This window comes from Lolium perenne, chromosome 2 (genome assembly GCF_019359855.2).
Source record: "Lolium perenne isolate Kyuss_39 chromosome 2, Kyuss_2.0, whole genome shotgun sequence".
Taxonomy (NCBI): domain Eukaryota; kingdom Viridiplantae; phylum Streptophyta; class Magnoliopsida; order Poales; family Poaceae; genus Lolium; species Lolium perenne.
The window spans coordinates 94,330,206-94,402,294 of record NC_067245.2 but is presented as its reverse complement, the minus strand read 5'-3'; the positions used below and the strand labels follow the sequence as shown (position 1 = coordinate 94,402,294).

Sequence of the window (72,089 nt, the reverse complement as noted above, 5' to 3'; positions counted from 1 at the left end):
ACACTCTCAACATTGATCACATAACTGAATAAATAAATGCTACTTTATCTACACTCTCTTGTTGGATAACAAACACCATTCATTGTGTAGGGCTACAAGAGCTCCCTCAAGCTGGAGTTAACAAGCTCCACAACATTCGGAGTTCATATTAAGTAACCTATAGAGTGCATAATAGACCATTGCAATTTAGACCGAGTACTAACATAGCATGCACACTGTCACCATCAGATATGAAAGGGGAATAGATCGCATCAATACTATCATAGTAATAGTTAACTCCATAATCTACAAGAGATTACAATCATAACCTATGCCAAGTACTACATGATGCACACAGTGTCAACATTACATCATGGAGGAGGAATAGAGTACTTTAATAACATCACTAGAGTAGCACATAGATTAATAGTGATACAAAGCTCATCATATGAATCTCAATCATGTAAGGCAGCTCATGAGATCATTGTATTGAAGTACATGGGAGAGAGATGAACCACATAGCTACCGGTACAGCCCTTAGCCTCGAGGGGGAACTACTCCCTCCTCATCATGGGAGATAGCAGCGGCGATGAAGATGGCGGTGGTGTCGATGGAGATGCCTTCCGGGCAATTCCCCGTCCCGGCGGCATGCCGGAACAGAGACTTCTGTCCCCCGAATCTTGGCTTCGCGATGGCGGCGGCTCTGGAACTTTTCTCGTATCGTGGCTTATGGCTTTAGGGTTTTCGTGACGGAGAGACTTTATAGGCGGAAGGGCAGCCTCGGAGGGGTCCTGGGGGACCCACACAATAGGGGGCGCGCCCCCCTGATAACCCACAAGTATAGGGGATCGCAGCAGTCTTCGAGGGAAGTAAAACCCAAATTATTGACTCGACACAAGGGGAGGTAAAGAATACTTATAAGCCTTAACAACTGAGTTGTCAATTCAGCTGCACCTGGAAAAGCACTAGTAACAGGGGTGATGTGAAAGCAGCAGTAATATGAGAGCAATAGTAATAGTAACACAGCAGCGGTAATAGTAACACAGAGGCAATGGCACCAGAAAATAGTTGATACTACTTCCAATGACATATAGAACGAGTATATGATGATAAGAGATGGACCGGGGTTCCCAGCGATCTACACTAGTGGTAACTCTCCAATAACAAGTGACAAGTGTTGGGTGAACAAATTACAGTTGGGCAATTGATAGGATTGATAAAGCATTAAGATAGAACATCAATTCATTAATCATGTAGGCATGTTTTCCATATATAGTCGTACGTGCTCGCAATGAGAAACTTGCACAACATCTTTTGTCCTACCAGCCGGTGGCAGCCGGGCCTCAAGGGAATCTACTGGATATTAAGGTACTCCTTTTAATAGAGCACCGGAGCAAAACATTAACACTTGGTGAAAACATGTGATCCTCACATCACCGCCATCCCCTCCGGTTGTCCCGATTTCTGTCACTTTGGGGCCTTTGGTTCCGGACAGTGACATGTGCATACAACTTGTAGATACAATCTAAGCAATAAGTATAGAGCTTAAATCTAAGATCATGCCACTCGGGCCCTAGTGACAAGCATTAAGCATAACAAGATTGCAGCAACAATAACTTCACAAACTTTATAGATAGACTAATCATAATGTATCATCCATCGGATCCCAACAAACACAACACCGATTACATCAGATGGATCTCAATCATGTAAGGCAGCTCATGCGATCATTGTATTGAAGTACATGGGATAGAGAGTACCAACTAGCTACTGCTAGAACCCGTAGTCCATGGGGGAACTACTCACGGAGCATGATGGAGGCGGTGGCGTCGATGGAGATGGCTTCCGGGGGCACTTCCCCGTCCCTACAGGTGCCGAACAGAGACTTCTGTCCCCGAATTGGAGTTTCGCGATGGCGGCGGCGCCCCTGGAGTCTTTCTGGAGTTTCGTCAATTGGTATCGAGTTTTTAGGTCGAAAGGGCTTATATAGGCGAAGAGGCGGCGCAGGAGGGGCAACAGGGTGCCCTCCCCATAGGCCGGCGCGGCCAGGGGCTGGCCCGCGCGGCCCTATGGTGTGGGGGCCCCAGGCCTCCCCTCTGACTCCCCTTCGGTGTCCTGGTCCATCTCGGTGAATTATGATGTTTGGTCTTCATTTCGTCGAATTCCGAGAATATTGCCCGAACTGCCTTTCTGGAACCAAAAACAGCAGAAAACAGGAACTGGCACTGTGGCATCTTGTTAGGTTAGTTCCGGCAAAACATGTAAGTATTGTCATAAAACATTATAAAGTGCAAGCAAAACATGTAAGTATTGTCATAAAACATTATAAAGTGCGAGCAAAACATGTAAGTATTGTCATAAAACAAGCATGGAACATCAGAAATTATGGATACGTTGGAGACGTATCAGCATCCCCAAGCTTAGTTCCTACTCGTCCTCGAGTAGGTAAACGATAAAAAGAATAATTTCTGTAGTGACATGCTACTTACATAACCTTGATCATACTATTACAAAGCATATGAAATGAATGAAGTGACTCAAGGCAATGATCTATAGTTGCTAACAAATAGATAACATATAGCAAAACTTTTCATGAAGAGTACTTTCAAGACAAGTATCAAAAGTCTTGCACAAGAGTTAACTCATAAAGCAATAGATTCAAAGTAAAGGCATCGAAGCAACACAAAGGAAGATATAAGTTTCAGCAGTTGCTTTCAACTTTCAACATACATATCTCATGGATAATTGTCAACATAAAGTAATATGATGAATGCAAATAAGCAAGTATGTAAGAATCAATGCACAGTTGACACAAGTGTTTGCTTCTAAGATTGAAGGAAGTAGGTAAACTGACTCAACATAAAAGTAAAAGAAAGGCCCTTCGCAGAGGGAAGCATCGATTGCTATATTTGTGCTAGAGCTTTGGTTTTGAAAACATAAAGATAGCATAAAAGTAAAGTTTTGAGAGGTGTTTGTTGTTGTCAACGAATGGTAGTGGGCACTCTAACCCCCTTGCCAGACAAACCTTCAAAGAGCGGCTCCCATTTTATTTTATTTTTGGGTGGCACTCCTTCCAACCTTTATTTCACAAACCATGGCTAACCGAATCCTCGGGTGCCTGCCAACAATCTCATACCATGAAGGAGTGCCCTTTTATTTTAGTTTTATTATGATGACACTCCTCCCCACCTTTGCTTCCTCAAGCCATGGCTAACCGAATCCTTCGGGTGCCGTCCAACAATCACATACCATGGAGAAGTGTCTATTTTTGTTAATTAATTTGGGACTGGGAATCCCATTGCCAGCTCTTTTTGCAAAATTATTGGATAAGCGGATGAAGCCACTAGTCCATTGGTGAAAGTTGCCCAACAAGATTGAAAGATAAACACCACATACTTCCTCATGAGCTATAAAACATTGACACAAATTGAGAAGCATTTTGAATTGTTTAAAGGTAGCACTCAAGCAATTTACTTTGGAATGGCAGGAAATACCACATAGTAGGTAGGTATGGTGGACACAAATGGCATAGTGGTTGGCTCAAGGATTTTGGATGCATGAGAAATATTCCCTCTCGATACAAGGCTTAGGCTAGCAAGGATATTTGAAGCAAACACAAGTATGAACCGGTACAGAAAAACTTACATAAGAACATATTGCAAGCATTATAATACTCTACACCGTCTTCCTTGTTGTTCAAACTCAATACTAGAAATTATCTAGACCTTAGAGAGACCAATTATGCAAACCAAATTTTAGCATGCTCTATGTATTTCTTCATTAATAGGTGCAAAGTATATGATGCAAGAGCTTAAACATGAGCACAACAATTATAGCAATTACTACATGTATCATTTTCCAATTCCAACCATATAACAATTTAACGAAGAAGAAACTTCGCCATGAATACTATGAGTAAAGCCTAAGGACATATTTGTCCATATGCAACAGCGGAGCGTGTCTCTTTCCCGCACAATGAATGCTAGGATCCATTTTATTCAAACAAAACAAAAACAGAAAACAAACCGACGCTCCAAGCAAAGCACATAAGATGTGACGGAATAAAAATATAGTTTCAGTAGAAGAAACCTGATTAGTTGATGAAGAAGGGGATGCCTTGGGCATCCCCAAGCTTAGACGCTTGAGTCTTCTTGAAATATGCAGGGATGAACCACGGGGGCATCCCCAAGCTTAGACTTTTCACTCTTCTTGATCATATATCATCCTCCTCTCTTGACCCTTGAAAACTTCCTTCACACCAAACTTCTCATAAACTTCATTAGAGGGGTTAGTACTAAAAAAAATTGAATCCACCTTGGTCCTGTAGTGACACATTGCAAGAACTCAATAAAACATTAGCTACAGCTCTCCACATCTAGAAAGCCTCGCTTAAAGTCCACAAGAGACAATGCAAAAAACAGAGACAGAATCTGTCAAAACAGAACAGCCAGTAAAAACGAATTTTAAAGAGGTACTTACGTTGCTCAAATCAGAAAACTCAAAACTAATGAAAGTTGCGTACATATCTGAGGATCACGTACATAAATTGGCATATTTTTCTGAGTTACCTACAGAGAACACAGCCCAGATTCGTGACAGATAGGAATCTGTTTCTGCGCAGAAATCCAAATCTAGTATCAACCTTCTATTAGAGACTTCACTTGGCACAACAATGCAATAAAATAAAGATAATGAGAGGTTGTTACAGTAGTAACAACTTCCAAAACACAACAAAACAGTAGCAAAATAAGGGCACCGCTAGGCATCGGATGCCGATTTAGGCTTCCCATCGGACCACTGTTCACCCGTACGATCGGAAGCTGCCGCACCGTACGATCGAGTCAAACAGAGGCGCATCTAGTTCCTATAATTTGTGGACGATTGAATGCTTCCATATTAAATTTCTATTGCATGCTTCCGTAGTTGCAATTTCCGTAATGCACGCTGATGTGGCTATCCTTTTATTCTTATTTTTGTCTGCTTAATTGACTGTTTTTAGGAAACAACTTCCCAATATTAATTGATGATTTTTAGGAAACAAATTCCGAATATAAAGGAAGCAGTTTTTTAGAAACTTATTTTTTTCCTATTCTTTCTTCCTCTATTAACATTTTCTTCCAAATATCTTTTAATGTTTGAAAAAATAGTTCCGGAGTACTGGTTTATTGAAACACAGCAAAAAGTTATGTTCCCATCTCGTGGATAATTCATTTCCATGCTGTACAATTTTTTTTATTTAATAAAAATATTTTTCCAATGAAACTATTTCCAGAATTGCTTCCATGGAATAGAGATTTATTTTGCGAGTGAGCAACTGCGGATCTTTTGCAAATGCTTCAAGGTTCAAGCGAATACGAGACTGTTTCTACACAAATTGAATCTGCTCCTATCTAATCTACAGATTACTTCCATGAACCCAATGTTCAACTCATAACCACATGTGTTCGCATTGTTTCGGCTAGTTGCTTCATACACTAGAAATTAGAGCTTTAAATCCATTTTATATATACAAACACCAATCAACTATGCTCCCAAAAAGATTAATACAGGCTTTTCGGCAATTAGAACAATGCTTCGTATTAACATTATGTAAATTTCAATTCATAATTTTCTATGTTTCCTTTACTTCATCTATTTGCTTCATATACATCTGATCAGTGCCATGTTAGATTCACGAATAAAAAGATGCTCCGAACGAACGCATTACATGGTTTCTGCAAGGATTGTTGATGCAGGAGAACATGGGAGCATCCGCCGTTGCTGGCTGGGGAAAATTTTGCTTGGTCGCCAACGCACCGCTTCACCATGCGTCGACTGTTCTCATGTGGTTGCGCTACTTTATGACTGTGAGCGTTGCGTTGATGATGCAATGCATTGACTACTCGTACCATACATCATTCAACTGTCCTGCTAGACTCTTCAAAAGACGCTTAGAATCAACCTCCTTCATGATGCCTAGAAATTATAAAAAGCATATCATGGAAAGTAAAAAAATGAACATGATTTGGAAGCAAAAGGAATAAGAATATGGAGCAATATGTATGTACTGAAGAAATAGTACTACCTCTATAACAAAGCAAATTGAAACCTTGACGAAGCCCAATTATGGACATAAGAAGCATAGTAAGTTCTTGACTATGTACTGAGAAGCGTATGTAAGAGATATAAGAAGCATGGATACAAACTTATGAAGCCCGGCCATAGTGCCATCTAGACATGAGAATCACATATGGCATATATATGAAGCATTGGATCTCTGTAGAAGTTAAATAGCTGGGTGGCTGGCTGCATTGCATCTTACCTGGGAAGCGTATGTAAGAGATATAAGAAGCATGGATACAAACTTATGAAACCGGGTCATAGTGCCATCTAGACGTGAGAAACACATATTGCATATATATATGAAGCACCGGATCTCTGTAGCAGTTAAATAGCTATCACATCGCTTGAGAAACCTAGTGGAAGCATACAAATTTAGAAACGAAAAATACCATGCCGCTGCAAAGATTTAGGTGATCAAATTTGTGATGAACAAGTGGATATTTGAGAGCCTAAGTCATACGAACGAAAACCAGTAGATCAAGTCCTGTGTTTGTAGGATTGTACATCAAATCATAGATACATAGCAACTGTGGAACTTGATCCTAGTTGGTGGAGCTTGCGGCTGCCGGTGCTCAGATGTACTCACGCACCAGCAAGCTTCGTTATCTGGTATATGAATCGGCTATTAAATCTGATTTCACAAATTCAAAATAGCGGAGGACTACAAGGATTTAGTGCTCGGTAAATTCAGAAATAGGCACACATGGTGACCTAGTTCAGTTGCGATTACTATCTTCTCAGATCTTGTAGTCGCTGAACTGAGCAATGAAGCAACGTATGACAGTCCAGCAAACTGAAGCGGCATGGACTGACCGATGTTGTAGCATGGATATACCGTTAGCTGAAGGCGTAGTGAAGTAGTCAGCTCAGGAGATGCCATACATCATTATAACGATTTAAATTTCGATCGAAAGTGGAGAAGATATGAACAGATTGGGACCGGGTCACTTGCAATTACCTTCTCTGATTCGTGTTGTCGGTGAAGGGATTGAGACGACGCCAAGCACAAGAGGAAGCATCTCTGGCCCTCCGCCGATCCCTCAAGTACCAAGTGTTTCCTCGTCGGACGCAGGCTAGGCCGCCTCCGGACCTAATGCTACGATCATTATTTACCGCGGCGGAGCGGCATGTGTTCAAGCGCAGGATTCGTTCTTCTTGGACGTGCAGGCCTCAGCTCGGATGGGAGGGTGCGGCGTCATGGCGGAGTGTGGCGCGGTGGTGACAGCAGGGCCAACTCGTTGGGTGAGAAAATGATGTGGGGCGAGCTGTGTGATCCATAATCGTGAGCTTGATTTCCGGGTGCATTAAGGAAGCATGCGGAGAGAAGGGGCCAGTTTTTCTTCTTCTATGCGAGAACTCTGTATGTGAGCCATGCGATGGAATATACATCAACGGCAGCGAATCAGTCCGATGGTTGGTTTCATATCGGACGACGATATAGAGTGTTTACCTATAAACACATGGGTTATCTCCCAAGAAGTTCTTTCTTTATAGCCATTAAGATGGGCTCAGCAGTTTCAATGATGCACTCGCAAGAAATAAGAGTCGAAGCAAAAGAGAGCATCAAAAAGCAAATTCAAAACACATTTAAGCCTAACATGCTTCCTATGCAAAGGAATCTTGTAAATAAACAAATTCAAGAAGCATAATGCAACAAGCATAGAAAGATAAAACAAGTGCAGCTTCAAGATTTTAAGCATATAGAGAGGTGTTTTAGTACCATGTAAATTTCTACAACCATATTTTCCTCTCTCATAATAATTTTCAGTAGCTTCATGAATAAACTCAACAATATAACTATCACATAAAGCATGTTTCTCATGATCCATAAACATATAATTTTTATCAAGTTCAAAAATAGTGGGATTAAAACTCTCAAACACACTTTTATCAATAATATAACATGATGATTGATCAATCTCAAGAGATATGGGACTCATAGATAAAGTCAAGAACTCTCCAATCCCATTTTCATTAGTAGTACAATTAATATTATCAAGTAACATAGGACCATCATCAAGAGATTTATCATAAACATTTGCTACGCAAAACTCTTTAGTACCATGCATTTCGACATCAGGCACAAACAAAGCATTATCATAAGATTTATCAAAGTAGCATGGATTATCATAGATAACAGTAGCATAATTATTCTCACAAGTTTTACTCATAGGTACTATTTCAAGAGAATCCACAGGAACATAACATTCAACCTCCTTTGGTAAGCATGGAGGACAATCAAATAGTGTAAGAGATAAAGAGTTACTCTCATTAGAAGGTTGGCATGGGTAGCTAATCCATTCTTCCTCCTTTTGTTCATCACTCTCCTCTTCTTTTTCATCCAATGAGCTTTCAGGTTCATCAATTTCCTCCTCTTTTTCATCCAATGAGCTTTCAGGTTCATCAACTTCTTCTTCCACAGGTTCCTGCAAATTGTGAGTGCATTCTTGTGCATTAATGAGTCTCTCTTTATAATCAATGATATAAGGATTATCACTGTAGCATTCATTGCAAATATTAAGGATAGAAGAGACATAATCTTTAAGGTCCTTACAAACAACACAAGTTTCATAATTTTTAGCCATGAAGGATTCTATCTCAGAGGCTCCCATAAATAAGACAAATTGTTCTACCTCTTCGAACCCAAGATGAATATAGTTATTCCAATTATAGTTCTTAATTAAAACTTCTTCACTAAAGCCACATTGAAATTTCAGATGTTTAGTATCATCTTTAGAGCAACAATTTATATCATGGCGTTTAAGCAAAATTTTAGCAATTGTATTTAATTTTTCTATCATAGCACTCATTACTTTACTAGTTCTTGATTCTCTATGATTATTATAATATTCTATGAGCTCCAAGTAGGTTGTGGGTTCTCCCATAACAACAGTTTTTAATTTTTAGGTTTTTCAAATTTTTATGGATTTTTGGGTATAAAATAAAACAAGACAAAAAGAAACTAAGCAAAAGTAAACTAAGCAAAATAATACTAGACATAAATAAACTAAGCACAAATAAACTAGACAAAAGTAAACTAAGCAAAACAAAATAAAATAAAACAAAAACAGAGAGAGAGGTAGAGTGTACTCCCCAGGTGAACTTATGAGTAGAGCTATGCCTCCACGGCAACGGCGCCAGAAAACAGTCTTGATAACCCACAAGTATAAGGGATCGCAACAGTCTTCGAGGGAAGTAAAACCCAAATTTATTGATTCGACACAAGGGGAGGTAAAGAATACTTATAAGCCTTAACAACCGAGTTGTCAATTCAGCTGCACCTGGAAAAGCACTAGTAACAGGGTTGATGTGAAAGCAGCAGTAATATGAGAGCAATAGTAATAGTAACACAACAGCGGTAATAGTAACACAGAGGCAATGGCACCAGAAAATAGTTGATACTACTTCCAATGACATATAGAACGAGTATATGATGATAAGAGATGGACCGGGGTTCCCAGCGATCTACACTAGTGGTAACTCTCCAATAACAAGTGACAAGTGTTGGGTGAACAAATTACAGTTGTGCAATTGATAGGATTGATAAAGCATTAAGATAGAACATCAATTCATTAATCATGTAGGCATGTTTTCCATATATAGTCGTACGTGCTCGCAATGAGAAACTTGCACAACATCTTTTGTCCTACCAGCCGGTGGCAGCCGGGCCTCAAGGGAATCTACTGGATATTAAGGTACTCCTTTTAATAGAGCACCGGAGCAAAGCATTAACACTTGGTGAAAACATGTGATCCTCACATCACTGCCATCCCCTCCGGTTGTCCCGATTTCTGTCACTTCGGGGCCTTTGGTTCCGGACAGTGACATGTGCATACAACTTGTATATACAATCTAAGCAATAAGTATAGAGCTTAAATCTAAGATCATGCCACTCGGGCCCTAGTGACAAGCATTAAGCATAACAAGATTGCAGCAACAATAACTTCACAAACTTTATAGATAGACTAATCATAATGTATCATTCATCGGATCCCAACAAACACAACACCGATTACATCAGATGGATCTCAATCATGTAAGGCAGCTCATGAGATCATTGTATTGAAGTACATGGGATAGAGAGTACCAACTAGCTACTGCTAGAACCCGTAGTCCATGGGGGAACTACTCACGGAGCATGATGGAGGCGGTGGCGTCGATGGAGATGGCTTCCGGGGGCACTTCCCCGTCCCTGCAGGTGCCGAACAGACTTGTCCCCGAATTGGAGTTTCGCGATGGCGGCGGCGCCCCTGGAGTCTTTCTGGAGTTTCGTCAATTATCGAGTTTTTAGGTCGAAAGGGCTTATATAGGCGAAGAGGCGGCGCAGGAGGGGCAACAGGGTGCCCTCCCCATAGGCCGGCGCGGCCAGGGGCTGGCCCGCGCGGCCCTATGGTGTGGGGGCCCCAGGCCTCCCCTCTGACTCCCCTTCGGTGTCCTGGTCCGTCTCGGTGAATTATGATGTTTGGTCTTCATTTCGTCGAATTCCGAGAATATTGCCCGAACAGCCTTTCTGGAACCAAAAACAGCAGAAAACAGGAACTGGCACTGTGGCATCTTGTTAATAAGTTAGTTCCGGAAAACGCATAAAAACATTATAAAGTGCGAGCAAAACATGTAAGTATTGTCATAAAACAAGCATGGAACATCAGAAATTATGGATATGTTGGAGACGTATCACCCCCTTGGCCGCGCCGCCTTGTGGGGTGGGGCCCCCTTGGCTCCCCTCTGGCCCCTCTTCGGTGCTCTGGAACCTTCCGGGAAAAATAAGATACTGGGCATTGATTTCGTCCAATTCCGAGAATATTTCCTTTGTAGGATTTCTGAAACCAAAAACAACACAAAACAGGAACTGGCACTTCAGCATCTCGTTAATAGGTTAGTTCCGGAAAATGCATCAAAACGATATAAAGTGTGAACAAAACATGTAGGTATTGTCATAAAACTAGCATGGAACATCAGAAATTATAGATACGTCGGAGACGTATCAAGGGACTTCTTCACAAATATCACATCCCTCAGAGTGGTACAGCAGAAACATTGCAGGTCATAACACTCTAGATTATATTACAAACATGGTCTTAACAAGTTGGTATTCTCACAGGTCCGATGAGAACACCCTAAGATACTACTGAAGTACTATTACAACTCAACATAAAGATCAAAATGAGCTCAGCAACTTATAGGTAAGCTACTACGATGCTCGACTTTAAGATATCTAGGGTAAGACACTATTCTTCCGCCTCATTGTTGTTAGCTCCGTAGACTATTCCGTAGTCCACACCTTCCACTCCTCCGGATAGATCAGGTTCCTCGTAGACCAGCTCGTAGTCTCCTTCTGGTGCTCCGCCGTTGGCCTCCACTTCATTTTCACAGTCTAGCAAGGGTGTCGAAAGAAAGTGAGTACAGAAGTACTCAGCAAGTTCAAAAGAAAAAAGGTGTATGATGCATTAACTACGACCATTGATCAGAAAATCTCAGGTCAATGCATGTTTCGAAAACATTTCTTCAAACGGTTATTTTGAAAACTATGCCCGCCAGTCTTCACAGGTTGACCAGAACTTCACCGAGTTCCTTTCCTTCCGCATTCGTAGTTCCCTTCCCGGAACAGGGAGTGATAGCCACAATTTAATACACTCTGCAGAGGTGCGTTACTTTTCCCATAAGAGAACTTATCTTTGATACCAACTGAGACGCGTTTCTCGTCCACACTTCCTTGGTGTGGGGCTAGGTGTAAGATCCAAGCCAATCACTGCCTTCTCCGCGACCCTGCATACCCACTCTTTTGTCCACTCGATGTGCTACGGACAATCAATCATAGACGGTAGAGCGCTCTCATCCACTTGGATGGGGATTTGAAAGGATTTCCCAACCTACTGCGGTGTTATCACAACACCCAGCCAGACCCTATCAAGTCCGTTGATATGCAGAAGGGAAAAGATGCAGCGGACTTCCCCAGAGCCATTATAGACCTCATGGTTAACGCGAAATGTACTGCGCTAGAATCACTAGACGACATTGGTGATTAGTCATATATGAGTAGAACCCATGTGATGGAACCTCCACCATATCAACACATACCATGGTTCCATTGGCCACCACATAGTCATATTCATAATTGGAAAAGTAACATTTTGTTTTCAATGCAGGAATGGTAAGTATGGTACTTTTGCGAGTAAATTGATAGTAAATAATCAAGATGACATGAGCAAGGGTGAACTTGCCTGGTGACTACGAGATAATGTAGTTCGATGTGTTGGATGGAACCTGGGCCTCAGGTTCTGTAAAGAAGCATCATTGTCTGTAAGGGCAATGTTGTAAAATCCAAATAATGCATGCATGGGTGTATTATTTCATGTTGAATCCCTTACCCCGGAATATTTATTAAGATTTGGATGATTTAAATATTGATGCCTTTGGCGGTAATTTATAAGTCCTTTAAATCATTTAAAATTGTTTTCTTTTGAAAAGAAAAGTATTTAAGAGTAATAAAATTTTCCTTTAGAAAATATTTATTTCAAATAAAGAATTTGAAATAATAGAGCTTTCCTCTTTTTGGGAATAAAAGAATTTTGGAATATTAGAATATTTCCTTTTCGAAAAATTATTAATCCTTCAAAAGAAATGACTTGGAATAATAGAATTTTATTTTGAAAATATTTGATAAACAAATATTTGACTTCATTTGGAATTTTCCTTGATTTTTATATCAAAGGAAAATTGCAAATTTAAAATTCTAAGTTCAAAATTAGAGAGTGGATTTGGTGATTGAGGGGATACGTGAGCACCTGGTAATCACCGTTGGATTTGGTCCACCATCGTTGGATTCTGCTACTCACTAACGGCCACTAACGACCATTCACTAACGGCCACTACCTCGCCGGCCTCCACCTCGCGCATATGAGGTCGCGTTAGTGTCTCCTCGGCCAAGCGCGTCGCCGTGCACCCTCCCCACGTGTCTCCGCCCTTCCACTCGACGCGCTGGACCGCATCGATGCATGTACAGTGCTAACATCATTAGACACGTGTCGAGCAGAGAAGGGGTGCTCACGTATCCCCCTGATCAGCAGGCTTCATCCGTAAATTAAATTCAAAAATTCTAAAATTTGAACTTGTGTTATTCATTTAATTTCTTATTTTATTCTGGTTAAGAATTATTTTTAGTACACTAGTCCAATTTTTCTTGAATTTTTAGAGGTATTTATTATTGTTTAGAATTGTTTAAAGTCCAAGGGTTATTTGATAATGTGAAAAGACCAAAATGCCCCTGGGCCCACTAGTCAGGTCAACCCAATGGGTTGAACCAGACCGGCACAGGTGGTCTGTCGGCCCACCGGCCACTCTCTCTTCTCTCTCTCTCACTCACACGCGAACCCTAACCCTAATCGCCTGGCGATCCCGTGGCGATGGCGTCGCCGCCACGGTCGCCGCCACTCTCCGGCCGTCTTCGGCGGTTCTAGGGCTCGCCACTGGGCGTGTTCGATGCAGCGCGCGATGGCGCTCACTTCCATCCGCGTCGATCTGGTCTTCCTCTCCTCTGATGAACGTGTGCATGCTCGCCCGTGCCATACGCCGACGAGTTCATCGACGAACTCCGTCGATCTGCACCTCCTGGACACGCCCGCGTGTTCGCCGCCTCCTACGCTGGTGGTGCGTGGCTTGGCACCGGCCTAGCCGCGGTTTGACACCGCCGTGGCTGGCCTGTGCCACCGCGCCTCCATGGACGCCGCCATGGACTCGCCAAGTACTATGCATCCTTCTGCTACTCCTCTCTACTCCATCCTCTCCATTTGCTCGAGCTCTGCCTACTGAATCCTCCTATGCGTATGTTGTTGCTGCTGTTGTTCTTTCTGTGCTTGCTTGATGCCCTGCCTATGCCTACTGCAGCCATGCTCTTGCCTATCTATGCCTACTGATGCTATGATGATGCCTATTTAATTCCTACTGGTCAATTGTGCTAGGCCTATCCTATCTGTTCATGCCCTTCTGTTGCTCATATGATTACTGATGCTTGTGTTCATTCTATCCTATCTATTTATGCTTTTGTGCCACTCCAAATGCTTGCTAGTGGCCTTGCTATTGACAGAGGCTAGCATCGCTGACACTTGTGGTGCCACTGATGCTCTCATGTGCCCTGTATATAATCCATCCGGTCCATTTGGATCAATGCATGCTTGTGGTGCTTTTCTGTGCCTTGTACATGATGTAATTGATCCATTTGATCAACAGATTCTAGTGGCTAGGTTACAGGGTTAACTCTTGGCCAATTGGTGTACTTTCCCTAGCTACTGCTATGGTTTATACTTGCTCTAGCTGCTGCTCATGTGTGTGTGTGTTGTTGTTGTTGTCCATAGCACATTGGACAAGATCCGATGGCTAGGATGCAATTGGTCATGCTACTGGTTGCCTCTCAGTGATGCTACTGCTTGTCCATGGATGGATTGCTTTGTATTCATGTCTTGATGGATTATTTATATGTGGACTGCTTATGCAGTGTTGATTATATGCATGGATTTGTATGAAATAATATCTCAAATGCCAATTAGAAGATAAATAAAGTCTAAATCCATTTCTGGATAATGGTGACTTATGAATTTGGCTTATTGGATGGATTGTGGTTGATGTGACCACATTAGCCTTGCTACTGCTTGGGTTGCTCTCACTGTTGGATTAATTCTTGTTGGCTACTCATACTTTCTTGCACAATAGGGAATCATAATTCATATGAATGCCACTGTGCTTGCGTGTGAAGAAATATATGCAAAAACTAATGGTTTCCTGGCTAGGAATTTGCTAGGTTGTCTTTGTAGCTTCTAGTACCTATGTATCACTTTACTAGTTGCTATATGTGCATATATACTTGTCTATTTGCACAAGAATAGTATCTGGATGATATTTGGATCTAGTTGCTCTATTTCTGCCAGTAATCCTTGGTCAAAACCAAGTGATGATAACCCACATGAGCATCTGCTCATGCTTATGCCTTCTGTCATGCTATGAAATGGATTGGATCCATTGGATCCACTCCAGGTACAAGTTATACCTTGTTCCAGCTCCTAGATGGCTATGCTTAGTTGTTGTTGAGCTTCTTCTTGATGCTTTTGATCACTTTCCCTTCTCCTCCTAGCTCCTGGATGATCTTTCTTAAGTTCCCATGTCTCTGTCTGGTTTTGGTTGGTTAGTTTGGATGAATGGATGGTTTCTATGGTTGATCTTGGTGTTCTTGAGCAAGAACAAAGATGAACTAGCCAATGTTCATTGCTGGTTGTTGCTGGTGGATGTTTATCTGGTCGACTAGGTGAATTATTTCAGCTGGTTCTACCCTTTTATACTATCTGATGATTCTCCCTTGCAATGACACACATACATGTGCCCTTTTGGTGACTATGCAATGGTTGGTTTGCTGTTGAGCATGCACCGCAGCTTGTGAGCTGTGTGTGTGCTTGTGGTGGAACTTGAGCTCATGATTGCTCAAATTCTGGTCTTCTGGTGTCTATCTTGCTTCTGGCAAGGATTTGGACAATGATAAGTGTCATTGACACTTGTATTAACCCCCTGGCTAGTTTTTCTTTCATTTGCAAGTTTCAAGCTTCATTTCATCTAGAGACAAACATTCTAAGACTAATAGTTTAGGATTTTTGCATATGATCCAATTCTTGTAATTCTTATTTTGTTTTATTTATTATTCTATCCATTCTTGTATAATGAATATTGTAAAGACAATGTAACTTGTGTGTATGATCAATAAAGCTCAAGGTTTTACTTATGAGCTTTTGTGTAAATTTAATATTCACTTTTGAATTATTTGTGTATGTGTGATGTGATTTGCATTATGAATTCGTAATTCATTTATATATTGCTTACTTATTATTTCTTTTGTTTGAAATCAAATATTAAATGCCAAATAAAATAATCTCCCAAAATCTCTAAGTTCAAAAGAGATCATGTCGTAAATTCATAACACTCACATTGCTCTAACCCTAATAGCAACGAGAGATAAACATCGATCCCTCTTATGTTTCTTTGCAATAAGGCACGAAAATTTCCCCCGTTTTGCGATGAAATGCACATCCCATTTCTAAATCTACCCTTCGTTGTTCCTATGTTCTCGGATATTACAACCTCTCGCCCTTAACAAAAACTTCGTCCCGAAGTTGTGGTTGACGTACCTGAATAGCTCGGGGTAGGATTTTCTGAGATCGACTTCCTTTTCCCAAGTTGCTTCTCGCTCGAGGTGATGTTTCCATTGTATCTTACAGTACTCGATTGCCCTATTCCTTAGCTTCTTCCAATGTACTTCCAATATCTTCTCGGGTCTTTCGACATAAGTTATGTCTGATTGCAGTTCTAACTCTTCATGTGAAACTGGGTCGTCTGGTGCCTTCAAACACTTCTTGAGCTGAGATACATGAAATACATTGTGAATCAAACTCAACTTCTTGGGTAATTCTAGCTCAAAAGTTGTCTCTCTGTTTTGACTGAGTATCTTGAATGGTCCTATATATCGAGGACTTAACTTTCCTTTCACACCGAACCTTTTTAGTCCTTTCATTGGGCTAACCTTCAAATACACCATGTCTCGTACTTTGGGTTCCCACAACCTTCTTTTCTGGTCGGCATAACTCTTCTATCGACTCTGAGCTATCTTTAGTCTATCTCTGATAATCTCGATGACTCCTTGTCTCTCCTTGAGGTAATCTGGTGCAAACTCTTTATTTTCTCCCGTCTCAAACCAATAGATTGGAGATCTGCACTTTCTTCCATACAATGCTTCATACGGTGCCATCTGAATACTACTTTCATAACTGTTATTGTATGAAAACTCTGCTAGTGGCAGATGGTCCTCCCATGAGCCTCCAAAATCTAGAGCACAAGCTCTAAGCATGTCTTCAGGTATTTGATTGGTTCTTTCTGTTTGTCCTCTGGTTTGTGGATGATATACCGTGCTGAAGTCCAACTTGGATCCTAGAGCTTCTTGGAGTTGTTTCCAAAATGCTGACATGGAGATCGAACCTCTATCTGAGACTATCTTCTTCGGTATTCCATGTTTTCTAACTATTTCCTTGACATAGATATCCACAAGCTTCTCAGAAGTATCTTTCTGATTTACTGCTATAAAATGGGCACTCTTGGTAAGTCTATCAACAATTACCCATAGCATATCCTTTATTTTACTGATCATTGGTAGACCGGTAACAAAATCCATTCCAATTTCATCTCATTTCCATTCCGGTATATCCAAGAGTATAAGTAATCCAGCAGGACTCTAATGTTCTGCCTTTACTCATTGACATGTATGACATTCCGAGACATACTTAGCTATTTCCCTTTTCATGTTGTTCCACCAGAACATTTCTTTCAAATCCATATACATCTTGGTACTTCCCGGATGTATTGAGTAAGGTGTTTCATGAGCTTCCTTCAGTATGATTGCCTTAACTTCTGGATCATCTAGTACACATATCCTTTTCTGAAAGTATAATGAATCAAACTCTCCTACATTAAATTCAGATGGTTTTCCTTCCTCAATTCTCTTGATTTCTTCTTGGATGAATGGATCATCAACTTGTTTTCGGATGATCTCATACTTCAAATCAGAATACATCTCATCCATGATCCTCATAGTTGCTATACTACCCACTATATCACCTTGAATGAGTAAAATTTAAGCTTCTTCTAGTTCTTTTCAAAGTTCCTTTGGAATTTATCATTCCGTAGGTTGATTCTCAGTACTTTTTCTACTCAAAGCATCTGCTACAACATTAGCTTTGTCTGGTGTATAGTCGATCGTCAATTCATAATCCTTGATCAACTCTAACCATCTCTTCTGTCTCATGTTCAATTCCTTTTGAGTAAAGAAATACTTCAAACTCTTATGATCCGTATATAGCCCACACTTGGATCCATAAAGAAATTGGCTCCAACTCTTCAAAGCATACAAGTTTGCCGCCAACTCTAAGTCATGTACTGGGTAGTTATGTTCATGTGGCTTCAGTTGTCTTGATCCATAAGCTATTACTTTACGGTCTTGCATCAGAACACGTCCAAGTCCATTCTTGGAAGCGTCACAATATACCGTATAATCCTTTCCTGGTTCTAGAACTGCTAACACACTGGTGTTGCAGTTAACTTCTCCTTGAGTTTCTGAAAACTTGCTTCACACTCATCAGTTCACAAAATGGGGTGTTTTTCTTGAGTAACTTGGTCATTGGTCCTACAATCTTCGAAAATCCCTCAATGAATCTTCATAGTAACCTTCCGTTCAAAGAAATCCTCTTATTTCCTTAGCATTCTTGGGTGAATTCCACTCCAATACAGACTAAACCTTGCTTGGATTCACAGCTATCCCTTCTTTGGTTATGACATGCCCAAGAAATTCTACACTATCCAACCAAAATTTGCACTTGCTAAACTTAGCATACAGTTGATGTTCCCTTAGGATCTGCAAAACTATCTTCAAATACTTTGCATGTTCCTCTTTATATTTGGAATATATCAAAATGTCATCGATAAACACTATCACAAACTTGTCCAAGTACTTCATGAATATCTTGTTCATCGAATTCATGAAAATAGCTGGTGCATTTGTTAGTCCAAATGGTACAACCAAGTATTCATGGTGTCCATACCTTGATACAAAAGCTGTTTTTGGAACATCCTCCTTCTTAATCTTGATTTGATGATATGCTGACCTCAAATCTATCTTCGAGAAGACTCCAGCTCCTTGAACTTGATCAAGAAGATCTTGTATTCTGGGCAAAGGATACTTGTTCTTTATTGTTACATTGTTGAGATTCCTATAATCTCCACACATCCTCTTACCTCCATCTCTCTTATCCACAAAGATAACTGGAGTTCCCCATGGTGACACACTTTCTTGGATAAATCCTTTCTGTTCCAGTTCATCAATCCGGGCTTTCAATTCCACTAACTCCTTCGGTCCCATCTTATATGGTGGTTGAGCTATTGGTGATGTGCCTAGAATCAGGTCTATCGTGAATTCTATCTTCCTATCGGGTGTCATACCCGGTAATTCCTTGGGAAACACATCTTGAAACTCATTTACCATAGGGATTTATTCAATATTTACCTCCTTCAAACTATTTAGCTCCAATCCTATCTCCAACTGAGTGTATTTGTCTCATTGAAATACTATCTGAACTCCAATGGAATTGCGGAGTGATACTGTGTTGTCTCCACAGTTTATCACTGCTCCATTCTCCGTCAACTAGTCCATCCCTAGGATGACTGATATATCCTTCATGGGAATGATGAAAAGGTCCGCGAAATAAAGACAATCACATATGGTTATGACCTGTGCCTCTTTCACGTGGATTACTAAGATCGTTCCCCCTGCGGATAAGACAGTTATGGGATATTCTAACTTGGAACATCTAATCCCGTATTTTTCCACAAACTCCCGTTCAAGGAATGAAGTAGTTGCTCCAGTGTCAAATAGTAATTTGCCAGGATGAGTAAGAATGTTGAGCGTACCTAAGACTGCTTGATCCGACTCTCCAGCTTGCTTGTTGTTGTTGCTGCTGAGCTGTTGCTGCTACTGTTGTTGCTGTTGTTGTTGTTGCTGCTGCTGCTGTTGTTGTTGTTGTTGTTGTTGTTGTTGTTGTTGTTGTTGTTGTTGTTGTTGTTGTTGTTGTTTCCATCTTGCCCACAACCATAACATATGATCCTGGGTTTCTGATAGTCCTTCTGCACATGTCCCTTCTGTCCACAGTTGTGACAGACGATCTGATTGTATACATGAGTAAAATATTAGTAGTGATGATGCATCATAATAGTTATAATAAAGAATTATCGCACTAAAAGATATGGTTTTTCTATTCTCAAGTGAATAAACACCATACTTCTAGAGAATTCTTTACTATTTCTACTTGACCCCTATAGGTTTTTCCCTTTACTAGGTTTTTCCAACCTAAGGTCGTAACATTTGCTCTGATACCAGCTGCGGTGACCAAGCATACCACTGCATGTTGTAGTATACAAGTCGTTGATATGATCTTTATGAAGGGACTTATTCACAAATATCACATCCCTCAGAGTGGTACAATAAAAACATTGCAGGTCATAACACTCTAGATTATATTACAAACATGGTCTTAACAAGTTGGTATTCTCACAGGTCCGATGAGAACACCCTAAGATACTACTGAAGTACTATTACAACTCAACATAAAGTTCAAACTGAGCTCAGCAACTTATAGGTAAGCTACTATGCTGCTCGACTCTAAGATATCTAGGGTAAGACACTATTCCTCTGCCTCATTGTTGTTAGCTCCGTAGCTATTCCGTAGTCCACGCCTTCCACTCCTCTGGACAGATCAGGTTCCTCGTAGACCAGCTCGTAGTCTCCTTCTGGTGCTCCGTCGTTGGCCTCCACTTCATTTTCACAGTCTAGCAAGGGTGTCGAAAGAAAGTGAGTACAGAGGTACTCAGCAAGTTCAAAAGAGAAAAGGTGTATGATGCACTAACTACGACCATTGATCAGTAAATCTCAGGTCAATGCATGTTTCGAAAACATTTATTCAAATGGTTCATTTTATTTTGAAAATTATGTCCGCCAGTCTTCACAGGTTGACCAGAACTTCACGGAGTTCCTTTCCTTCCGCATTCGTAGTTCCCTTTCCGGAACAGGGAGTGACAGCCACAATTTAATACACTCTCCAGAGGTGCGTTACTTTTCCCATAAGAGAACTTATCCTTGATACCAACTGAGACGCGTTTCTCGTCCACACTTCCTTGGTGTGGGGCCAGGTGTAAGATCCAAGCCAATCACTCCCTTCTCCGCGACCCTGCATACCCACCCATTTGTCCATCCGCACATCACTGGTAGACTCTCCCGTTCATACGGCTTTACACTCGATGTGCTACGGACAATCCATCATAGACGGTAGAGCGCTCTCATCCACTTGGATGGGGATTTGAAAGGATTTCCCAAACTACTGCGGTGTTATCACAACACCCAACCAGGCTCTATCAAGTCCGTTCATATGCAGAAGGGAAAAGATACAGCTGACTTCCCCAGAGCCATTATTGATCTCATGGTTAACGTGAAATGTACGAAATCACTAGACGGCATTGGTGATTAGTCCTATATGAGTAGAACCCTTGCAGTGGAACCTCCACCATATCAACACATACCATGGTTCCATTGCCCACCACATAGTCATATTCATAATTGGAAAAGTAACATTTTATTTTGAATGCAGGAATGGTAAGTATAGTACTTTTGTGAGTAAATTGATAGTAAATAATCAACATGACATGAGCAAGGGTGAACTTGCCTGGTGACTACGAGATAATGTAGTTCGATGTGTTGGATGGAACCTGGACCTCAGGTTCTGTAAAGAAGCATCATTGTCCGGTAAGGACAATGTTATAAAATCCATATAATGCATGCATTAGTGTATTATTTCATGTTGAATCCCTTACCCCGGAATATTTATTAAGATTTGGAAGATTTAAATATTGATGCCTTTGGCAGTAATTTATAAGTCCTTTAAATCCTTTAAAATGGTTTTCTTTTGAAAAGAAAATGATTTAAGAGTAATAGAATTTTCTTTGGAAAATATTTATTTCAAATAAAGAATTTGAAATAATAGAGCTTTCCTCTTTTTGGGAATAAAAGAATTTTGGAATATTAGAATATGTCCTTTTTGGAAAATTATTAATCCTTTAAAACAAATGACTTGGAATAATATAATTTTCTTTTGAAAATATTTGATAAACAAATATTTGAGTTTATTTGGAATTTTCCTTGATTTTTATATCAAAGGAAAATTTAAAATTTAAAATTTAAAATTCTAAGTTCAAAATTAAATTCAAAAACTCCAAAATTTGAACTTGTGTTATTCATTTCATTTCTTATTTTATTTTGGTTAAGAATTATTTTTAATACACTAATACAATTTTTCTTGAATTTTTAGAGGTATTTATTATTATTTAGAATTTTGTAAAGTCCAAGGGTTATTTGATAATGTGAAAAGACCAAAATGCCCCTGGCCCACCAGTCAGGTCAACCAAATGGGTTGAACCAGACCGGACCAGGCGGTCGGTCGGCCCACTCACACGCGAACCCTAACCCTAATCGCCTGGCGATCCCGTGGTGATGGCGTCGCCGCCACGGTCGCCACCACTCTCCGGCCGTCTCCGACGGTTCTAGGGCTCGCCAGTGGTCGCGTTCGAAGCAGCCCGCGACGGCGCTCACTTCCATCTGCGTCGATATGGTCTTCCCCTCCTCTACTGAACGTGCGCATGCTCGCCCGTGCCAGACGCCGACGAGTTCATCGACGAACTCCGTCGATCTGCACCTCTTGGACACGCCCATGTGTTCACCGCCTCCTACGCTGGTGGTGCATGGCTTGGCACCATACTGGCCGCGGTTTGGCACCGCCGTGGCTAGCATGTGCCACGGTGCCTCCATGGACGCCACCGTGGACACGCCAGGTACTCTGCATCCTTATGCTACTCCTCTCTACTCCATCCTCTCCATCTGCTCGAGTTCTACCGACTGAATCCTCCTATGCGTATGCTGCTGCTGCTGTTGTTCTTGCTGTGCTTGCTTGATGCCCTGCCTATGCCTACTACAGCCATGCTCTTGCCTATCTATGCCTACTGATGCTATGATGATGCCTATTTAATTCCTACTGGTCAATTGTGCTAGGCCTACCCTATCTGTTCATGCCCTTGTGTTGCTCATATGCTTACTGATGCTTGTGTTCATTCTATCCTATCTATTTATGCTTCTCTGCCACTCGAAATGCTTTCTACTGGCCTTGTTATTGACAGAGGCTAGCATTGCTGACACTTGTGGTGCCAGTGATGCTCTCATGTGCCCTCTATATGATCCATATGGTCCATTTGGATCAATGCATGCTTGTGGTGCTTTTATGTGCCTTGTACATGATCTAATTGATCCATTTGATCAACATATGCTAGTGGCTAGGTTACAGGGTTAACTCTTGGCTAATTGGTGTACTTGCCCTAGCTACTGCTATGGTTTATACTTGCTCTAGCTGCTGCTCATGTGTGTGTGTGTGTGTGTGCTGTTGTTGTTGTTGTCCATAGCACATTGGAAAAGATCCAATGGCTAGGATGCAATTGGTCATGCTACTGGTTGCCTCTCAGTGATGTTACTACTTGTCCATGGATGGATTACTTTGTATTCATGTTTTGATGGATTTTTTGTATATGAACTGCTTATGCAGTGTTGATTATATGCATGTATTTGTATGAAATAATATCTCCAATGCCAATTGGAAGATAAATAAAGTCTGAATCCATTTCTGGATAATGATGACTTATGAATTTGGCTTATTGGATGGATTGTGGTTGATGTGACCACAGTAGCCTTGCTACTGCTTGGGTTGCTCTCACTGTTGGATTAATTCTTGTTGGCTACTCATATTTGCTTCCACAATAAGGAATCATAATTCATAGGAATGCCACTGTGCTTGCTTGTGAAGAAATATATGCATAAACTGATGGTTTCTTGGCTAGGAATTTGCTAGGTGGTCTTTGTAGCTTCTAGTACCTATGTATCACTCTAATGGTTGCTATATGTGCATATATACGTGTCTATTTGCACAAGAATAGTAGCTGGATGATATTTGAATCTAGTTGCTCTATTTCTGCCAGTAATCCTTGGTCAAAACCAAGTGATGATAACCCCGATGAGCATCTGCTCATGCTTATGCCTTGTGTCATGATATGAAATGGATTGGATCCATTAGATCCACTCCATGTACAAGTTATACCTTGTTCCAGCTCCTAGATGGCTATGCTTAGTTGCTGTTGAGCTTCTGCTTGATGGTTTTGATCACTTGCCCTTCTCCTCCTAGCTCCTGGATGATCTTGCTTAAGTTTCCATGTCTCTGTCTGGTTTTGGTTGGTTGGTTTGGATGAATGGATAGTTTCTATGGTTGATCTTGCTGTTCTTGAGCAAGAACAGAGATGAACAAACTATTGTTCATTACTGGTTGCTGGTGGATGTTTATCTGGTCGACTAGGTGAATTATTTCAGCTAGTTCTACCCTTTTATACTATCTGATGGTTCTCCCTTGCAATGACACACATACATGTGACCTTTTGGTGATTATGCAATGGTTGGCTTGCTGTTGAGCATGCACCATAGCTTGTGAGCTGTGTGTGTGCTTGTGGTGGAACTTGAGCTCATGATTGCTCAAATTCTGGTATGCTGGTGTCTATCTTGCTTCTGGCAAGGATTTGGACAGTGACAAGTGTCATTGACACTTATATTAACCCCCTGGCTAGGTTCTCTTTCATTTGCAAGTTTCAAGCTTCATTTCATCCAGAGACAAAGATTCCAAGACTAATAGTTTAGGATTTTTGTATATGATCCAATTCTTGTAATTCTTATATTGTTTTATTTATTATTCTGTCCATTCTTGTATAATGAATATTGTATAGACAATGTAATTTGTGTGTATGATCAATAAAGCTCAAGGTTTTACTTATGAGCTTTTTGTGTAAATTTAATATTCACTTTTGAATTATTTGTGTATGTGTGATGTGATTTGAATTATGAATTCATAATTCATTTATATATTGTTTACTTATTATTTCTTTTGTTTGAAATCAAATATGAAATGCCAACTCAAATAATCTCCCAAAATCTCTAAGCTTCAAAAGAGATCATGTCGAAATTCATAACACTCACATTGCTCTAACCCTAATAGCAACGAGAGAGAAACATCGACCCCTCTTAGGTTTTTATGCAATAAGGTGCAAAAATTTCCCCCGTTTTGCGATGAAATGCACATCCCATTTCTAAATCTACCCTTCGTTGTTCCTATGTTCTGGGATATTACAACTATGACCACTAATATGATTACTCAAGATAGTACACAAATCTTACCAAGGAGTAAGATTTTCTCATATGCTAGGCTATAAAATATTTTTTCCCATATTCTCACTTAATAAGATCCGAAGAATTCTTAATACATTAAGATGATTGAAGATCACCTTGATCAATGCCTAATCCCACTGGTTGGTTGTCGGATCAATTAGCTCATCCACCTTTGTTAGGAGAACTTGGCCTCTTGATGTTTGAAAGGGCTGATTGGGATACGTAGATCCACCCATACGATTAATTTTGTGGCGTGAACCCACTCTCCAAATGCATTCCCTTATAAAGGTATTTAAACATAGGCAGATACTCTACCATGTAAAGAAGACCCAGACTTTAGTCCAACAAGAAAAATATTTCCATCTGGCTAGTATTTGACTCTCAAAACCTCTAAACACAAGATACCAATATCTAGCTCTACTTGGCCAACATAGCAAGGTCCATAAAGACATGGAGGTCACGGAACACCCATCCTTTTCGGAACAAAATGCTACCAACAAGTCATCCAGTGCATACACTGTTGAACATCCGAATCACCCCCCACCGAAAAGTTGCCATTGCATCGATAATCTCCTTACATAATTTTTTTGGAAAGTTGAAAAGTAACATGGCAATGACAAGTACAAGTATGGACTGAATAGCTGACTCTTGGGCCAAAAAGTGTTTAAGGCCGACTCTTACTCCCAACGCAGCCAAAATATTTATCTATTCCAATAATTAAGAAAAAGATTTTTTGTTTAATTATCATGAAACGGGGCGAAAATCAATATACAACATGGACAAGCCCACACCCGTCAGTGACACGTGGAACACAAAAAATCCAGAATTGATATAGTGCAATCCACTAAGTTTTACTAGAGAACAATCATTATCTTTGAATAATATTTTATTTTTAAAAATCGGGATTGGTTGAATGTTTTTCACGTTAACTGAAATATTTTTATGTGCACCCCACGGTGTTTTTAGGAACCAAACGCATTTTACAATTTTCTTAACAAATAGTAGAAAATATACAGCCCATGATGAAATGGACGATCGACTATTCATAAAGGCCTCCAGGCCCATGAAGGAACTGACGGGACAAGCGACTAGAAAACCCTAGGCCTCAACTCATCCATCAGAAAGGGAAGCACGCCAGAGCCCCCTGCCGCCAAAATGGTACGCTCTTCCTCCCTCTCCATCGCTCGAAATTCTTGTCCTAATCTTGCCTATCCAATATCCATGTTATTTTCCCTCCTTTGCTTGAAACAGTGCGTTTCCCGTGGTGATCTGTTCGTAGATTTGTAGCTGCTAGATTTCGGGCCGTATGAATAGTTCATGTCGAGTACTTGCTCATGGTTGATTCTAGGTCTGCACTACTAGTTCGTCGTCAACTTTAGGGTTTGCTCTGTTCCTAGTTCCAGATCTGTGAACTATGTACTACTAGTTCTTGGCCACAGTATGTTGGTATTTGATTTGTCCCGCTTTAGGATACTATATGTATGAGATGTGCCTTAGATTTGTGAACTGTTGCGGTTTATACTAGTCTGGTAGAGAATGGCACGGATAGCACCACGTGGCCATCTAATGTGATTTTTTATTCTATTTTTAGATTGACAATAGTTTGTATTCATGCAACTTTAAATGTATCATCTTGTGGCAGCAAAATTCTCCAGATTACATGATACATCTAGAACCCAGTGTGGCCGACCATATTGTGCAGTCTTCATTGATTTTGCTTTGCCATTTGGCATTCGAACTATGTTATGTTTTATGTACAATCCTTTCTGGTGGTACTTAGCTGTTCTTAAATAGACTTTTTACTATTTTCCTGAATCATTAGGCAATCTTCTCTCTTGCAGAGTTACATCTCTTTGTTATGTATCGTATGTTGCAATAGTTTGATATTTAGAGATTTTAGTTATAGGGTCCTGTGATGGCATGAAATCTTTGAGACCTTATTATCCTTATGATACCAATTATAAGCATGTTTCAGAAGACTCAACTGGAGTTTGCGCCAATGATTTTTGTCTACGTTTTTGGGAACATTTGTTGAATTTGTTCATAGACATCGTTATCTGAACCTGCTATCCAGTTCACTGCAAACCATATAGCATGAGTCTAATGTGTCAAATGTTGTATAGGTGAACGTTCCGAAGACAAGGAAGACGTACTGCAAGAACAAGGAGTGCAAGAAGCACACCCTTCACAAAGTCACTCAATACAAGAAGGGAAAAGACAGCCTCTCTGCCCAGGGAAAGCGTCGTTATGACAGGAAGCAGTCAGGATATGGTGGTCAGACCAAGCCTGTTTTCCACAAGAAGGTACTGCAACATAATCGTTGTGATTCTCTATTGATCTGCCAACACAACATATAGTGTAGGATTTCTCTGAGTGGCTTATCATCTCAGTGCCATCTCCTTATGATGTGCCTTTCCAATGTAAACATCTTATGAAGATAAGAGGCAGCTGTATGGTGTGCTAATTTGGTGACCTTCTTCAGGCAAAAACCACTAAGAAGATTGTGCTGAAGCTGCAGTGCCAGAGCTGCAAGCACTACTCCCAGCGCGCCATCAAGGTTAGTTCCTTTTCTCTTAAGCTGAACATGTCTTCGTTGTGTCTGTTGTGCTTGCTCAGTCTTTCTTTTTCATCTTTGCAGAGGTGCAAGCACTTTGAGATCGGTGGAGATAAGAAGGGCAAGGGGACATCTCTCTTCTAAATAGCTTTCACCTATCTGTTGTGGTGGTCAACAACATGTCTTAAGATTTTGATGTTAGAAGTTAAATTATAAGAGACCTTGTCACTTAATCGAAACTTGTGTGTCTTGTATTCGATTACTTTTGGCTGAATGAAGTTTTGTAGCTTGAATCCTCTTTGAATGTGCATAATGACTTGTTCTAATCTCAGGCTTGTTCATTAGATCTGATGTCCCGTGGCTCCTCATTAGTGGTAGTTTGCCTGCATGATCGCTTGCACTGTATGTTTGAGTTACATGGTAACCTGAGCTTTATTACTGTTCGGATTTCTTGGACATGCAAGATAGCTGTTAGGATTGCTAGAACATTCACATATTGTTGGCAGTTAAGGTCTGAAACGATCTCTACTCAAGCCACAAGAGAATCAAGATAAGGTCTGTGCTGAAATTCTTGTAGGCCAGGTAGAGAAGTTTGTTTCTATGGTCGATCACTAGACCCTATTTTGCCAACATTCTGTTGATTACTTTTTTAAACCCACTGTGTGAACTCGATTGCCTAATGCATCACTGCAATGTAGAATCCATTGCCAACGTTACAAACAATCTGCTCTTAAGCTCGTACTGCTCTGTCAGAAAGAACAAGAAAAACCAGTACTGATGTGCCTGTATAAGCTTAGCACTACTACAACGAGAAACAGAAGTATATATTGCTAACGGTGGTGGTGTGTACATCACCTGTGCGCCCTTTCGCTAGTTTATAAAGGTTCAATCCGTAGCATCTAGCCAATGTCAAACAATCGAACGCTATCTCAGTCTCAGTGATCTTCCTACAAAGCACCGAAAGAAACATCTGAATCTGAGACTCAAACTCTTAACTCAATGCCCCTTTGAGCCCTGGAAAGGGTGAACCTCTAAACCAAGAATATATGCTACTGCAGGTATATGCCGCGCCCAAACGCCAGCATTTGTCAACAGGCAGCAAAACAAGCCGGGGACCGAGCAGATACTCCCAAACGAAAGGCCAAGGAAACATGGGGCAACACGCAGCAAACGAGCTATGCGCCAAATGCAGCACCCATCTCAGAGATCCTGGCTCGCAAATTGCATACCGCAGCCATGCCCTGTATCCATCGCCAGCAAGAAAACAATCTGGGGGCAAAAGAGCAACGCCCAATGCATTCTGAACCACGAGTTGTGTTTAGGACCACGTAGGAGAGATCCGGGGCAAACCGTGCAAAGGGGCGAGCAAAATTTCCTGACAACTTTTATTTAGATGGACTCATTCACCTCTCTACATCATCAGCGTCACGGTCATAGAACAACAAACGAAGAATTCAGAGACATTGGCAGCTAATAATCCTACAAAGAGAAGAAAACCAAAAAACGATTCCTAATATATATTACAAGGGGTTCTTAATTAGATATGCTCAACAACATGTCATGTTCCAATGCCGAGCCGACTCGCGGCGAAAAGAGATACCGTTCCCGACTTCCTATTACTGTTTTGCCTGCAATACCGGAGATTTTTGGTTAACTTTCAGTGGTGAATACTGAATTGGCTACCTCATTTCTCACGCATGTATGGTGAGGCAAATGAAACGTGTGGGATGGATTACCTGGGAGTAGATGAAGGTTCCGAGGATGGCGATGGCCGCTCCAAGCGCGTTGATGGGCTGCACCGGCGTGTGAAAGATGATGATGGAGGCAACAATGACGGAGATACGCTTCATTGTGTTGCCGACGCTGAATGTCAGTGGCGAGATCTCGTCAAGAGACATGTAGGACACCTGGTTGTACAGGTGGTAGAACACGCTCTGTGCAGCCACCCACCTAAAAACCATAGAGGAATACATTTAGACACATAAACTGACAAAAAAAACTGAGTGAATAGTCACAGAAAGCATCGTATTCTTTGTGTTCTGTAATTGAACTTGTGACATTTCTCAAGTATGAATGTTATACTGTTTGATTCCAAGTTCAGTACATTTGGAATTGCTAAGCCTGAACAGCATGACATGGTGGTTGTGAACTTGTGACAGTGAATTGGACAAAGAGGATGCACGTGATCGAACTTACCAGACGAAGTTGGGACCAATCTCGGCGACTGCATTCTGCCAACCTGCAGCCCACACCTTGGGGCCCTCCATGGCGAAGGCGAAAGGGAGGAGGATCACTAGGGAGAGCATGGAGAGGCAGGCGTAGTAGTTCATCCCGCTAACAGACTTGCCCTTCATCCCCTTCTTGGAGAATATGTTCCGGAACACGAACGCCAGGTTCGAGATCATTGCACCCATGAATCCTACAGAGAGTTTGGTATCAGCATTAGCAGCAGATCGATCAGAATACCTGTCAAACCTTCCATATTGGTCGACAGTTATGTATACTTCTTTCCACAGAAATTGTATCCAGAAGTACAAGATTGTCCAGTTTTGACATCAAAGATAGATCAGGTTTTGGTAGAAGACGTGCTAAATTATGGACCTCAGGATTGGTCGACAGTTATGTTGTTCAGAAGTCAGAACTATTGAAAATATCAAGTGATGATATTTCTCATGTATCTAAATCTGCTGGAGGTAAGATTCAGAAAATGGTATTCTGCAGATTGCTCACCAGTCATGTTGAAGTTGAGCTCGGTAACGGCGGCGAGAGCGCATCCACCGATGATCGGAAGGAGGGAGAAGTAGACGGACGCCGGGAAGTGCTCGCCGAGGAAGAACCTGGAGACGAGCACGCTGAACGCCGGCTCCCCGCTCTTGATGATGTGCGTGAAGGACACGGCCACCTTCGCCATGCTCACCGTCGCCGCCACGTGCCCGATTGTGTGCGCAATCGCCACCTGACAAAAGAAAACCCCCAACACAGCATCAGCACAGATCTCAAGAACACAGCCGCGCCGATAAACCATGCATGGCAATGTGTGCAGGATTGTTTCTTGAAAAAAAGAAAAGGTCCAGGATTGCTCACCGGAGACAGGGCCTTCCAGAAATCGATGTCCGTCTGGGGCGCCTCGGCGATCCTGGTGGCCCATGACGCGAGCATGATGGCGGAGCCGGCGGCCAGCGAGAGCGTGGACGTGAGCCACGGGTACGGGAACGCGTTGAGCACCTTCTTGTTGTAGATGTTGAAGATCACGTTCAGCGCCCACCACGTCGCGAAATAGACCCCAATCTTGGCGCTCCTCGCGGTCTCCGGCGCGGCAGCCGTCTCCACCGGCCGTGCGCCGTCCGCGGTGGCGGCAGGGGGCGCCAAGGACGCGGCCCGGTCGTCACGGGACGCCGCCAGGAACGGCAACTGGCGGTACAGGGGCCGCGCGGAGAGGGAGAGGGGGCGGTGGCCGGCGTTGGGGAGGGGAGGGAGGTGGATGGGCTTGAAGGTCAGCTTGGTGGTGGACGCCGGGGAGAGCCTTACGGAGGCGGCGGCGGCCAGCATTTTGGCCGTGGGAGGTGCGGCGGGATTTGGTGGGGTTTGTCTGGGGTGTTGTGGTGGTATGCGCCTGCTGCCTGCTGGTGCTGCGGTTCTGCGCCTTTGTGGTGTGTGATTGTAGATGGGAGATGAGGAGGAAGGTATTTATAGTGAGGGCGCGAAGGAGAAGGGAGGCGGTTTGGCCAGTTCACCCTGGGATCTTTTCACCACTGGTTTTTCTCTCCCTTTTTCATGAATAATATATTTTGCATATGTACTCCCTATCTTCTTGCTCTATGTCCCTAGAATATTTTGGGTATATTCCCGTAGTTTAACGCTCTATTATCTTTACACTTTACCCGTGAACTGCAAGAATGTGACACTGTTTTTTGCTGGATCTGTTAGTTTTGTAAACGAACTTCTCGCAAAGTGTAGTTTAACCAATGATATTTGCTATTCTCAACTGAACTATAATATTTGTTTTTATTATCTCTTAGACGACTTCTCATTGGTACCAAAAACAACCTGATCAAAACATTGAGATTCATGCAAATGAAAAAGAGGTTTGTCACAACGAATATGATAGGATTGGACATCTGGTAATTGAATTGAAGACCTGACATTAGCATGCCATTGTGTTGAAATCATCCACACCACCCATACTTATATTAGTCAATCTCATCTCATTGTTAGCTATGCTCAGAGCGAGACTGCATATATGGAACATGGGGGCATGTGAACCCACTTTTTGAAAAGTTCCGTTTGTGATGTCAAAACATGTTTTAAAAATCGAAACACAAAATGATTTTCCGGATGATCTCAAATATGTGCCCTGGACATGAGTTTCGTGACGAAAAAACCTTTTATTTTGTCTCGGCAAAAAAGTGAAATTTTGCAGGGCTATATAGCAGTATATATGTGACGTATTTTATCTTTTTTAGATTCTGAAATAAAAAAGTGGTTTCTCCGCGAAAACTTTCTACGCACACATGGAACATGCGTACGTACCCGGATATTTTTATTTCAGAATTTTTTAACATTTGGAAAATGCATTTCCAACTAGGGTTCACATGCACCCAGGTTCACACCGGACTTTTCCTGCTCAGAGTACACAAATAAATGGCGAGGAAGTACACAAGTTTTTATTCCCCCCGTCCTAAAATCAATTATTTTAGGACGGATGGAGTAATACTTATAATCTTAGGATTTTTTTCTAGTACCATGAGGTAGTAGTCTCGCTCCTTTAGAACAAAGATGCTGGTAAAATCTCCTGAGAATGCTCTAAAATCCAAAGTTTATGTGCATCTTTTCAATACTTATCGCGAGTAAAGAAGATTATGTGCATCTTTTAAATGGTTGGCAGTTTATTTGCCCCATTGTTTGATAGATAATTATTTTCCCAAATTAAGGTAATTTTCTCTGGAATTTATCGCTTGGAAGCAAGCGAGGGAGAGGTACGTTTTTGTTGCTATCCGTGGTTTTCCGATGCTGCGTGCCTATGACTTGCAACAAGTTTGGACTAGTATCTTACACGTTTTAAATTGGCAGGAGAAGTTGCCTAGCAAGCTCGATCAACCCCTCGGCATGCATATATACTTGGTTTTATCCGAGATTTAAGGAATCGAGTTTCCCTTTGGTTCATCTATAGGAAGAACGGGACTACGGGAGTGGTTAATTTGACCGTACGTGTGGTAGCCTGCGTTCTTTTCAAGTTGGTCTAAGAGCACGCATTTGACCTTCGGCTGCTTGTATTTGAGCCGTCGAATTTGTACTTAGCAGAATGAAAATGCAAACCAAGGAGATTAGGGTCGAATTCACATGCGTTTTCAAAATGAAAACGACGTGCTTCAGGTAAGAGCATCTCCAGCCGTCTCCCCGACGAGGCTTCCGGCAGCCTTTTTTACATTCGGACGGCGTTATTCGGCCCAGCCGCGTCCCTGGCTTCTCGTTTTCCTCCGGATTTGGCCTTTCATCCGTCCGGAGAGCCCAAGCCATCCCCGACCCCCCGGGATGCGCTCGGGGACTTCAGACGAGAGAAAAACGGGGACGGGCCCGCTCTATCGGCGAGAGAACACACAAACCCCACCACTTTGTTGTCGCAAATCCCCCTCCCCTCCCGTTGCTCTGTCGCTGCCGACACCACCCCTCGCCAATCCGTCGGCCGGTTACCTCAACTCCGCCGTTCCTCCACCCAGCAGCCTATATTCCGCTGCCCGTCCTGCCCTCTGCGTATTTTCCGCCCTCCAAAAGCTAGCTCGCATCGCGCCTCGTCGACACGCCTGACAGGTGTTCGTCCAATTGTCTGGCCGGACATGGACTCCGATGAGGATGAGGAGCAGATGTTCGCCGAGATTTTTGAAGAAGAAATGGCAGCCGCCGCCCAAGACGAGGAGCACATGCTGATCCTAGCTTGCTTGTTCGGCTTGTACGCAAGTCGGTCATTGGTCGCCGTGGTGGGTCGGCACCAGGTCACCGGAAGTGCAAGCCGAGGCAGCGAATGGAGGGCTACTGCATGCTCTACATCGAATACTTCGCCGACGATATATTGCACAGTGAGGCTATTTTTAGGCGTCGTTTCAGGATGAGCCGGAAGCTCTTTCTGAAAATTGTGTATGCCCTTCGAGAGTACGACTCCTATTTCAGATGCAAATTGGATTGCACCGGCATGGCAGGGTTCTCCGCCCTCCAAAAGTACACGGTGGCTATGCGGATGCTGGCATATGGAGCTCCTGGTGATTCTACCGATGACTATCTTTGGATGACGGAGTCCACCGCACTTGATTGTTTCTACCGGTTCTGCAGGGCGCTGGTAGCACTGTTCGGGGACATCTACTTGAGATCACCCACTGTCGAAGACACTGCTAAGATCCCCGCTGGCAATGAAGTTCAAGGATTTCCAGGGATGCTTGGAAGCATTGACTGCATGCATTGGAAATGGAAGAACTGTCATTTGCCTGGCAGGGAATGTACAAGGATCACAAAAAAGGCTGCACTATGATGCTTGAGGCAGTGGCTACCTATGATCTCTGGATTTGGCACTCCTTCTTTGGTATGCCGGGATCCAATAACGACATCAACGTTTTGCAATGCTCATCGATTTTCTCCAAGCTTGTTGAGGGTCATGCTCCTCCGGTTAACTTTGTGATCAATGGTCGACAGTGCAACAAGAGATACTATCTTGCAGGCAGTATCTATCCAAAGTGGGCAACATTTGTGAAGATTATCTCAAGCCCCGCCCTCCCATAGGGGCAGCAGTTTGTCAAGGAACAAGAAGGTTGCCGAAAGGACGTTGAGCGTGCATTTGGTGTCCTCCAGCAGAGATTTGTTGTAGTTCAGTTTTCCGCTTTGACTTGGTCCAAAGATCAGATGTGGAAGGTGATGAACTGTTATGTGTGCTTACACACCATGATTATCGAGAATGAGCGAAAGTATCCGGTTCCTTCGAGCGAGCAAGCTGCACCATATGCCTCAGAGAGGGTCCTCTTGCACAGCCTAACCACCATGTGCCTGCATCGTGGGCTGCGTTCACCTAGTATGCGTCAGGAGATTCGAGACTCCACAATGCATTAACAGATGCAGGATGATCTGGCGGAGCACATATGGACGCTTCAAGGCAACACCAACTAGTTTTCATTTAATTTGTTTCAAAACTTGTCTTGTTTTGTTGAACTGTAATGTTTATTTGTAAAAATAAGCCAAATGTTGGTAAAACTGGTCAAATTTGCCTAACTGTGCTGGATATTTGATTTTCGACATTTCCAGGAATATTTTTTTCTCAAAAACCCTGAACACCGGGTGTCTACCGGGGAGCGCTTACTGGTTGAAACTTTCGTCCAATCCAGTGCACTCTAAAGGTAGAGAGATTCTTCCACAGGTTGAGCCGTCGGTTGGATCGGAGGCAGCGCGCGACGGCTGAAATCACAGCGCTGCCTGTCTAGGTACCAAGGTCCAGCAAGGCAGCTAGGTAGGTAGCTGCTGGAAGCTGGAGCCTAGCGATCGAACCTAAGGAAGGTTCAGACCAAGCTAGGTAGGTATGCAACTCTGCGCAGTTCGTCCAAGAGCATGCTACCGCGCTCCACTAGTGGAAAACAGGCCTTTTGTGGCGGGTGGTAAGGGCCTTTTGTCGCGGGCGGCCATCCGCGACAAGCAAGGCGCGATAAAAGGTAGGCCTTTTGTCGCGGGTCGCTTACGACCCGCGACATAAGGTCCACCACGTGGCAGCCGCGGGGCGCGCAGGGCACAGGCCCTTTTGTCGCGGGCGGTATTACCACCCGCGACAAAAGGCCCTCTACGTGGTGCGCGCACAACGCTGCTGCTTTAGGGTTTGAGGGGTGCAGCACCCCTCCCCCCCCCCCCCCCCCGCCATCGACCGCCTGTTATTTCATTTTTTTCGTTCGAAAATAAAAGTTGCATATATTTGTACGCTACTAGAAGTTGTACACGTTCATTCATTATATATATATATAGATCGATCAAACAAATATTGGAAGCAAAAGTCGATTCCCCTTACACATATTCGTAGATTCCCTGCATATATACATGGAGCTCACGATCGACAAGCGGTACTAACGACCGTCTATTTGGAGGTAGAGCATCTATTTGGACTAAACAAGCCTTTGTTGTTTATTACTTCTCTAACCAAAAGTCCCGCCAGTTCCTCCGCGATTCCTAGTGCGTGTTCCTTTGGTTGGAGTCTGTCCCGCATGAAGTCGACCTATATACGAAAATGAGATGAGTATGACTATATCAGTCTTGATAACGAAATATTGATGATAATAAATAAAGTTGTGAATGTTATTGCTTACGTCGAATTTATTTTTGTTTTGCTTCTCAGTGGTTAACATGCGAATGAACTCGCAAACGTAGTATCCACATAGATTCGTCCCTTGTGGCTGCTGGGGGCACGGTACAGGAGTAAATGTTAGCTTCTTTGCAAAGGTAATCTCCTTATGATGATTCTTCAAAGCTTGCCAAGCCCTGCTGTGCAAAAGAATGATTGAATGAGTGGATAATTAATTGATATCTCACGAAAGATAAAGCGCGGCGATGAAGGAAATTACACTTGGAGCAACTTCTGCAAGTCCTGGAACCCGTCCACGCCTCTACTCAGTGGGTCTTTTACTTCAACTATTCCCTTGTCACGTTGAATGTCTAGTAGAATCCAATGGAAGCTGCACATGTTATGCATATACGTCAGGAATTACACTTAACATCGAGTAAGAAAAATTGAATGTGCATAAAAGATCATTAAGACTCTCACTCGTAGTTGTAAGGAAACAATATTGAATCACAGAAATATTGCTCCCCCAAAAACCTTAGTAGGTTTCCCCCCGTTTCTTCGCGTTTATGCTTCACTGTTTCAACATGTATTTTATCTGGGTCAATAAACCCAACATTGATAATATTATTACTTTTGCATTCACTGATCTTCAGTCTGCATAAGAGAACACATAAGATATAATGAGTATATATATGCAATGAAAATGAACATGAACTGAATGAAAATGAACTTATATGTAGTTAACAACTTACAAGCAATAGCAACTCATGAGAGATTTGTCGAGGGCATCTAGATTGAATAACTGCCAGAGTTCATTCATCTCAATATGGATCTCCTCCTTTCGGTAGTAATATTCCCATGGTATACTCGCCACGATGTACATTATGTTCTCCTTGCATGCATCAAGGTACCACTGATGCAAATTCCGTATATGTGTTGGCAGTTTATGCAGCTGCTCTCTGCTGACCAAGTCGGCCCCGTAGACAAATTTAGGAGCTATATCAGCAATGGGTAGTGCAGCATCTGCTGCAAGTAGCAATTCCTCCACGGAAACTTTACAGGCAGCCGCTAGGCTTGCAGCTTCTTCCATATCGATACCACCATGTTCCTGGTACACCTTGGGAACATTAAGCACTTTGAGTGCTGGGATCGATTGTTTGGGCTGAGCACCGAGGAGGGGAACTTCCTTTCTCTTTTTGCCTTTTGTCGTTTGCTTGGCCTTGAGGGGTGCACTTGTTGAACTTGACTTTTTCTCAGCTGCACTTCTAGCTGATGATTTGCTCGTGCCAGCAATGTCCTTCTCCTTAGCCTTTTCATCCTTCTTTTGGTCAATTACCTTCGCAAGAGTGCGTGTATAGTCATCCTTCTTCTCGTGTAACTCATACTGCGATGGTGTGTGATGGCGTGTAACTCACACGTTCGTTGGGAACCCCAAGAGGAAGGTATGATGCGCACAGCAGCAAGTTTTCCCTCAGAAAGAAACCAAGGTTTATCGAACCAGGAGGAGCCAAGAAGCACGTTGAAGGTTGATGGCGGCGGGATGTAGTGCGGCGCAACACCAGGGATTCCGGCGCCAACGTGGAACCTGCACAACACAACCAAAGTACTTTGCCCCAACGAAACAGTGAGGTTGTCAATCTCACCGGCTTGCTGTAACAAAGGATTAACCGTATTGTGTGGAAGATGATTGTTTGCAGAAAACAGTAGAACAAGTATTGCAGTAGATTGGATTTCAGTAAAGAGAATTGGACCGGGGTCCACAGTTCACTAGAGGTGTCTCTCCCATAAGATAAACAGCATGTTGGGTGAACAAATTACAGTTGGGCAATTGACAAATAAAGAGGGCATGACCATGCACATACATATCATGATGAGTATAGTGAGATTTAATTGGGCATTACGACAAAGTACATAGACCGCCATCCAACTGCATCTATGCCTAAAAAGTCCACCTTCAGGTTATCATCCGAACCCCCTCCAGTATTAAGTTGCAAAGCAACAGACAATTGCATTAAGTATGGTGCGTAATGTAATCAACAACTACATCCTTAGACATAGCATCAATGTTTTATCCCTAGTGGCAACAGCACAACACAACCTTAGAACTTTCTGTCACTGTCCTGTGTCAATGCAGCATGAACCCACTATCGAGCATAAATACTCCCTCTTGGAGTTACAAGCATCTACTTGGCCAGAGCATCTACTAGTAACGGAGAGCATGCAAGATCATAAACAACACATAGATATAACTTTGATAATCAACATAACAAGTATTCTCTATTCATCGGATCCCAACAAACGCAACATATAGAATTACAGATAGATGATCTTGATCATGTTAGGCAGCTCACAAGATCCGACAATGATAGCACAATGGGGAGAAGACAACCATCTAGCTACTACTATGGACCCATAGTCCAGGGGTAGACTACTCACACATCACACCGGAGGCGACCATGGCGGCGTAGAGTCCTCCGGGAGATGATTCCCCTCTCCGGCAGGGTGCCGGAGGCGATCTCCTGGATCCCCCGAGATGGGATCGGCGTTGGCGGTGTCTCTGGAAGGTTTTCCGCATCGTGGCTCTCGGTACTGGGGGTTTCGTCACGGAGGCTTTAAGTAGGCGGAAGGGTAAGTCAGGAGGGGGCACAGGGGCCCCACACCATAGGCCGGCGCGGCCAGGGGGGGGGGGGGCGCGCCGTCCTAGGGTTTGGGCACCCTGTGGCCCCACTTCGTTTCGTCTTCGGACTTCTGGAAGCTTCGTGGCAAAATAGGCCCCTGGGCGTTGATTTCGTCCAATTCCGAGAATATTTCCTTACTAGGATTTCTGAAACCAAAAACAGCAGAAAACAAAGAATCGGCATTTCGGCATCTTGTTAATAGGTTAGTTCCAGAAAATGCACAAATATGACATAAAGTGTGCATAAAACATGTAGATAACATCAATAATGTGGCATGGAACATAAGAAATTATCGATACGTCGGAGACGTATCAGCATCCCCAAGCTTAGTTCTGCTCGTCCCGAGCAGGTAAAACGATAACACGATAATTTACGGAGTGACATGCCATCATAATCTTGATCATACTATTTGTAAAGCATATGTAGTGAATGCAGCGATCAAAACAATGTATATGACATGAGTAAACAAGTAAATCATATAGCAAAGACTTTTCATGAATAGCACTTCAAGACAAGCATCAATTAAGTCTTGCATAAGAGTTAACTCATAAAGCAATAATTCAAAGTAAAAGCATTGAAGCAACACAAAAGAAGATTAAGTTTCAGCGGTTGATTTCAACTTGTAACATGTATATCTCATGGATATTGTCAACATAGAGTAATATAATAAGTGCAATAAGCAAATATGTAGGAATCAATGCACAGTTCACACAAGTGTTTGCTTCTTGAGGTGGAGAGAAATAGGTGAACTGACTCAACATTGAAAGTAAAAGAATTGTCCTCCATAGAGGAAAAGCATCGATTGCTATATTTGTGCTAGAGCTTTGATTTTGAAAACATGAAACAATTTTGTCAACGGTAGTAATAAAGCATATGTATCATGTAAATTATATCTTACAAGTTGCAAGCCTCATGCATAGTGTACTAATAGTGCCCGCACCTTGTCCTAATTAGCTTGGACTACCGGATCATCACAATGCACATGTTTTGACCAAGTGTCACAAAGGGGTACCTCTATGCCGCCTGTACAAAGGTCTAAGGAGAAAGCTCGCATTGGATTTCTCACTATTGATTATTCTTCAACTTAGACATCCATACCGGGACAACATAGACAACAGATGATGGACTCCTCTTTTATGCATAAGCATGTAACAACAATTAATAATTTTCTCATTTGAGATTGAGGATATATGTCCAAAACTGAAACTTCCACCATGGATCATGGCTTTAGTTAGCGGCCCAATGTTCTTCTCTAACAATATGCATGCTTAACCATAAGGTGGTAGATCGCTCTTACTTCAGACAAGACGGACATGCATAGCAACTCACATGAAATTCAACAAAAGAGTAGTTGATGGCGTCCCCAGTGAACATGGTTATCGCACAACAAGCAACTTAATAAGAGATAAGCTGCATAATTACATATTCAATACCACAATAGGTTTTTAGCTATTTGTCCCATGAGCTATATATTGCAAAGGTGAATGATGGAATTTTAAAGGTAGCACTCAAGCAATTTACTTTGGAATGGCGGAAAATACCATGTAGTAGGTAGGTATGGTGGACACAAATGGCATAGTGGTTGGCTCAAGTATTTTGGATGCATGAGAAGTATTCCCTCTCGATACAAGGTTTAGGCTAGCAAGGCTTATTTGAAACAAACACAAGGATGAACCGGTGCAGCAAAACTCACATAAAAGACATATTGAAAACATTATAAGACTCTACACCGTCTTTCTTGTTGTTCAAACTCAATACTAGAAATTATCTAGGCCTTAGAGAAACCAAATATGCAAACCAAATTTTAGCATGCTCTATGTATTTCTTCATTAATGGGTGCAAAGCATATGATGCAAGAGCTTAAACATGAGCACAACAATTGCCAAGTATCACATTACCCAAGACATTAATAGCAATTACTACATGTATCATTTTCCAATTCCAACCATATAACAATTTAACGAAGGAGAAACTTCGTCATGAATACTATGAGTAGAAACCAAGGACATACTTGTCCATAAGCTACAGCGGAGCGTGTCTCTCTCCCATAAAGTGAATGCTAGGATCCATTTTATTCAAACAAAACAAAAAAAACAAAAACAAACCGAGCTCCAAGAAAAAGCACATAAGATGTGATGGAATAAAAATATAGTTTCAGGGGAGGAACCTGATAATGTTGTCGATGAAGAAGGGGATGCCTTGGGCATCCCCAAGCTTAGACGCTTGAGTCTTCTTAGAATATGCAGGGGTGAACCACCGGGGCATCCCCAAGCTTAGAGCTTTCACTCTCCTTGATCATGTTGCATCATACTCCTCTCTTGATCCTTGAAAACTTCCTCCACACCAAACTCGAAACAACTCATTAGAGGGTTAGTGCACAATAAAAATTAACATATTCAGAGGTGACACAATCATTCTTAACACTTCTGGACATTGCATAAAGCTACTGGACATTAGTGGATCAAAGAAATTCATTCAACATAGCAAAAGAGGCAATGCGAAATGAAAGACAGAATCTGTCAAAACAGAACAGTTCGTATTGACGAATTTTAAAATGGCACCAGACTTGCTCAAATGAAAATGCTCAAATTGAATGAAAGTTGCGTACTTATCTGAGGATCATGCATGTAAATTGGCTTAATTTTCTGAGTTACCTACAGGGAGGTGGACCCAGATTCGTGACAGCAAAGAAATCTGAAACTGCGCAGTAATCCAAATCTAGTACTTACTTTTCTATCAACGGCTTTACTTGGCACAACAAAACACAAAACTAAGATAAGGAGAGGTTGCTACAGTAGTAAACAACTTCCAAGACAGAAAATAAAAACAAAGTACTGTAGGTAAAAACATGGGTTGTCTCCCATAAGCGCTTTTCTTTAACGCCTTTCAGCTAGGCGCAGAAAGTGTGTATCAAGTATTATCAAGAGACGAAGTGTCAACATCATAATTTGTTCTCATAATAGAATCAAAAGGTAACTTCATTCTCTTTCTAGGGAAGTGTTCCATACCTTTCTTGAGAGGAAATTGATATTTTATATTACCTTCCTTCATATCAATAATAGCACCAACAGTTCGAAGAAAAGGTCTTCCCAATATAATGGGACAAGATGCATTGCATTCAATATCCAAGACAACAAAATCAACGGGGACAAGGTTATTGTTAACGGTAATGCGAACATTATCAACTTTACCCAAAGGTTTCTTTGTAGAATGATCAGCAAGATTAACATCCAAATAACAATTTTTCAGCGGTGGCAAGTCAAGCATATCATAAATTTTCTTAGGCATAACAGAAATACTTGCACCAAGATCACATAAAGCATTACAATCAAAATCTTTAACCTTCATCTTAATGATGGGCTCCCAACCATCCTCTAGCTTTTTAGGAATAGAGGCTTCACGCTCTAGTTTCTCTTCTCTAGCTTTTATGAGAGCATTTGTAATATGTTGCGTGAAAGCCAAATTTATAGCACTAGCATTAGGACTTTTAGCAAGTTTTTGTAAGAACTTTATAACTTTAGAGATGTGGCAATCATCAAAATTCAAACCATTATAATCTAAAGCAATGGGATCATCATCCCCAATGTTGGAAAAAATTTCAGCAGCTTTATCACAGCGAGTTTAATGATTTTAGCTTTCAGGCAGTTTCTCGCGCTTTGCATTAGAAGTGGAAACATTGCTAACACCAATTCTTTTATTAGTATTAGTAGGAGGTGCAGCAACATGTGTAACATTAGCATTACTAGTGGTGGTAATAGTCCAAACTTTAGCTACATTCTTCTCTTTAGCTAGTTTTTCATTTTCTTCTCTATCCCACCTAGCACGCAGTTCAGCCATTAATCTTATATTCTCATTAATTCTAACTTGGATGGCATTTGCTGTAGTAACAATTTTATTATGATGATTTTCATTAGGCAAAACTTTTGATTTCAAAATATCAACATCAGCAGCAAGACTATCGACTTTAGAAGCAAGTATATCAATTTTTCCAAGTTTTTCTTCAACAGATTTGTTAAAAGCAGTTTGTGTACTAATAAATTCTTTAAGCATGGCTTCAAGTCCAGGGGGTGAACTCCTATTATTGTTGTAAGAATTCCCATAAGAATTACCATAGCCGTTGCCATTATTATAAGGATATGGCCTATAGTTGTTACAAGAATTGTTCCGGTAAGCATTGTTGTTGAAATTATTATTTTTAATGAAGTTTACATCAACATATTCTTCTTGTGCAACCAATGAAGCTAATGGAACATTATTAGGATCAATATTAGTCCTATCATTCACAAGCATAGACATAATAGCATCAATCTTATCACTCAAGGAAGAGGTTTCTTCGACAGAATTTACCTTCTTACCTTGTGGAGCTCTTTCCGTGTGCCATTCAGAGTAGTTGATCATCATATTATCAAGAAGCTTTGTTGCTTCACCAAGAGTGATGGACATAAAGGTACCTCCAGCAGCTGAATCCAATAAATTCCGTGAAGAAAAATTTAGTCCTGCATAGAAGGTTTGGATGATCATCCAAGTAGTCAGTCCATGGGTTGGGCAATTTTTAACCAGAGATTTCATTCTTTCCCAAGCTTGAGCAACATGTTCAGTATCTAATTGTTTAAAATTCATTATGCTACTCCTCAAAGATATAATTTTAGCAGGGGGATAATATCTACCAATAAAAGCATCCTTGCATTTAGTCCATGAATCAATACTATTCTTAGGCAGAGATAGCAACCAATCTTTAGCTCTTCCTCTTAATGAGAAAGGGAACAATTTTAGTTTTATAATATCACCATCTACATCTTTATATTTTTGCATTTCACATAGTTCAACAAAATTATTAAGATGGGCAGCAGCATCATCAGAACTAATACCAGAAAATTGCTCTCGCATAACAAGATTCAAAGAAAAGCAGGTTTAATTTCAAAGAATTCTGCTGTAGTAGCAGGTGGAGCAATAGGTGTGCATAAGAAATCATTATTATTTGTGGTTGTGAAGTCACACAACTTAGTATTTTCAGGGTTGGCCATTTTAGCAACAGTAAATAAAGCAAACTAGATAAAGTAAATGCAAGTAAACTAATTTTTTTGTGTTTTTGATATAGCAAACAAGATAGCAAATAAAGTAAAACTAGCAACTAATTTTTGTATTTTGATTTAGTGCAGCAAACAAAGTAGTAAATAAAACTAAGCAAGACAAAAACAAAGTAAAGAGATTGAGAAGTGGAGACTCCCCTTGCAGCGTGTCTTGATCTCCCCGGCAACGGCGCCAGAAAAAGAGCTTGATGGCGTGTAACTCACACGTTCGTTGGGAACCCCAAGAGGAAGGTATGATGCGCACAGCAGCAAGTTTTCCCTCAGAAAGAAACCAAGGTTTATCGAACCAGGAGGAGCCAAGAAGCACGTTGAAGGTTGATGGCGGCGGGATGTAGTGCGGCGCAACACCAGGGATTCCGGCGCCAACGTGGAACCTGCACAACACAACCAAAGTACTTTGCCCCAACGAAACAGTGAGGTTGTCAATCTCACCGGCTTGCTGTAACAAAGGATTAACCGTATTGTGTGGAAGATGATTGTTTGCAGAAAACAGTAGAACAAGTATTGCAGTAGATTGTATTTCAGTAAAGAGAATTGGACCGGGGTCCACAGTTCACTAGAGGTGTCTCTCCCATAAGATAAACAGCATGTTGGGTGAACAAATTACAGTTGGGCAATTGACAAATAAAGAGGGCATGACCATGCACATACATATCATGATGAGTATAGTGAGATTTAATTGGGCATTACGATAAAGTACATAGACCGCCATCCAACTGCATCTATGCCTAAAAAGTCCACCTTCAGGTTATCATCCGAACCCCCTCCAGTATTAAGTTGCAAAGCAACAGACAATTGCATTAAGTATGTGTTATCACTAGATTTTGGCCGAATCAGGAGGTGGGCCGTAAGAGAGATGGGATTGGAAGATTACACGTGGAAGATCTCTGAAGCGGCCTTGCACGAAGAATTTGGGCTAGATTGCCCGTGTATCTTTAGTTATAGTAGATCGCATCTTAGATTAGAAGATAGAGTTTTACCCGTGCACGGTTAGGTGCACGCCTAAATTAGAAAGTCCCCTGGACTATAAATATGTATCTAGGGTTTATGGAATAAACAACAACCAACGTTCAACCAACCAAATCAATCTCGGTGCATCGCCAACTCCTTCGTCTCAAGGGTTTCTTCCGGTAAGCATCATGCTGCCTAGATCGCATCTTGCGATCTAGGCATCATAAGCTTCATGTTGTTCATGCGCTGCTCGTACTGAAGCCTTTTTGATGGCGAGCAACGTAGTTATCATAGATGTGTTAGGGTTAGCATAGTTCTTCGTATAATATGCTATCGTAGTGCAACCCTTGCATATCTAGCCGCCCTTACACCTATCTTAGGTGTAGGGGCGGCACCCCGCTTGATCATTATTTAGTAGATCCGATCCGTTACGGTTGCTCCTTGTTCATCAAGGATTAGTTTAATATCTGCAATAGTTAGGCCTTACAAAGGGCAGGAGGATCCAGTGGCACGTAGGGTATCGTTTGCTAGTCCTAGACAGGATGTTCCGGGGATCAACCTCGTTGTTGGTTTTTAGGCCTTGTCTAGGATCGTCTTACGATCACCGTGCGTGGCCGCGAGGCCCAATCCTGAGTAGGATGATCCGATTATGCGGTGAAAACCCTAAATCGTCGTAGATTGAATTAGCTTTATCTTGACCAAGCAGGACCACCATATATTCGTGCACCTCGTACGAATCATGGGTGGATCGGCTCCTTGAGCCGATTCACAGGATAACCTGAGAGCCGATCGAGGCTCGTATTTAATGTTTACGTGTATGCCATGCAGGAAACTAAGCGAGGCATCTTCATCACCTTCCTGACCAGGTATAGGTCAGGTTGCTCGCCTTTGAATCAGCATGGGTCGTGTGTACCAGAGGCTTTGCGGGCCGTCGCTCGGAGGGACCTGGGCCAGCCGCAGCCCTAGGTTGTTACCGGCTCTACTGTGTTGCCCGTCGCTGCCCGCCGGTGGGTTTTGACCGCAACACATTCTGGCACGCCCGGTGGGACGAGCTTCTACATCAACCACATCGCCATCTACATCTGAGATGGCGGACGGCACACCAGTCACGTACGAGGATCTGACCGACGAGCTCAAGAAGAAGTATGACGAGGTCAAAACCATCCTCGAAGCCGACCTCATCGGCTCTTTCCACAGAACCCATTCCCATGGCATCAGGTGGAAGGGGTTCTCGCCTGATGGTGCACTCGATGGGATAGACCTCTCTGCCCCGTCAGAAGAATGCACCAGGTCCCTGCGGCAGGAGATCAACTACCTGGTGGCTCACTCGCTGCACCGCCACTCTGAGAACCTGGTAAACACGTTGGAGCGTTTCGCTCTTCGGGTGATCCAGGAGATCATGAGGCACCAATACTCGCCGTCAGGACCAGCTCTTGGGACGCATCAAGGAGAGTTGCCACTCCAGTCCCGTCCACCGCTGCCATTTGCATTGGCAGCACCAGAAGTGCCGAATTCACCGGCATTCGTCGTCTACAAGATCGGCGGTGACCCTAGTGACTGCCAGTTCTTGCATGAGGCGCCTAAGGAGATCCCTCACGGATACACGTGCACGTATGTGCCAGATTGCGGTAACTGGGCGCTCACAAACCAGGCCACAACATCAGGGACTTCTGGGAAAACAGGAGGGACGTCGCGGCAGATCTTGAGAAGCGACGTGGCTAACTAAGTACGCCACCCCGACGAACCTCCAGAGCTCAGCTCCTGCAGTTGGCTCGTAGCTGGAAAAGCAAACATGGCTGGCTAAGTACGCCACCCCGGCGAATCTTCGAGTTCAACTCCTGCAGCAAGACAGCGGATCAGATCGGTACCATGCGAGAGACCAGTTCGGCATGGTGCCGAAAAGGAGGGCAATCGGCTATTCCAAGCCGTACCCCGACGACTACGAAATGATCCCGCTACCACCTAAATATCGGCTCCCTGATTTCTCCAAATTCAGTGGATCAGATGGTTCCAGCTCCATCGAGCATGTGGGCCGATATTTGGCACAGCTAGGAACGGCCTCAGTGTCGGATTCCCTACGCGTGAGGTTCTTCTCACAGTCCCTCACGGGATCGGCTTTCGGGTGGTACACCTCGTTGCCACCAGACTCGATCCGGACTTGGAAGCAGCTGGAAGAACAATTCCATATACAGTACCACTCAGAGGCTTCCGAGTCTGGCATTGCCGATCTAGCGCAGATACGTCAGAAGCGTGGAGAAACTGTGACAGAATACATCCAGCGCTTCAGGAATCTTAGGAACCAATGTTATTCGGTTCGTGTGACTGAAAAGGAAGCAGTCGAGTTGGCAGTAGCGGGCCTCGCAACACCGCTCAAGGACATTGCCTCCCAAGCAGACTATCCCTCACTGGCGCACATGGTTCAGAAACTGTCGGCATATGAACAGCGCCACCCGGACCTGTACCAGGATAAATTCAAGCGTGCAGTGGTCCTGGTCGAGGCAGAGGAAGACGAAGTTTCTGCGGGAGATCAAGAGGTAGCAGTGGCTGAATGGACTCGGGGGGCAAACCCCGTGTCCTGCAAATGGGTAAAGCCACCAGGCCCGCCCAGGGGGTTTGATTTTGACGTGACCAAGACTGAGCAAATCTTCGACCTCCTGCTCAAGGAGAAGCAGTTGACGATTCCCGAAGGTCTCAAATTCCCCATGGTACAAGAGCTGAACGGAAAGCCATACTGGAAATGGCATAACTCGCTCTCCCATGCCACCAACGACTGCAGGGTGTGGCGTCAGCAGATCCAAATGGCGATAGAAAAAGGACGTCTGATTTTCAACCAGTACGCCATGAAGGTCGACACCCAACCCTTCCCCGCCGTTAACATGGTGGAATGCACCCTGAAGGTTGCCAGCCAGGATCCTCGTTCAGCATCAACATGGTAGGACCTGGGCACCACTCTAGCAAAGATGGAGACGGGGGCAGCTGCTCTCGTAGCAAGGACACAGAGGAGGCCGCTCCACGCGATCGGCTCCATCATGATGGCAAGCGCTACGTCACAGAGGGAGAAGTGAAGAACATAAGATATCAGCGACCCCTCTCTGATCACCTCCTCAACAAGTATGTGAGTCAGTATGACCAACGCCGACAATCCAGCGATGATGATGAAAGAGATCGTCTGGCTAGAGAAGCCAGAAGACATCGTCGGCATGATCGCGATGAGGAGGAGCACGAGCGCCGTGCCAAAGGAAAATCAAGGGAGCAAGACGACAACGATAGGCACTGGGATTGTCCCTTCTTCAGACACTGCTGGGATTCAGGAATGAGCCGATTGCCCACAATCGGCAATTGCCCAGAATGCAACCAGAAGAAGAAGGAGGCAGCCAACGTGTCCGTGTTCAAGCGCTTAGGGCCTCTCCCGCCACAAAGCAAACGCGCTGAGTCCCCTCGATGGGAAGATCTCGAGGATTCAGAAGACGAGGGACAAGAAGAAGAAGAAGACAGGTACCACCGGCTAAGGTGGTGCCCTGATGGACTCAGCCGTTCCCAAAAGCGCAGGGTTCAGTGATTGCGCGGCCTGGAGGAAGCCGAAAGGTTATTCTTGCATACGCTAAGGAAGGCGCGACCTGATCTGGCCGCGAAAATTCAGCGAACCCTGGACGAAGAGGGTCGACCACGGAAAATGGAGTGGCGTCCCAAGCAAAGGAAAGCCGATGATGAAACATCGGCTGGCACAAACATGGTGTTCATCCTCCCTTCGGAGTTCAGTGCTCCAGGATTAGACGAGGCACCTGTGGCACAACTTGACTGCGGCCCACGGCCGGTTATTTTTGAGAAGCCACGAGAAAGAAGCTACAGACATCTGAAGGCCCTGTACTTGCGAGGTTATATCGATGGGAGGCCTGTAAATAAGATGCTGGTGGACACCGGAGCGGCAGTCAACATCATGCCATACTCTATGCTACGTCGGCTGGGACGCTCTAGCTCAGATCTAATCAAGACCAACGTGACATTGAGTGATTTCAACGGCCAAGCGTCTGACGCACAAGGTGTTCTGAATGTGGATCTGATCGTAGGAAGGAAAACTATCCCTACAACGTTCTTCATCGTTGATAGCAAGAGCACTTATGCTGTTCTGCTAGGAAGAGATTGGATCCACGCCAACTGCTGCATTCCCTCCACAATGCACCAATGCATAATACAGTGGGATGGAGATGAGGTAGAGGTCGTCCAGGCCGATGACTCAGCCGAAATTTCAACGGCTGGTATGAACGCATGGGAAGCAGCAGGCCAAGAACCCCTCTCAGGTATCAATTTGGACGACTGCGAGCGCATCGACGTGACGAAGGGAAGGGTTAAGCTGGTTTTATCCACTGGCCTGACCATGTAGCTGAAGCAAAGCGATGGGCAAACGTGGCGAGGCTGATCCTTGTGATCGGCCCCAAAAATCTATGAAGGGACATTACAGAACCTTCAGTCAGCGCTTCAATCAATATGGAGGCCGATTCCAGCAATCGGCCAAAATTATCCTCACTACATGTTCTGCTTGTGTTCGTCATTGATCCTACCGGAGCCGACGTACGAATTACAGAGCCGATATCTGCCATTCCCTGACAGATTCGGCTCGGGGGGCACCTAAAACACGATGAACATGTGAACATGTGCAGGAGAACATGTGTGCAGTAAAATATTGGGGCCGATTAAGAAAAATCGGCCAGTAAAAATTTTTTTTTTTTCATAACAGACAGCCGATGCAAGGGCATCGACTTTGGAATTAAGAAGCGAAGCCGATGCGCAGCCATCGACTCTAGTACAGTTACACAAGACCAAGACCTACTGGCTATGTGCTCAAGGTTCACATTTTCGCCAAGATGGTTTTCAGTTTGGTGTTTCATTTACAACATCGGCGTTCAGTGGAAGAAAGCTGATCAATGACCTGTGCATCCTCGCCGGTATTCTCGCCTTGATTAAGGCTCGGGGGGCAGCTAACTTGATAGATGTTCTGTTTTGGGAGCCGATTGGAGTCACATCGACTGACCCTGCATCGTGACCTTCTCTGAAAGCAGTTCAGGTGTTGCAAAAGAAAACTACTAAAGCTATGGAGAGGAGCTGGAAAAGGAGGCCGTCGGCTTTACAGGTTTTGGACCGTCCTGTTGCTGCAAGGAAAGGAAAGGGATTGGATTCTCAAGATAGCCGATGAGTAGTCATCGGCTAAGGGATTGCGAAAAATTATGGTCAGATATCAAATCGCAGTCTGAATTTGAGAAGTGCTTGACTGACGGTCTAATCGGCATTTGAGTCTGGCTTCACGGGCGTCCAAAGGAAAAGGAATCCGATACGTTGCTATCGGTCTTGGTATGACGAGCGGAAGGGGTGAAATTGGATTAATTGAAAGATGAATTGAAAGAACAATTTTCATTAATTCAAAGGAGCGGCTTTACAAGAAAGAGCCGATGGCTCTCAAAAGAGGGATCTGGTGCCTAGTGCACTGCTACTACTAGTCCTATTCTACTAGTCGTCGCTGTCCTCGTCATCACCGTCGTCGATGTCGTCGGCGCTGCTCCCAGGAAGCTCCTCGTCGCTGCTGCCCCAGTCCTTGGCCGGAGCCTCGTCTTCCTCGTCATCATCATCATCCTCGATGTCCGCCCAGGAGCGGAAGCGCTTGGTCGGCGGATACCCGATGGAGGAGGAGGATTCATCCTCCTCCTCTTCCTCCTCGTCATCATCATCATCTTCGCTGTCCGCCCAAGTGCGGAATCGCTTGGCCGGCAGAAGCTTAGCGGGGGAAGAGGGGCCGCCCTCCTCTTGTTCTTCTTCTTCCTCTACTTCTTCCCCCTTCCCGTCGGGGGAGGTGGGTTTCGCCCAGGGATGGAGGTCGTCTTCACTTTCGCTTATCAGCTCCCCATCGATGAGGAACTTGAGGTCCTCTTCCCCATCGGTCAGAGGCACGTCGCCCTCTGGCGCGTGATCGGAGTTCCACTCCGGCTCGCTCGAAGAGAAGGATTGGAGGGAGAGGCCGGAGGAGACAGAAGAAGAGGAAGGCATCGCTACAGGGGAAGAGGGTTTTTTGGTGCTGATAGCTGGAACAGAGGAAGGGGATGAAGTGGGCTAATCAATCGGCACGGTTAAATAATAAGGAGCCTAGTGGAAATTTATTGCTCAAGCAGTTTCTGAGGGGATGGAGCCAAAATTGTCAAATCGTGCAGAGAAGTTGAGAAGCCAGGTCATCATGATGAAGAATATCGCGCTGTGTCTGCTTCCGCCACGACATGACCCTTCGAAGGAAAAACAGAGTGGTTTTGAAATTATCATTGCCAAAACCAGGGGGGCATGTGTTATCACCAGATTTTGGCCAAATCAGGAGGTGGGCCGTAAGAGAGATGGGCTTGGAAGATTACACGTGGAAGATCTCTGAAGCGGCCTTGCACGAAGAATTTGGGCTAGATTGCCCGTGTATCTTTAGTTATAGTAGATTGATACGTCCAATTTGCATCACTATTTTATATCATAATTTGCTGTTATTCATTGATATATTTCATATTGGGACACAATACTTATGTTATTTCATCTATTTTGCATGTTTCATCATTATTGGAGGATCAAGCACCGGAGCCAGGATTCTGCTGGAAAAAGCACCGTCAGAACGCAATATTTCGGAAGATCAACTGCGGGAGGAAATTATACCAAAAATCCTATTTTTCAAGATGACGAAGGAAGCCAGGAGGAGGGGCCAGGAGGACCCAGGGTGGGCCCACACCCTAGGGCGGCGCGGCCCATGCCCTGGCCGCGCCGCCATGTGGTTTGGGGGGCGTGGGCCGCGCCGCCATGTGGTTTGGGGGGCCCACGACCCCTTTCGCCTCCTTTTCTTCGCGAAATCCTTCGTCTGAAAAACCTAAGCCACAGAGGGTACCTCGCGAAGAGTTATAGCCGCCTCTGCGGGGCGGAGAACACCAGAGAGAAAAGAGCTCTCCGGCGGGCAGGAATCCGCCGGGGAAATTCCCTCCGGGAGGGGGAAATCGACGCCATCGTCACCGTCATCGAGCTGGACATCATCGCCATCACCATCATCATCATCTCCACCATCATCACCGCCGTCATCACCGCTGGAAACCGTCACCGCCGTAGCAATTTGGGTTTGATCTTGATTGTTTGATAGGGGAAACTCTCCCGGTATCGATCTCTACTTGTTGTTGATGCTATTGAGTGAAACCATTGAACCAAGTTTATGTTCAGATTGTTATTCATCATCATATCACCTCTGATCATGTTCCATATGATGTCTTGTGAGTAGTTCGTTTAGTTCTTGAGGACATGGGTGAAGTCTAAATGTTAGTAGTGAACTATGGTTGAGTAATATTCAATGGTATGATATTTAAGTTGTGGTGTTATTCTTCTAGTGGTGTCATGTGAACGTCGACTACATGACACTTCACCATTTATGGGCCTAGGGGAATGCATCTTGTATTCGTTTGCTAATTGCGGGGTTGCCGGAGTGACAGAAACCTAAACCCCCGTTGGTATATCGATGCAGGAGGGATCGCAGGATCTCAGAGTTTAAGGCTGTGGTTAGATTTATTCTTAATTACTTTCTTGTAGTTGTGGATGCTTGCAAGGGGTATAATCACAAGTATGTATTAGTCCTAGGAAGGGCGGTGCATTAGCATAGGTTCACCCACACAACACTTATCATAACAATGAAGATTATTTAGCCGTATGTAGCGAAAGCACTAGACTAAAATCCCGTGTGTCCTCGAGAACGTTTGGTCATTATAAGTAAACAAACCGGCTTGTCCTTTGTGCTAAAAAGGATTGGGCCACTCGCTGCAATTGTTACTCTCGCACTTTACTTACTCGTACTTTATTCAATCGTTACATCAAACCCCCCGAATACTTGTCTGTGAGCATTTACGTTGAATCCTTCATCGAAACTGCTTGTCAACACCTTCTGCTCCTCGTTGGGATCGACATTCTTACTTATCGAAGATACTACGATACACCCCCTATACTTGTGGGTCATCAAGACTATTTTCTAGCGCCGTTGCCGGGGAGTGAAGCGCTATTGGTAAGTGGAATTGGTATGGAAAACCTTCTTGTTGTGCTGATTTTATTTCTGCACTCGCTGCTATAAGTCATTATGGAGAGATCTTCTCTTCAATTTTTATTTGGGAAATCTACTACTACTGCAACGGTAGTGGATGAGGCGCCAAGTGAGGAAGTAATACCATATAAAATACCTATGAAAATTATTGAACGTGTTATGGATAACCGCTATGAAGGGGATGGAACTGTCCATCCTGGTGATCATTTACTGTTTTTGCATGAATTATGCGGGTTATTCAAATGTGCAGGTATTGCTATGGATGAAGTGAGGAAGAAACTATTCTCTTTATCGCTGTCCGGTAAGGCGGCGCATTGGTATAAATTACTGGATAATGGGGATTCTCTTGAATGGAATGATATTGTGCCCCAGTTTTATTCTAAGTTCTATCCTCCAAGTGAAATTCATAAGGATCGGAATCGCATATATAATTTTTGGCCTCATGATGGAGAGAGTATTGCCCAAGCTTGGGGGAGATTGAAGTCTTTAATGCTCAAATGCCCCATTCATGAGCTTCCTGGTAATGTTATTATTGATAATTTCTATGCAAGACTTTCTTTTCAAGACAAGACCTTGCTGGATACTTCTTGTTCTGGATCATTTACACGCAACAAAGAAGAGTTTAAAAGGGACCTTCTTGATCGGATCCAAGAAAATACTGAAGGATGGGAGAACGACAAGGATAGAGAATCAGGTATAATTTATGATTATAAATGCATTGAAGCTTTTATGGATACTGATAAATTTCGTAATATGAGTGCTACATATGGTCTTGATTCCCAAGTTGCTGTAAATCTTTATAAAGCTTTTGCCTCTCATTATGAATTGCCAAAGAAGAATTTTGATAAGTATCATGAACCTTATAAAGATAAAATTGATTCATCTATTAATAAATGCGTTGTAGTTGAAACTGCTGATCATGTTATTCCTGAAGCTTATATTGAAAAAACTCCTTTCCCTGCTAAAATGAAGGAGTACTCTGTTATAAATAGTGCGGTTCATAAAAGTGAAAAGAAACCTGTAGAACCTGAAGAACAAATAAAAGTTGAACCTACTATTGCAATAGTTAAAGATCTTGTGACTGAAAATGTGGAGGATGGTCATATTATTTTCTGTGAAGATGCTTCTAATATTGTTTCACATCCTAATAAACCCAAACAAGCTAGTGTTCCTATGCTATCTGTTAGAATTGGTGATCATTGCTATTATAGATTATGTGATATTGGTGCAAGCGTTAGTGCTATTCCTTATGAGCTTTACACGGAGATTATGCACGAAATTGATTCTTGTGAACTTGAAGATATTGATGTGGTTATTCAGCTGGCTAATAGAGAAACAATTTCTCCAATTGGTATTGTTCGAGATGTGGAAGTTTTATGCGGTAAGATTAAATATCCTGCTGACTTTTTGGTACTTGGTTCTGCTGCTAGTGATTATTGTCCTATTATTTTTGGTAGACCTTTTCTAAATACTTGTGGAGCTATTATAGATTGCAAGAAAGAGAAAATTTTGACTAAATTCGTTGGTGAATCTTATGAGTTTAACTTCTCTAAATTTACCAAAACTCCTTATAAAGCTGATTTGCCTAGTAATGATTTTAAAATGGAGCAGTGTGCATCTATTGTTCTTGTTCCTAACAATCCTTTGCTGCAACATTTGGAGGATAGCGAGAGTGAAGTTTTTAGGAAAGAAAGAGATGAGCTTGAGGAAATTTTTCTTCGCCAACCCATTCTCAAGCATGATTTACCGGTGGAAGATTTGGGTACAACACCACCACCAAAGGAAGATCCTATTTTTGATTTAAAGCCTTTGCCTGATAATCTTAAATATGCTCATATTGATGATAAGAAAATATATCCTGTTATTATTAGTTCTAAGCTTTCAGAGATTGAAGAAGAAAGGTTATTGGAAATATTGAAGAAGCACCGAGGCGCTATTGGCTACACTCTTGATGATTTGAAAGGGATTTCTCCTTCTATTTGCCAACATGCTATTAATATGGAAGATGATGCGAAGCCTGTTGTTGAACATCAGCGTCGTCTAATTCCGAAGATGAAGGAAGTGGTAAGGAATGAGGTATTACGACTTCTTGAAGCTGGTATTATATATCCTATTGCTGATAGTAGATGGGTTAGTCCTGTGCATTGCGTTCCCAAGAAAGGAGGTATGATCACAGCCTAATGATAATGATGAGCTCATTCCTCAAAGAGTAGTTGTAGGGTATAGAATGTGCATTGATTTTCGAAAAGTTAATAAAGTTACTAAGAAAGATCATTACCCTTTACCATTTATTGATCAAATGCTAGAAAGATTGTCTAAAAATACTCATTTTTGCTTTCTTGATGGTTATTCTGGGTTTTCACAAATTGCTGTTAAAGCTAAAGATCAAGAGAAAACCACTTTTACTTGTCCCTATGGAACTTATGCTTATAGACGCATGCCTTTTGGTTTATGTAATGCTCCTGCTACTTTTCAAAGATGCATGTCTGCTATTTTTCATGGTTTTTGTGAAAGTATTGTAGAGGTATTCATGGATGATTTTTCCGTCTATGGGAATTCTTTTGATAGTTGCTTGCGAAACCTTGATAAAGTTTTGCAGAGGTGTGAAGAAACTAACCTTGTTCTTAATTGGGAGAAATGCCACTTTATGGTTAATGAAGGAATTGTATTGGGACATAAAATTTCCGAGAGAGGTATTGAAGTTGATAGAGCTAAAGTTGAAGCAATTGAGAAGATGCCCTATCCTAGGGATGTTAAAGGTATTCGTAGTGTTCTTGGTCATCTTTGGGTTTTATAGGAGATTTATTAAAGATTTCTCCAAGATTTCAAAGCCTCTTACTAATCTTCTTCAAAAAGATGTACCATTTGTTTTTGATGATGATTGTAAGGAAGCTTTTGAAACTCTTAAGAAAGCCTTAACAACTGCTCCTATAGTTGAACCTCCTGATTGGAACTTACCCTTTGAAATTATGTGTGATGCTAGTGATTTTGCTGTAGGTGCTGTTCTTGGACAGCGAGTAGATAAAAAACTGAATGTTATTCATTATGCTAGTAAAACTCTTGATGCTGCTCAAAGAAATTATGCTACAATTGAAAAGGAATTATTAGCTGTAGTCTTTGCTTGCGATAAATTTAGATCTTATATTGTTGATTCAAAGGTTACTATTCATACTGATCATGCTGCAATTAGATACCTTATGACAAAGAAAGATGCTAAGCCGAGGCTTATTAGATGGGTACTTCTTTTGCAAGAATTTGATTTACATATTGTAGATAGGAAAGGTGCTGATAATCCTGTTGCTGATAATTTGTCTAGATTGGAAAATATTGCTTATGATCCTGTTCCTGTTAATGATAGTTTTCCAAATGAACAATTGGCTGTAATAAAGGTGAGCTCGCGAGACAGTCCTTGGTATGCTGATTATGCTAACTTTATTGTTTCCAAGTACTTGCCTCCAACCTTTTCAGCTCAGCAAAGGAGGAAATTCTTTTATGACTTGAGGCATTATTTCTGGGATGACCCACACTTATACAAAGAAGGAGTGGATGGTATTATGCGAAGATGTGTTCCCGAATATGAACAACAAGAGATATTGAGTAAATGTCATGGTAGTGCTTATGGAGGACATCACGCCGGAGAAAGAACCGCGCAAAAGGTTTTTATTGGCCAACTCTCTTCAAGGATGCGAGAAAGTTTATTTTATCTTGTGATGAATGCCAAAGGGTTGGTAATATCTCCAGACGCAATGAAATGCCAATGAATTATACTCTTGTTATTGAACCATTTGATTGTTGGGGATTTGACTTCATGGGACCTTTTCCGTCTTCGGAAGGTAACACTCACATACTTGTTGCTGTTGATTATGTTACTAAATGGGTGGAAGCTATACCTACAAAAAGTGCTGATGGTGAGACCTCTTTAAGAATGCTTTTAGATATTATTTTTCCTAGATTTGGAGTGCCTAGATATATTATGACTGATGGAGGTTCTCATTTTATTCATGGAGGTTTTAGAAAAACTCTTGCTAAGTATGGTATTAATCATAGAATTGCTTCCGCTTATCATCCTCAAACTAGTGGTCAAGTAGAATTATCAAATAGAGAGATTAAATCTATTTTGGGAAAGACCGTTAATAAAACTAGAAAGAATTGGGCTAGTAAATTGAAGGATGCACTTTGGGCTTATAGAACTGCTTACAAAAATCCCATGGGAATGTCACCTTATAAAATGGTTTATGGGAAAGCTTGTCATTTACCTTTAGAACTAGAGCACAAAGCTTATTGGGCTGTTAGAGAATTAAATAAAGATCCTAAACTTGCCGGTGATAAGAGGTTGCTGCAATTGAGTTCTCTAGATGAATGGAGAAGTGAATCTTATGAAAATGCTAAACTCTTTAAAGAGAAAGTTAAAAAATGGCATGATAGGAGGATCATCAAAAGAGAATTTAATATTGGGGATAAAGTCCTATTGTATCGGTCTCGTCTCAGATTCTTTGCAGGGAAATTACTCTCGAAATGGGAAGGACCGTATGTTGTCGAGGAGGTGTATCGTTCAGGAGCAATCAAAATTAGCTCTCTCCAAGGCAATGCTACGCAAGTGGTGAATGGACAAAGACTCAAGCATTATATCTCAGGTGATTCCTATAATGTTGATATTGATATTATTCAAGTGGAAACACCGGAGGCTTACATCAAAGGGCAAATTGACAAATCGCTTTAACTCGACTTTGAATAGGTAATAAGATCGGTAATGAAAAGTACGCAATTTACTTTCCGAACAATATTTTTGCTGTTTTTGGAAAATATGAAAAATTACGAGTTCGAAACGGAGTGGAAAGGACGCACGAGGGCGTGGCACCATAGGCCGGCGCGGCCTAGCCAGGGCCCACGCCGCCCTATGGTTTGGCCGCCCCGTCGCCCCTTTCCGACTCTGGTTCGATCTGGTACTTTCCGTTCGTCGTGAAAATTTTTGCTATATAATCCCCCGGACCCCTGGAGGTCTGTATATCGTATTCTCGACGTGTTTTGTTTCGAGCTGTTTCTGCCAGGATTTGTTTTAGATCTAGAGCTATCATGTCTTCGTCGGAAACTCCGAAGGACAGCTCCAGCAAGGATGTTGGCAACTTGTACATGGAGGAGCTGAGGATGCACCCCAAGGAGTTGCTGCTCGTTGAAGGAGAACTGCAGGTCAAGGATGTCCAGGGTCCTAAAGGAGAAGGAAGCTTGGAAGATAGGATGGAGAAGCTAGAACAAGAGGTTTTCAAATACAAGAAGATGGCTGAGCGTGAGGTGGATATCTTTCACAGGATTGTGTCTGAACTCATTGCTGAACATGAGAAGGAAACTGCAAAGCTTTGGAGCGACATCCTCTCACTTCACGACACCACCAACAAGCTCCAAGCACAACTCTATGACGTTCAGAATCAGAACTGTGAGTATGAAAACAGGTTTAAATACATAAGCCGTGCTGCTAGTTTCAGGATTCCCGAGACCAAGATGTCGTTTCTTGATGGAGAGCCTCTTCCTTGGAAGTCTGATGACGGGAGTTCATCACCACCATCTCCGCAGGAGTAATTCATCATCGGTATTGGCATCCCCTTGGTTTGTTCCAAGCTTGGGGGAGTGCCGCGGTATCACATCATCACTACCTTTTACTTTTATTGTCAAGTAGTGTCATATCATGAGTAGGGAAGTTATCGTATAAGATGGGTTGCCGTTGGAAGTATCTCTCCTTTAGTTGGTTATCTATGTATCCCTTGGTGTGAGTTATCGTTATGGAATATTAATGAGAAGTCTTATCATTTACATATTGCACATCTTATTCTAGTTTGCAATCTCTATCATATGATTTACCTTGTTGTTAGTATTGGTATCACTTTGGGAGCATTGAATAAATCTATTTGGTTTTGGCAAACTTAGCATTGGTCAATAGCAACAACACTTTGAGGTTTAAGTAGAAAAGAGAAATTCATGTAGATGTTTCATTGTATTTCTTGTTAGCTCATAGCTTATTATTCTGAAGTTAAGATTGTTTGTGCTTACAAGGAAGATGCATGATTGTTTCTATCATATGTATATTTGTTTGTTTCCCTCGACTCTTATGCTTGCTAATTAACCTTGCTAGCCAAAGACCTGTACTGAGAGGGAATACTTCTCGTGCATCCAAACCTTAACCCAAACCTATGCCATTTGTGTCCACCATACCTACCTACTACATGGTATTTTCCGCCATTCCAAGTAAATACTTCATGTGCTACCTTTAAACAATTCAAAACTTAGTATCTCTTATTTGTGTCAATGTTTCATAGCTCATGAGGAAGTATGTGGTGTTTTATCTTTCAATCTTGTTGGGCAACTTCCACCAATGGACTAGTGGCTTCATCCGCTTATCCAATAATTTTGCAAAAAGAGCTGGCAATGGGATTCCCAGTCCCAAATTAATTAAACTAAATAGACACTCCTCCATGGTATGTGATTGATGGACGGCACCCGAAGGATTTGGTTAGCCATGGCTTGTGTAAGAAAAGGTTGGGGGGAGTGTCATCATCATAATAAAACCAAAATAAAAAGGCACTCCTTCATGGTATGAGATTGTTGGCAGGCACCCGAGGATTCGGTTAGCCATGGTTTGTGAAAGAAAAGGTTGGAAGGAGTGCCAAGTAAAATGAAAATAATATGGGAGCCGCTCTTTGGAGGTTGTTTGGCAAGGGGGTTAGAGTACCCGCTACCAGTCGTTGACAACAACAGACACCTCTCAAAATGTTACTTTTATTATCTCTATATGATTTCAAAACTGAAAAAGCTCTAGCACATGATTTAGTCCCTGCTTCCCTCTGTGAAGGGCCTGTCTTTTACTTTATGTTGAGTCAGTAAACCTATTTCCCTCCATCTCAAGCAAGCATTTGAGTAGTTGTGATCAAACCATTATACTGTGATTTGCTTCATCATGTCTTTTATTCTTCCTTGTTTAGTACAAGTTTTATCTGAATGAATATAGCTTTGCAAGTTATCAATGATTATGAAAAGACCATTATGATTGAGTATGCAAGTTGTGCCTTATAAACTTTAACATGAGAGCGCTGCTCAATGAGATAAGTATAATCTGTTAATTGTTCTTTGACCAAGAACGAAGTTTGCCATCACCAATTATGATTTCTTATGCACCTTTATTTGTGATTACCTTATACTTGTTTCAAGTTGAGTTATATGAGGAAGTTGTCTACTATAATGTCTTGTGTGAATGAATATGATGCTTCTTGTCCGTATTTTATTTATCGACTCTTCACTCCATAAACATGTGGTCCTGTCTATCGAGCTCAGTTTCACTTGGGGACAAGCGAAGTCTAAGCTTGGGGGGAGTTGATACGTCCAATTTGCATCACTATTTTATATCATAATTTGCTGTTATTCATTAATATATTTCATATTGGGACACAATACTTATGTTATTTCATCTATTTTGCATGTTTCATCATTATTGGAGGATCAAGCACCGGAGCCAGGATTCTGCTGGAAAAAGCACCGTCAGAACGCAATATTTCGGAAGATCAACTGCGGGAGGAAATTATACCAAAAATCCTATTTTTCAAGATGACGAAGGAAGCCAGGAGGAGGGGCCAGGAGGACCCAGGGTGGGCCCACACCCTAGGGCGGCGCGGCCCATGCCCTGGCCACGCCGCCATGTGGTTTGGGGGGCCCACGACCCCTTTCGCCTCCTTTTCTTCGCGAAATCCTTCGTCCGAAAAACCTAAGCCACAGAGGGTACCTCGCGAAGAGTTACAGCCGCCTCTGCGGGGCGGAGAACACCAGAGAGAAAAGAGCTCTCCGGCGGGCAGGAATCCGCCGGGGAAATTCCCTCCGGGAGGGGGAAATCGACGCCATCGTCACCGTCATCGAGCTGGACATCATCGCCATCACCATCATCATCATCTCCACCATCATCACCGCCGTCATCACCGCTGGACACCGTCACCGCCGTAGCAATTTGGGTTTGATCTTGATTGTTTGATAGGGGAAACTCTCCCGGTATCGATCTCTACTTGTTGTTGATGCTATTGAGTGAAACCATTGAACCAAGTTTATGTTCAGATTGTTATTCATCATCATATCACCTCTGATCATGTTCCATATGATGTCTTGTGAGTAGTTCGTTTAGTTCTTGAGGACATGGGTGAAGTCTAAATGTTAGTAGTGAACTATGGTTGAGTAATATTCAATGGTATGATATTTAAGTTGTGGTGTTATTCTTCTAGTGGTGTCATGTGAACGTCGACTACATGACACTTCACCATTTATGGGCCTAGGGGAATGCATCTTGTATTCGTTTGCTAATTGCGGGGTTGCCGGAGTGACAAACCTAAACCCCGATGGTATATCGATGCAGGAGGGATCGCAGGATCTCAGAGTTTAAGGCTGTGGTTAGATTTATTCTTAATTACTTTCTTGTAGTTGTGGATGCTTGCAAGGGGTATAATCACAAGTATGTATTAGTCCTAGGAAGGGCGGTGCATTAGCATAGGTTCACCCACACAACACTTATCATAACAATGAAGATTATTTAGCCGTATGTAGCGAAAGCACTAGACTAAAATCCCGTGTGTCCTCGAGAACGTTTGGTCATTATAATTAAACAAACCGGCTTGTCCTTTGTGCTAAAAAGGATTGGGCCACTCGCTGCAATTGTTACTCTCGCACTTTACTTACTCGTACTTTATTCAACTGTTACATCAAACCCCCCTGAATACTTGTCTGTGAGCATTTACAGTGAATCCTTCATCGAAACTGCTTGTCAACACCTTCTGCTCCTCGTTGGGATCGACATTCTTACTTATCGAAGATACTACGATACACCCCCTATACTTGTGGGTCATCATAGATCGCATCTTAGATTAGAAGATAGAGTTTTACCCGTGCACGGTTAGGTGCACGCCTAAATTAGAAAGTCCCCTGGACTATAAATATGTATCTAGGGTTTATGGAATAAACAACAACCAACGTTCAACCAACCAAATCAATCTCGGCGCATCGCCAACTCCTTCGTCTCGAGGGTTTCTACCGGTAAGCATCATGCTGCCTAGATCGCATCTTGCGATCTAGGCAGCATAAGCTTCATGTTGTTCATGCGTTGCTCGTACTGAAGCCTTTTTGATGGCGAGCAACGTAGTTATCATAGATGTGTTAGGGTTAGCATAGTTCTTCGTATAATATGCTATCGTAGTGCAACCTCAGATATCTAGCCGCCCTTACACCTATCTTAGGTGTAGGGGCGGCACCCCGCTTGATCATTATTTAGTAGATCCGATCCGTTACGGTTGCTCCTTGTTCATCAAGGATTAGTTTAATATCTGCAATAGTTAGGCCTTACAAAGGGCGGGAGGATCCAGCGGCACGTAGGGTATCGTTTGCTAGTCCTAGACAGGATGTTCCGGGGATCAACCTCGTTGTTGGTTTTTAGGCCTTGTCTAGGATCGGCTTACGATCACCGTGCGTGGCCGCGAGGCCCAATCCTGAGTAGGATGATCCGATTATGCGGTGAAAACCCTAAATCGTCGTAGATTGAATTAGCTTTATCTTGACCAAGCAGGACCACCATATATTCGTGCACCTCGTACGAATCATGGGTGGATCGGCTCCTTGAGCCGATTCACAGGATAACCTGAGAGCCGATCGAGGCTCGTATTTAATGTTTACGTGTATGCCATGCAGGAAACTAAGCGAGGCATCTTCATCACCTTCCTGACCAGGTATAGGTCAGGTGGCACGCCCTTGCATCAGCATCGGACGTGTGTACCAGAGGCTTTGCGGGCCGTCGCTCGGAGGGACCTGGGCCAGCCGCAGCCCTAGGTTGTTACCGGCTCTACTGTGTTGCCCGTCGCTGCCCGCCGGTGGGTTTTGACCGCAACAGTATGGTGCGTAATGTAATCAACAACTACATCCTTAGACATAGCATCAATGTTTTATCCCTAGTGGCAATAGCACAACACAACCTTAGAACTTTCTGTCACTGTCCCAGGTGTCAATGCAGGCATGAACCCACTATCGAGCATAAATACTCCCTCTTGGAGTTACAAGCATCTACTTGGCCAGAGCATCTACTAGTAACGAAGAGCATGCAAGATCATAAACAAAACAGAGATATAACTTTGATAATCAACATAACAAGTATTCTCTATTCATTGGATCCCAACAAACGCAACATATAGAATTACAGATAGATGATCTTGATCATGTTAGGAAGCTCACAAGACCCGACAATGATAGCACAATGGGGAGAAGACAACCATCTAGCTACTGCTATGGACCCATAGTCCAGGGGTAGACTACTCACACATCACACCGGAGGCGACCATAGCGGCGTAGAGTCCTCCGGGAGATGATTCCCCTCTCCGGCAGGGTGCCGGAGGCGATCTCCTGGATCCCCCGAGATGGGATCGGCGTTGGCGGCGTCTCTGGAAGGTTTTCCGTATCGTGGCTCTCGGTACTGGGGGTTTCGTCACGGAGGCTTTAAGTAGGTGGAAGGGTAAGTCAGGAGGGGGCACAGGGGCCCCACACCATAGGCCGGCGCGGCCAGGGGGGGCCGCGCCGCCCTAGGGTTTGGGCACCCTGTGGCCCCACTTCGTTTCGTCTTCGGACTTCTGGAAGCTTCGTGGCAAAATAGGCCCCTGGGTGTTGATTTCGTCCAATTCCGAGAATATTTCCTTACTAGGATTTCTGAAACCAAAAACAGCAGAAACAAAGAATCGGCACTTCGGCATCTTGTTAATAGGTTAGTTCCAGAAAATGCACAAATATGACATAAAGTGTGCATAAAACATGTAGATAACATCAATAATGTGGCATGGAACATAAGAAATTATCGATACGTCGGAGACGTACCAGTGTGTTCAGAAAACTAGTAGCATATTCTATTTGCTTCTCTGTGTATGGCTCTGGCGCTGGAGGTTTTGGCTTATGAAAAAAATCATAATTGTATTTCTTAACAATGGCATCATTTTCCTCCGGGGTACGATCGTAAGGACGGGGGGGAGGAACCTTTGGTACTTTTGGGAGGGGCGACATCTTGCGGACAGGACTCTTGAAACGCTTCCGGCTGGGTGCATTCCGAGTCTTAGTGGGCGGAGGCGGCGGCGCTGGAGATGGAGATGGACTACCGATGTCGTGGTCGACGTCGTACCCACGGGGTGATGGTGGCGACATGTGATCAGTAGGAGGAGGTGATGGTGGCCTGCGATCACCTGGAGGAGGTGATGGTGACCTGCTGGGACGACTGGTACTAGGTGCTACCTAGGCTGGCAGCCTGATGTTCTTCTTTTCCCAGAGAATGATTTCTCCCAGCACCTCTCTGAGTGTAAGCCCCTCATCACCTCCAGGGATATCGAGCTCCAATGTCTCCCACGACGGGACAACTTAATCCACCCCGACACGAGCATAGCCAGCTGGAATCGGATTGCCATGCCATGTTGCCGGCTCACCTTCAGGTCCAAATGCCGGTAAGACATAGCCGACCGCCACCTTAACAGAAACCTTCCTGAACACCTCATGGAGATCACAAGGTGTTTGCTCCTTGATTCCATCCAAGGGGTCGCCAAGACCGGCATCTATCATCATCCGTGTAGGAGGGGCCTCCGAGTCGGCCACGCTGCTGTCTCATCGCTGAGATATGTCAGCGGTATTATCTGGCGGGCGCTATCCTTTTAGTTCATTTATCTCCCGCTGCTGCTGAAGCTCCCGCTGCTACTGGTCAAGTCGGCGTTGGAACTCGGCCATCCGGTCATTCTGCACCTCCAGCTGGCGTTGTTTAGCTCTCGCTCGGCTTCTATAAGTCTCTGCGTCGGCCGGAAACCCAAGCGACCACGGAACACTAGGGCCGAAGCCTCTTGTTCGTCCTCCCTTCTCAGGATTACCGAGGACAAGCGTCAGCAAGTCTTTCTCTCTATCGGGAGCAAACTTTAGTTTTCCCGCCTTTATATCTGTCGTCACTTCAATCCATTTTTGCCTGGGTACCCTAACCCTGGTGTCACTTTCAACAATGTTCCCTGTCTTCATGTCATACTCACAGCCATGCGCGAAGAACCAATTTCGAGCCCTAGTGTCCCATCCTTCTCGCGTGGGTTCTGGAGTGATCCCGTTCAGCTCCATCTCAGCCTCTTGTGCATCCCACTTAGGCATGGCTACTCCGTAGCCCCCTCGCCCCGTATGATGGTGATATTTCTTTTCTCTTGCATTCTTCTTGTTTTTCGTTGACAGGTTCACAGCCTCCTCTGATTCTTTGTACCTCACAAATTCTTCCCAGTTATGCTCCTGCTTCACTAGGTAGTTCTCGAATAATGGAGGCTTCTTGTCTTTCTTATAATTTTTCCATAACCGGTTCTTATACGCCTGGAAAAGTTCCCCCATCTTCTTAAGAGCCCATTTCTTCACTAGCGCCCGCTGCTTAGCATTCTCAGACTCCGATCCCAAATCTGGCAAAGTGAAATGTGCCATGAGGTCGCTGAAATGTGTGTCTTTGTACCTATCGGCAACCTGATTTTCGGACACATTCTTGGTCTTGTTCCATTCTCTGACAGTGATCGGGATACGATCTCTAACCACAACTCCGCACTGATTTTTAAATGTCACTCCGACATTCGCGGGTACCACCGGTTGGCCTTCCGGTGATATAGCTTCAATTGTGAAGTGGTCTTTTTTGGTCAACTTCTTTGCCGGGCCTCGTTTCTCTATCTTATCTTCGGAGGCCTAAGAGAATACATATAGAATTGCATTAATGCCTCTATACTAATGCCTCAATACATATGTACATATAGAATTCCATTAATACCTCGTCATGACCGGAGCTGTCGGCTTCTCCGTCACCGGAGCCGTCGGCTTCTCCGTCACCGGAGCCGTCGGCTTCTCCATGACCGGAGCCGTCGGCTTCTCCATGACCGGAGCCGCGGGCTTCTCCATCACCGGAGTCGCGGTCTTCTCGGTCGGCTTCTGTACCATCACGGATTATGTCCGCGAACATGTCTTCCTGTTCCAAGTCCCGTTCGAATGGATCCATTGTTTCTGCAAAAGAATTAAATCGATAAGTACATGTTCTAACCCTAACCCTAATCAAACACAAACCAAACCCTAACCCTAATCAAACACAAACCAAACCCTAACCCTAATCGGCGACACGTGTTTGCGAGAGGGAGAGGGTGTCGGTGACGCGTGCTTGCGAGAGGCTTGGGTGTTCGCGAGAGGTAGAGGAGAGGGAGAGAGAGGGGAGTTACGGCGTCGAGTGATCGCGAGAGGGAGAGGGAGCACGGGACGAGGGCGATTGCGCGAGAGGGAGAGGAGAGGGCCGGTGTCGGCATCGGGCGTGTTCGCGAGAGGTAGAGGAGAGGGAGAGAGAGGGGAGTTGCGGCGTCGAGTGATCGCGAGAGGGAGAGGGAGCACGGGACGAGCGCGAGAGGGAGAGGAGAGGGCCGGTGTCGGCGTCGGGGGTGTTCGCGAGAGGGAGTCGTCTGCTAGGGCTAAATACATATAACTAAATACATTAAATAACTAACTAAATACACTAAATAACTAACTAAATACAGTAAATAACTAACTAAAGAGGGTTGCTCCGGTGCTCCCCCTAAACTAAGTTGAGGGGGCATATTTGTTTTTTTTTGTGTTGGGTCCATCGAAACCCATATCGAGCCCATGTATACCCATCTATATTGATACGGTATGTGCACGTCGCATAAGGAAAAAACTAAAACAACTAAAACAACTAAAACCTAAAAACTATTAAACTAACTATTAAACTAAGTACTAATTATTACATAAAAACTAAAACAACTAAAACAACTAAAACCTAAAAACTATTAAACTAACTATTAAACTAACTACTAATTATTTCATAAAAACTAAAACAACTAAAACAACTAAAACCTAAAAACTATTAAACTAACTATTAAACTAACTACTAATTATTACATAAAAACTAAAACTAAAACAATTACAAAAATTTAAAAACTAAAACAAAATTACAGTAATTAAAAAAAGAAAAAAATTACTCCAAGGGCAGAGGCGGCGGCCAGGGCGCTACCTCTCTGCAGGGGGCGAGGCGGCGGCCCGAGGGCGAGGCGAGGCGGCGGCGGCGGCGGCCGAGGGCGAGGCGAGGCGGCGGCGGCGGCCAAGGGCGAGGCGCGGCGCAGATCGGCAGGGAAGACGGCCGGCGGCCAAGGGCGAGGCGAGGCAGAGGACGCGTCGAGCGGCACGGATGCGGCACGAGAGGGCGCGGCGGTGTCGGCGTCGGCGGCGGCGGAAGAGGAGGACGTCGAGGCGGCACAGAGAGGGCGCGGCGGCGCGTCGGCGTCGGCGGCGGCGGCGCTCCAAATTTTGGCAGCCTGGCGGCAAGGTCGTAGCTAGGGTTGGCCTCCAGTTGCGGGTTGTGGCTTCGCCCGCGACGCGCGGAGGTTTTTATACCTAGACCCCCTTTTGTCGCGGGTGGTGGCTCAACCCGCGACAAAAGGCCCCCCTTTAATCGCGGGTTGAGCTACCACCCGCGACAAAAGGGGGGTTTGGCCGATCCGTGGCACTGCGCATCCAACGGCTCCGGCCGTTTGAATCCAACGGCCTGGAGCCGTTGGACACGGATCAGCTCTGTTTTTTTTCTTTTTTCTTTTTTTCTTTTTTGTTTTTTCTTATTTCAATAACTTTTAAATGGTAAATCAAATAGAAAAGTGTTATATATGAAAATTTGTCAGAAAAATACAATGAACATGAATATGACATCCATATAACTATTTGCATCTCACAATGAACATAGTCGTGTATGTTTCACCCCTAATGATATGCGGAGTGACACCGAGTAAGGTTTCACCTCGCCACGTGTCGCCGCCGCTTCCACGTGCCTCGCCCCGTCGCTGCCGGCGTGCGACGTTTGTAGCCGTGGCTTACACGTGCCTCTCCACGTGTCGCCGCCTCTTCCACGCGCCTCGCCCCATCGCTGCCAGCGTGCGACGTGTTTAGCCGTGGCTTACACGTGCCTCGCCACGTGTCGCCGCCTCTTCCACACTCATCGCCCCGTCGCTGCCGGCGTGCGACGTGTGTAGCCGTGGCTTACACGTGTCGCCGCCTCTTCCACGCTCCTCGCCCCGTCGCTGCCCGCGTGCGCTATATAGAGCGACGAGTGCGGGCGCAACCACACGTCTCCACCGCCTCTGCTCATTCATCTCCGGGATGCCTCCACGTCGTCGAGGGGCGTCCGGTTTCCGTGGCATTCGAGTGCGTCCGAGCGGTAGGTTCTACGCCGAGATACGCGCCGGTGGCTTCCGCCTCACCCTCGGCACGTACAACATGCCGGAGCTGGCGGCGCGTGCTTACGACGTGGCGGCGTGGCGTTTTCGGCGGCCACGGCGCGACATGAACTTCCCGGATGTTGAATCGCTAGAGGAGGCAGAGTTCCTCGCGCCACCGCCGTGCCTCGTCGACGACGAGGACCGTCGACGGCACCGCCAGGTGCAGCGCAGGATCGCCATCGCCGAGCACGACGAGCAGTTGATGCGCCAGTGGAGGGCGCAGTTCCCCAACGACGTCGACAACACCGACGCGTTCTTCGCTATCCTTAGGGCACAACGCAGGTCCAACAGGCGCCACCGTCGGGCCGTCGCCAACTTCGAGCTCGAGAACCTGAATACAACTTGGACCGAAGACGACCCTCGGTGGGATGACATTTGGACGGAGACAACCTCCGACGACGACTGACACTAGACTAGTAATTTATCTATTTTATTGTAATTTCAATAAAGTCGTTGTCGGTTCTATTAGTTTAAATTTAGTTTATAAAGTCGTTGACGGTTGTTTGTTCAATAAAGTGGTTGACACGAAATTTATTACGACTGAACTGAAATTAAAGTACAGAGCTCAACCGAAAATTAAGATACATGGCCAGATTCGAATGTTGGAGCCATTCAATCATAGTCGTGCCTAGCCCTATAATACTCGCCACTGTAGTCATCATAGTCGCCGATGTCATCGTCGCTAGCATCGGGGTCGCGGTTGTCCAACCTCGGCGGGTGAGCACGCGTGGGCTGGGATTGAGGGTAGCGCAGGCGGGGGCCACGATAGGCCAGGACGCTCTGGAGAGTCCAGCTGCGCCACCACATCCGACGGCCGGCCTCGTTGAAGTTCGAAGGAGGCGGGCCGTCCTCCTCGTACCTGGCAACCGCCCTCTCACGCCGATTGATGAAGAAGCTGTCCCAAGTCGGGCTGTAGTCGGGATGCCACTGGGGATTCCTCCGCTGCTCAGGCGTGAGCTCGAAATAGTAGTGGTTCGTGATGGCCATCTCGCGTGGCACTCCAAGAGGGATAGGAGGGACCGGTACGCCTCCGACGCTCAGCAACCAGCCGGTCGGGACGCGGTAGCCGGGCGGGCAGGGGTAGTTCGAGGCGCAAAGCGCCTCCGCCTCCCGGGGTGTTAGACATACGATGGAAGCCATGGGAGAGAGTGATGAGGTTTGCAGATATGAGTCCAAGCCTACATATATATAGTGGAAAAATGGCGGGAATGCGGGAAGAAAATAGGCGGGGACGAAGTGGCGCGCGAAACTTTCATCCCGGGTGGAGGCTCAAACCGCGACAAAAGACTGGGGGAGGCTTATCTAGGAGGGCCTTTTGTCACGGTTGGTGGCTGCAACCGCGACTAAAGCTGTCGGCAGGATAAGGATGTGTCGGTAACCTTTTGTCACGGTTGGTGGCTGCAACCGCGACTAAAGGTGTCGGCAGGATAAGGACGCGTGGGTGGACGCACTGCTCGATGAGATAAAGCATGTAGCGCACGACGGCCTATCGAAGGAATAAGACAAAGTAGAAGCGGTGCCGTGCCTATAAAAGGAGCATCGATACGCCTTGCCAAGCAGATCAACAAGCCAAGCACAGTTTCATTCCCATGGATGAAGGAAAGGGTTGGGAAATCTCCCGTGGCGCAGCTTCTCGAAGATGTCATTGGTGCACACGCCCTACGGCATCTTCGGAAGCTGCTCCTCGGAAAAATTTCCATGCAAGCCCGTGAAAGACTCCGTCTCCTCTAACAGTGTTGGGGAAAGGGTTCTCATTATTACATAAATGTAGAGATTGTCTTGGGAACTATATATGAAGAATACATTATTACATCGCCATCTAGTGTTGTGATCTTCTACGCCGTAGCCATGGAGAATCTTCATCATTTAGCAAGATGCTTGGGTCAATTTTCACCGTGAAGGGCGGAATTTCTTTAAACTTATTATAATCTTCTAACATGTCTGTCTTGTCATCCACTCCCACGATGTTTCTTTTCCCCGAAAGAACTATGTGGCGCTTTGGCTCCTCGGTTGATGTATTCTTTTGTTGATTTCTTTTTCTTGATTTGCTAGACATGTCCTTCACGTAGAAAACTTGAGCCACCTCGCCGGCTAGGACAAAAGGCTCGTCTGTGCACGCAAGATTGTTGGGATCCACTGTTATCATACCGTACTTATCGTCAATATGTATAGCGCTGAGCTTCACCCATTTGCACCGAAACAAAGGGACCTTAAAAGTGGGACCATAGTCAAGTTCCCATATCGCCTCTATGTATCCATAATATGTGGTGGTCTGCCCATTCTCGTCTTTTGCATCGAAGCGGACACCGCTGTTTTGGTTGGTGCTCTTTTTATCTTGGTCGATCGTGTAAAATGTATTCCCATTTATCTCGTACCCTTGGAATGTACATATGTTTGAAGATGGTAAACTGGCCAACAAGTACAGCTGCTCCACAACAGATGGGTCATTAATGAGATGTCTTTGCAACCAACTGCCGAAGGTATTCATGTGTTGACGTGTAATCAAGGACTCGGGCTGGCCCGGGTTTATTTCTCGTAAAACATTCTTATGTTTCTCGATGTACGGAGCCACCAAGCTGGAATTGTATAGAACTGTGTAGAGTGCTTGATTGAAAGAAATCTTGTCCCTCCACACCGTTGCTTTCCTTCCTAGTGTGCCTCTTCCAGTCAGCCTCCCCTCATACCGAGATTCAGGAACACCAATCGGCTTAAGGTCAGGAAGAAAGTCAACACAAAACTCAATGACCTCCTCAGTTCCGTAGCCCTTTGAGATACTTCCTTCCGGCCTAGCTCGGTTATGAACATATTTCTTTAAGACTCCCATGAACCTCTCGAAGGGGAACATATTGTGTAGAAATACAGGACCGAGAATTCTAATCTCTTCAACTAGGTGAACGAGGAGGTGCGTCATAATATTGAAGAAGGATGGTGGGAACAACAACTCGAAGCTGACAAGACATTGGACCACATCTTCCTGTAATCCTGACAAAGTTTCTGGATCCATTACCTTCTCGAGAAATTGCGTTGAGGAATGCACATATCTTCACAATGGCTAGTCGAACATTTTCTCGGTAGAAGTCCCCTCAATGCAATCGAAGCAATTGTGTCATAAGCACGTGATGCTCATGGGACTTCGTGTTCGGAATTTTTTTCTCCTTCATATTTACTATCCCCTTTATATTCGACGAGAAACCAGACGGAACCTTGATACTGAATAGGGCTTCAAAAAAGATCTCCTTCTCTTGTTTGGTAAGAGCGTAGCTGGCAGGCCCTACAAACTGCCATGGATGATTGCCGTTTCGTCCTTTATGAAGTTCCTGGTCCTCCCGTGCTTCTGGTGTATCTTTTGTCTTTCCATACACGCACAGAAAACCTAGAATATTCACACAAAGATTCTTGGTCAGGTGCATCACGTCGATTGCAGAGCGGACTTCCAGGACTTTCCAATATTCTAGCTCCCAAAAAATAGATTTCTTCTTCCACATGGGCGCGTGTCCGTCATCGTCTTTCCGAACAGGTCGACTACCTGGACCCTTTCCAAAGATAACATTTAAATCCTTGACCATGTCAAATATATCAGCACCACTACGGGGGACAGGCTTCGGACGGCGGTCTGCCTCGCCATCGAAATGCTTGCCTTTTTTCCTTAAGGAATGCTTGCGCGGAAGGAAACGACGATTGAACGGGTACACAACTTTTCTGCTTTTTCCCAAATATTTACTTTCAGTCTCATCTAAACAGTGTGTGCATGCATTGTATCCTTTGTTCGTCTGTCCTAAAATGTTACTGAGAGCAGGCCAATCATTGATGGTTACGAATAGCAACGCTCGTAGGTCAAATTCTTGCTCCGTTTTCTCATCCCACACACGTACACCTGGTTTGGCCCACAACTCCAAAAGTTCATCGACTAATGGCCTTAGGTACACATCAATGTCGTTGCCCGGTTGCTTTGGGCCTTGGATAAGCACTGGCATCATAATGAACTTCCTCTTCATGCACAACCAAGGAGGAAGGTTGTAGATACATAGAGTCACGGGCCAGGTGCTGTGACTGTAGCTCTGCTCCCCAAAAGGATTCATGCCATCTGTACTTAGACCAAAGTATAAGTTCCTTGCCTCACCTGCAAAATCCGGGAACTCTCTCCCGATGT

At 43.8% G+C, this 72,089-nt stretch overlaps 2 protein-coding genes and 1 non-coding gene across 3 annotated transcripts; 2 read left to right on the top strand and 1 right to left on the bottom strand.

Moving 5' to 3' along the window:
* Positions 1 to 26,038: 26,038 nt before the first annotated feature.
* On the top strand, positions 26,039 to 27,841 carry LOC127333287 (large ribosomal subunit protein eL42z/eL42y). Its single transcript, XM_051359665.1, has 4 exons — positions 26,039 to 26,119; positions 27,085 to 27,264; positions 27,444 to 27,518; positions 27,600 to 27,841. The coding sequence occupies exons 1-4, from the start codon at positions 26,117 to 26,119 to the stop codon at positions 27,657 to 27,659; spliced, it is 318 nt and encodes a 105-aa protein (XP_051215625.1). The 5' UTR covers positions 26,039 to 26,116; the 3' UTR covers positions 27,660 to 27,841.
* Positions 26,870 to 26,941, top strand: LOC127337846 (small nucleolar RNA R66). The gene has a single exon (XR_007874148.1). It is a non-coding gene; the product is annotated as a small nucleolar RNA R66 (small nucleolar RNA).
* Positions 27,842 to 28,873: 1,032 nt separating the features above from the next.
* On the bottom strand, positions 28,874 to 31,169 carry LOC127333286 (glucose-6-phosphate/phosphate translocator 2, chloroplastic). The gene is made up of 5 exons (XM_051359664.2): positions 30,600 to 31,169; positions 30,246 to 30,471; positions 29,712 to 29,934; positions 29,252 to 29,465; positions 28,874 to 29,143 (listed from the first exon to the last, which is right to left on the bottom strand). Exons 1-5 carry the CDS (start codon positions 31,062 to 31,064, stop codon positions 29,132 to 29,134), a joined length of 1,140 nt encoding a protein of 379 aa, XP_051215624.1. The 5' UTR covers positions 31,065 to 31,169; the 3' UTR covers positions 28,874 to 29,131.
* Positions 31,170 to 72,089: the final 40,920 nt, after the last annotated feature.

What these genes read in the sequence shown, in the direction of transcription:
- LOC127333286 (XM_051359664.2), bottom strand. Translation starts at nt 31,064, where the DNA reads ATGCTGGCCGCCGCCGCCTCCGTAAGGCTCTCCCCGGCGTCCACCACC. An exon ending in GCTCAACTTCAACATGACTG is followed by an intron (nt 29,935 to 30,245) that starts GTGAGCAATCTG and finishes AACTCTCTGTAG; the next exon opens with GATTCATGGGTGCAATGATC. An exon ending in ATTGGTCCCAACTTCGTCTG is followed by an intron (nt 29,466 to 29,711) that starts GTAAGTTCGATC and finishes TATGGTTTTTAG; the next exon opens with GTGGGTGGCTGCACAGAGCG.
- LOC127333287 (XM_051359665.1), top strand. An exon ending in AGCCTGTTTTCCACAAGAAG is followed by an intron (nt 27,265 to 27,443) that starts GTACTGCAACAT and finishes GACCTTCTTCAG; the next exon opens with GCAAAAACCACTAAGAAGAT. An exon ending in ACTCCCAGCGCGCCATCAAG is followed by an intron (nt 27,519 to 27,599) that starts GTTAGTTCCTTT and finishes TCATCTTTGCAG; the next exon opens with AGGTGCAAGCACTTTGAGAT.